This window comes from Pleurodeles waltl, chromosome 1_1, assembly GCF_031143425.1.
Source record: "Pleurodeles waltl isolate 20211129_DDA chromosome 1_1, aPleWal1.hap1.20221129, whole genome shotgun sequence".
NCBI lineage: Eukaryota > Metazoa > Chordata > Amphibia > Caudata > Salamandridae > Pleurodeles > Pleurodeles waltl.
This window is the reverse complement of record NC_090436.1, coordinates 252,804,914-252,877,002: the sequence shown is the minus strand read 5'-3', so window position 1 is coordinate 252,877,002 and position 72,089 is coordinate 252,804,914.

The following is a 72,089-nucleotide window of genomic DNA, read 5'->3' as shown; positions in this document are numbered from 1 at the left end:
AATTTTTTTGAGCAGGTCGTCTAGTAGAGTTATTTCAGGAGACTCCACGTTTGACTTTCTAGGTCTTATATATACATTGAACAAGTGGGTTATTATCTTATTTTTTTTTCCCATTATCAACCATAAGATGTCCTCCGACTCAGTGGCTTGCATGCGTATCTCAACATTTAATGAGATTTTCGCCCATACAACCAACCCCCCAGACGGTCTCCCTCTGGCAGCTGAAGTTGCACTAATAAAGTAGGTTTTATATCCTACTTTATACGGTGGATCTTTAAGCCACGTCTCTTGGAAGAGACAGACTTGGTGTTGATCAATATAGTCCTGCCATTCGGGGTCTATAAGCTTATTGTTTAAGCCAGCTACATTCCATGAGATCATGGTGATAGGACCCCTTCCGTTTAGGCTTGTGGCATTGAAAGTATGGCTCGGATAGGTTGTTAGATCTTTCCTACCATACAAGAGCTCCGCTACGCTCCCTGCCCCTATAGCATGAAGATCATTCCCTTCATGGGGCTCCCCTACTATTTGGTCCCCATTGGGTTCCACTTGTGCCTGATCTATCTGGATTAGTCAATCTACTCTTTCAAGGTTTGAATCATCATTTCTCTTTTGCAGTCCCTCATTGTGATTGAGTTTATGCCTTTGAACTCGAAGTTTGGTAATTAATGGATCCAAACTAAACCTCATGGCATTGAAATTAGGGGCGGGGGTTCTCTGTTCCATGTCAATCAAACCTCTGGTTAATCTTCCATCCTTGAGTGTTAATGCAAGAACGTCAAGTTGCCCCTTCTCTCCAGGGATTCTTTCTGCCCCCCTAATATCTGATCGAATTATGGATAAACAGTGTCTTTTGGCCCTAATCCAATGTATAAGATTGTTTTTTAAGGAGTCCTCATCTTCTCTGCTATTTAAGGGCAATTTTGGAACATTTAACAGATGAACAACATTGGTCCTAGTAGGAAACCTATCCTCCTCAGAGTATGGATTCCATATAGTGTTTTTGTTATAATCATTATATACTTGGGGATAGGGGTTCAGAGTAAGTTCCAAATTTCCTTTTTGGGGTCCTTTTACCAAACGGGGATCTCTTTGTGGTTTCCCTGTTCCTTGGCATAAATTACTAGCATTTCTTCTCTGGAAATTGCGTGAACCAATATGTTCCACATTGACCCCTATCATGCATCCCTGTGGTTGTTGTACAATCTTAGCTGTAGCTGGGGTAAGGTTAGGGTTAGTAATCAAATTTTGAGGATATGTGGGTCTACCTTGTAGATGGAGTGATATGGGGGGGGACTCCCTTTCGCATTGGGCTCTATAGGTACCCCTACCCCCCTCCTTTTCCACAATATCTGTTAAGGTTCTTACTTCAAGTTTCAAGTCCCTAACTTCCTGGATTAATCCGGTGATTAGATCATAAAGGTCTGCTATAGATCTTGTTTTATATTTTAGAGGGTTCCCTGGTTCTGAATTGAGAGGAGTGGTCCTTTCACTATCTAGCTGTACAGTTGGGATAAATGGGTGTAACTCATCCACGGATTCCCCCTCTTGTGCATTCTGTATGCTACTACTATCGAGTTCTGCCAGGACTGCATATTTATTGGAGCACCTAGCTTCACACTCCTGGATATGGCCCTTCTTCCTACTATTATCAATGGTGCATAGGTGTATGGATCGAGTTGCAGCAACCCTAGGGCTGTCAGTCCTGACATCAGATGGTGCCTCCCCCTCTTGCTGGAAAACGATCTCTATCGCTTTATCTTCCACTGGTTCGATTTTCTTCGTGTAATAGGAGGTAATCTTTTTATCGGGACCCTCCCGAATAGTGGTCCTACTACATTGTAGTGACTCTACCTCCTCGATAAGATCGTCTATTTCAGCTATTGTGCAGTTCTCACCCGCATTCCTAAGTTTTTTTACAGAATTCACCTTTCCCCTTGGGGGTTCTGATGCCTTGCGTTTTCCCATAGATTAAGCTGCCTAAATAGTGCTTCGGCTCTGTGAACCAGTCCCCAATATGTAATTATAAAGGAGAGTAGGAGAAGGGCTGGTAGGGATAGACCTATTTAGTACAATTATCTTCACATATGAGAACAATAGCTATATGTTTTCCACTATAAATATAAGCAGACCTCTTGCCAAGTATAAAAAGGCAGAGGCCCAGCCTGGCCCCACTCCAATATTTATCGGGTAATGGAAAAAGCGTTGCAACAATAAGTGGAGAATACAGTCCAAAGGCCCTCTGTAAAAGGACCTATTTAGGAGTAAATATCAACACAGTACCTTCAGGCAGCCATACGTGTAGATTGGCATGTCCATGCAACTTTAGATGAATGTCAGGGGGGTGGCCCTGCCCTGCCTCTTCCTGGCAATGACGGGCAAGGACAGGCCTGCCCTTGGCCCGGGCTTTGCCCGGGCGCGTCCCACGATGGCGGGAGCGCTATTAGAAATTTAAAGGGCTCCTGCCCTCGACACGCCTCCCGGGACCTCCTTGCGCTTCCCGCGACGGCGGGAGCGCTATTAGAAATTTAAAGGGCTCCTGCCCTCGACACGCCTCCCGGGACCTCCTTGCGCTTCCCGCGACGGCGGGAACGCTATTAGAAATTTAAAGGGCTCCTGCCCTCGACTCGCCTCCCGGGACCTCCTTGCGCTTCCCCGCAACTGCCAGAATCTGTGATTCAAGTCCTGTGAGTTTGTTAGGAAGAGATTTGTTATGCAAATTAAAATGCTCCATCACTTGTACTCATGAAGGGATAGCCATTCAAACAAATAGTGATGATGAAACCTCCAACCAGATTGATGAGATCTATCCTCTCATTTACTTTTTTCTTGCCATGACAGTCAGAGGCCTACCTGTGATGAATTTAACATTCATTTTGCCGATAGTCAGGATCCCCACGTTGCTGATTTTCTTGATTTTATGGTAGATTTTGACTAGACTTTGAAAATTACATCAGCCACTCACAGGGCTGGCCATATACTTGATGTAATTTTTGCCCGTAACAATGATTTTGTTATTACAGATAATAGGGCTTTATTGGACTGATAATCTCTTTGCCTCTCAGACAGTTAACCCTCTCCCCCTGAAGCCAGTCAGGCATTGGAACAGTATTAAAGAGTCTCAACTTAGGCCTGCTTTGGTCTCAGGTTGGAAAGCTGCTTAGAACCTCCCTCTATCAGCCTTAGATAGATTTAATCAGGAGATCAGAACAGCCATGGACCAGCTGGTCCCCTGCAAACCACCTCAGTTTTCAAGGAGGAAAACGGCTAACTGCCCGTGGTTCACGAACGATCTTAAAAACTGGCAGAGGAAATACCGTCAACAAGAACAGAAATGGAGGTTAGACCCTACTCCCATGGAAAAGGCAAAACTCAGGGCTATCCTTAGTTTGTACAAACATGCCCTTAATATTGCTAAAACGGAATACTACTCAAGTAGAATTGAGGAAGCTATTAACACTCATACAGAACTTTTTAGAGTAGTACGCTCTCTCACCATTTCTGACATGCCAACAGATTTTGAGAATTCTCAAGATTTTTGCAATAAGGTGGCAACCTTTTTTTAAAGTAAAATCTTACGTATTCAGGTGGACTTTCCACAACCCACAGATACTTGTGATTTGGATGAATCCTTGAATACATTTTTAAAGGATGATAGCCTTATACTGACGAACTTTCAGCCTCTCTGCTCAGAGAAGATTAAAAAACTTATGACAACCATTAAATCTGGTTCCCCTAGTGGCCCCTGTCCACCTCATATTCTACAGCTTGTCCCGGATCTAGTCTCTACTGCCCTTGTCCCTATATTTCAGGAGGTTTTGACCTCGGGTGTCTTTCCCTCCTCTTGGAAGGAAGCGGTGGTGATTCCCTTAAAAGAGAAACCAGATGGTAAATCTAATGACCTTAAGAATCTAAGGCCTATTGCTCTACTGCCTTTTCAATCGAAGATCTTCGAAAAACACATTAATGAAGAATTGGCCACGTTTCTTCAAGACTCAGGCAGTCTAGATCCTACACAACATGGTTTCAGAAAGATCCATAGTACAGAATCTGCACTCATTACCACTTCGGATACTATCCGGAACTAGTTGATGAGAGACTCAGTACCATTCTAGTGCTCCTAGACTTATCAGCAGCGTTTGATACCATCTCTCCTCAAATTATGACGCATCGCCGGCATTAGGGGCACTGCTCTAGATATACTGAAGTCTTTTTTTGAAGATAGATCTACCATAGTAACCTGTGGAGATATTAAAGCACCTGCATATCAGTTACCATGCAATGTACCTCAAGGCTCTTCACTCAGTCCTACGCTGTTTAATCTATATATGGCTCCACTGGCCAGACTCATTCGCTCATTTGGCTTCTTGAACACCTCTTATGCGGATGATACTCAATTAATCTTTCCTGTATATGGGAACTGGGAAGAAGTCGCTGACCGATTCCACCAATGTATGTGTGAGATTAATAGATGGATGGGCATGAATTGGCTTAATATGAACAACAACAAAACTGAAATTCTTCTCTTTGGCTCTAGTAGAAATTTATGGAGCTCCCGCTGGTGGCCATCTATGTGTGGAGACTGTCAGAGTCACCAGATCCTCAGGGTCTGTGCACGTTCCCAACACGTCCACCACTGAACAGCTCCAAGACTCTGATAGATAAATCACAGAGACTGAGAGAGTTCAAGAGGGAAGAGGGGATTAGGAAGGGAACAGCGGGGAAGGAGACCTGTAGTAAGAAAAAGGTTAGAACACACGAAATGAAAATTATATCTCCTGAAATCAATACTAGACTATGAGTCTAAGCCTAGTCACTCTGAAAACATGAACAATCTAAGAGTTAAGTTTAAAATGATTAATTTTCAAGATGGCCGGATACCTGTAGGGGAATCAAGATGAATTAAATGAAAACTTTCTTATTCAAGTACTTTCCTTTACATGAGAATCAGAAAAAACATTCTGACTAAATTTTAAACCAGTCATATAAATCCTGTTTTGAGAATGTATACTAGGACCATACAATATTGCAGCTAGAAACTCTGGCCTTCTGTGTACTCTTAAAATGTTTCAACACAAATTGCGCATATTGCAGATATATATATATATATATATATATATATATATATATATATATATATAATAAACACCATAAAAGGATTGTGTACCATGAATAACACGATATGGATTCAGGAAACAAATCACATAACTTGTCAACTCGAATATTACATAATAAATATCTTAGAATAGTGGCATACAAAAAACAACATGAAATAAACTCGAGGAGAAAATCGTGCGTCTTGCCGATTCGAGTGTCACCATATAAAATACCAAGAAATGGTAACACGCAATGAATATCAAGGTCAAATCATCATTAATCGAATCGCGCATCTTGCCGATTCGTAAAACACGATGTAAATGTCAAGAAATAACAGCTCACAATAAATAACAAGATCAAAGTACAATGAAACGAATCGCGCTTCTTTTGCTGATTCTTAAGCCACCATGTAAATGTCAAGAAATGGTAGCACGCAATGAACAACAAAGTTAAATCCTCATGAAACGAGTTACGCGTCAATTCGTAAAACATCATGTAACTGTCAAGAAATAGTAGCGCGCAATGGACAACAATGTTTAAGCACCATAAAACGAATCGCGCGTCTTGCCGATTCTTAAGCCACCATGCCAATGTCAAGAAATGGTAGCACGCAATGAATAACAAAGTCAAACCTTTATGAAACCAATAGCGCGTCTTGCCTATTTGTAAACTACCATATAAATGTCAAGAAATGCTAGCGCGCAAGTAATCTGTTACTCTTTTAAGAATTAAATCAAGAATATGAAAATTCTCAATAACGGTGTCGGGACAGTCCAACCACCGTCTTACCGCCTGGAACAATGATCACCAATAAAGGATGAAGGGCAGAAGACTGGAAAATCCAAATAGGCCGCCAGAACAGGAGCTCAGGAAGAAGCTGCTGCTCTGCACCGGGACCTCTGAATAGTGAGCACTGGTAGTTGGGCTGGCTCTCTTTTATAGAGTCTTGGCCCAGCCCAGAACCACGTCCAGGCATGTTGCAGGGAAACTCTCTGGAAGACCCTGGAAAGGGGCCACACCCTAACACACTCTGAAAACCTGCAGCAATACATTGCAAAGGAACAGTATTTGTAAGCATATTAAAAATAAGTTTTCAGGATTGAACTCTGCAATGCAAAAGGTTAAACCACAACATATCAGCACAATGCATAAATTACTTTGTTTTGAGAGTGCTGGGTTTTTGCAATTTTGTCGCCAATAGAGCGCGTACTGCTCTGGTGTTGACAGAGACCTCCTGTTCCTATTGGCTCTACTAAGAATTTGGGGGTTATTTTTGACACAGCTTTATCCTTTAAGCCACAGGTTAATTCTATCACTAAAACCTGTTTCTGGATATTGAAAACTCTGAGAAAAATATTTCCCTTTTTACAAGAGAAGCTCAGAATTATGGTGTCCCTTGCTCTGGTAATCTCTCAAATAGATTACTGCAATGCATTATTGCTTAATATTGGCAAGCTTTCACTCAGTAAACTTCAACTTATCCAGAATGCTGCGGCTCTAACACTTAATCTCCCTTGTTCCACTTTGGCCAGTGGTACTCTGAGGCAACTACACTGGTTACCTGTGAAAAAACATATTGGGGGTCATTACGACCTTGGCAGGTGGCTACCGCCGCCCGCCAGGCGGTAACCGCCGTGCGGCCGCAATGTGGCCGCATTCATGCGGCCCCCATTCTGACATTCCCGCTGGGCCGGCGGGGATGAGGCCGCAACATAGGAGCCGGCTCCTAATGGAGCCGGCGGTGTTGCGGCCGTGCGACGGGTGCAGTTGCACCCGTCGCGCTTTTCACTGTCTGCTATGCAGACAGTGAAAAGCTGGCCGGGGCCCTGTTAGGGGGCCCCTGCACTGCCCATGCCAGTGGCATGGGCAGTGCAGGGGCCCCCAGGGGCCCCAGGACACCCCTTACCGCCAGCCTCTTCCTGGCGGTGAAAACCGCCAGAAACAGGCTGGCAGTAGTGGTGTCATAATCCCCAGGGCAGCGCTGCTTGCAGCGCTGCCCTGGCGGATTATCACCGCCGGGGCTAAAACGGCGGGAAACCGCCGGCCCCGGTGGTGCGACCTCGGCGCTTCCGCCGCGGTCGTAATAGGGCTGGAAGCACCGCGAGCCTGTTGGCGGTGCTTCCGTCCTTTTAGCCCTGGCGGTCTCGGACCGCCAGGGTCAAAATGACCCCCATTGTCTTTAAGACAATGGGGGTCATTCTGACCTTGGCGGTAAAAGGCCCTTACCGCCGGTCAGAAGTCCGCCATTCTACCGCCGCGGTAAACCGCCACGGTCATTCTGACCACCAACTGTGAAACCGGCAACAATCCGACATCCAAGGAAGGCCGCCTCATGAGCGGGCCGCGGAAAACTGGAGATGACCAAACCTCCACCGTCACGCCAACACAAACACGCCCATGCCATTCTGACCCACGAATCCACGCGGCGGTCTTTCAACCGCGGTATTCCATTGGCGGTACACACCGCCGCGCTCAAAATACACACACAGCTCCAAAACACAGCCACATTGGACAATTTGAAATACGCACACCTGAGACACATACAAACAACACTCCCACACATCGAATCAACTATAAAACACACACCCACATCACCCACAAACCCCCACTAGTTGGAAATCGGAGCGAAGGCGATAGAGATAGAGATAGAGAGAGCGAGCACAGCAAAAGAAAACCCGAACACACACAGGAACCCAACTTCATCACCCACAACACATCTACGCACACATGACCACATATCACCACGCACATCACCACAAACACCACCCCACACCTCATCCACACCACCCCATGGCACCCCAAAGACACCCAAAGTTTTCGGACCAAGAACTCCGGGTCATGGTGGAGGAAATTATGAGGGTTGAGCCCCAGCTCTTCGGCACACAGGTGCAGCACACCACCATAGCAAGGAAGGCTGAGCTATGGCAAAGGATCGTAGACAGGGTCAACGCTGTGGGACAGCATCCCAGAAATCGGGAAGATATCAGAAAGCGATGGAACGACCTACGGGGGAAGGTGCGCTCGATGATCTCCAGGCACAACATCGCTGTGCAGAAGACTGGCGGAGGACCCCCACCCACTCCACCCCAATTCACAGCATGGGAGCAAGAGGTGGTAAACATCCTGCATCCTGATGGCCTCGCTGGAGTAGGCGGAGGAATGGACTCTGGTAAGTCGAATCTCAACTACTTCACCCCCCCCAACCACCAGCATGCCGACCCCCCCTCCCCCCTCCCCCCCCTATCTCAACCCCCCAGCACACAACCTCCCTGCCAATGTCTCACCAGCACAACCCACCCTAAACAACACCAACCCCTGAATGCCAACACAAACCATAGACAGCCACCACCAAAGCATGACCATTGCACATACCCATCCCCTCCCCCCCCCCCACCACCCTCACAACACCTCCCACAAGGGAATGCCAGCACTGGGGGACAAGGGCACTCAAAATGCACGCCATGGCACACACAGAAACAATAACCATACTCCTTTACCCCTGCAGGGCCCGAACGCCAACACACTGCCACGGAGGGTCCAGATTTGTCCATCCCACCCCCAGAACAGGCCCCCAGCGAGGACAGCAGCTCTGTCGACCTAGAACCTGATGACCAGCCCGGACCATCGGGGACCTCTGGACAGTCGGTTCCCCACACACAGACACAGGCCACAGCAGACCCAAACCCCTCTGGGAACACCAGCACAGCTCCCACCCAGCGGGCCCATGCCTCTGTCTCGCGGACGCATCAATCAGCGGTGTGTCCGCCACTACAGGGCACCCAGGCTGACCCACCACCCCAAGAACAACAGGGACCTGGGGGCAGTGGTAGTGGGCACACTGTCCAGGGGACAGAGGCCCGGGGAAACAGGGCAACTGGGAGGGCTGCTGTGCGACAGGGGGGGGAGGACAGGCCCAGGGAACCGACTCTCCAAGAGGCCCTCACCACCATCATGGGAGCATACCATCACTCGCAGGAGACGATGGCGACGGTACTGGCCAGGTTCACCGAGATCCAGGCACAGCAGGAGGAACGTTACATGGGGTTCAGCAATGAACTCAGGAACATCGCTACCGCTATGGGGACCATAGTCCAGGCCCTCAACCGGATAGAAACCACATTGCAGGACCATGTGGCACCGCAAAGGGCCCCTGTCACTAGCCAGGAACAGCCTACCACCTCCGCCGGCGCTAGTGGTCAGGAGGCCCCCACAGAACGACGGGCCACCAGAACCCCACCTCCTGCTGAAGAACAACCACCCCGCAAGAGGAACCTGAGATCTCAAAGGAAGACAGAGTAGGATGCCAAGACCCCCGCCAGCCTAATATCCCCCCGGATGTCATTCCACTGTCCCACAGTGTCACCCTGTCCAACCTTGAACTGCCCGTGCTCCATCCTTCCACAGGCATATGGACAATGCACCTGTGCGACCGAGAACTGGACTCTGCCATGGACATAACTCCACCCTCACCCATCACCGTTTTAATATCATGTACCAATGTCTAGCACTAAAAATAAATCACTCATTGCACTGAAATCATTCAGGAGTCAGCCTGTATTATTTACAAATGTATAACACATTACTGATCAATAATGTTCTGTTATTTTTGTGATGACAACATACCAGTGTCAATAAGCATTAGTCCATGGGCTAACCAAGCAGAAGTCACGCAGTGGGTCATACAGCACTGAAAAGGGAAGGGAAAATCAAACATCAGTTTAAAGGAACTGGGGGGAAATACACAAAGTAAAGATGCAGGGGGCTTTCAGTAAATGTTAAATGGCGTGGGTGATTCTTACCTGTGTGCTACTGAAAATACTGTTGGATAACTCTGTCCCTGTTGTCTGGGTCGTCCTCTTCGTCTTCCTCCTCTTCACTCTCCGCAGGCTCCACAGCTGCTTCAACAACACCATCTGGACCATCCTCCTGCAGGAAAGGCACCTGACGTCGCAATGCCAGATTGTGAAGCATACAGCAGGCCACGATGATCTGGCACACCTTCTTTGGTGAGTACATCAGGGATCCCCCTGTCATATGCAGGCACCTAAACCTGGCCTTCAGGACGCCAAAGGTTCTTTCGATGATCCTCCTAGTTCGCCCATGGGCCTCATTGTACCGTTCCTCTGCCCTGGTCCGGGGATTCCTCACTGGGGTCAATAGCCAAGGCAGGTTGGGGTAACCAGAGTCACCAATTAGCCACACACGGTGTCTCTGTAGCTGTTCCATCACATAAGGGATGCTGCTATTTCGCATCACATACGCGTCATGCACTGACCTAGGGAACTTGGCATTCACATGGGAGATGTACTGGTCAGCCAAACAGACCACCTGGACCTTCATAGAATGGTAACTTTTCCTGTTTCTGTACACCTGCTCATCGTCTTTTGGGGGTACTAAAGCCACATGGGTCCCATCAATGGCACCAATTATGTTGGGGATATGTCCAAGGGCATAAAAATCACCCTTCACAGTGGCCAAATCAACCTCCTCAGGGAATACAATGTAGCTCCGCATGTGTTTCATCAGGGCAGATAACACTCTAGACAAGATTTTTGAAAACATAGGCTGAGACATTCCAGATGACATGGCCACTGTTGTCTGGAATGAGCCACTTGCCAAAAAATGGAGGACTGACAGAACCTGCACTAGAGGGGGAATTCCTGTGGGTTGGCGGATGGGGGACATCAGGTCTGGCTCCAGCTGGGAACACAGTTCATGTATAGTGGCTCGGTCAAGTCGGTATCGTAGTATGATATGGCGTTCTTCCATTGTCGACAGGTCCACCAGCGGTCGGTACACGCGAGGATTCATCCGTCTCCTCGCAAGTCCCAGCGGACGGTGCCTAGGAAGGACAACATGGAGCACAGAGTCAAGCAAATCACAGGTACGTTCACCACAGCATGCATAGCACACGATTATCTATGTATTGAAAGGCGTGTATGTGTGGCAATGCAAGGCCTAGGCCTGTGTGATGCAGTACAAATTATGCCATGTGGGCCCTTGAAATGGCGGCTGCCTGACCTGTGAAGTGGGACAATGGGATGTGAGGTCAATGCGCTGGCGTGGCACACCGTGGCGGTAGGCGGTCGAAGACCGCTGTACGAAGCCGCATTGGCTAACATTGAAGCCCATGGGTTTCAGGAGCCAATGACGAGGTGCGCCGGCGGTCGGGGTACGCACCGCCGCGGTACGCACCGCCGCGGGCGTGACCGCCATTTTCTATCTGCTTAATCACTCGAGACCTGATCATCCACAGGAGAGGACCTATACTGCAAGTGCTGCTGTGACCTCGGTCTGGAAGTGACAATGGCTGCTGCGACTGGGGAAAGGGCCCCTGCCTTCACGTCTGAGGAGTTGGAGAAACTTGTGGATGGGGTCCTCCCCCAGTATGCGTTACTCTACGGTCCTCCAGACCAACAGGTAAGTACACTGGGTGCACATTGAATGGGCTATGCCTGTGTGGAGTGGGGTGGATGTAAGTTGGTGGGGTGGGGGGCGAATGAGGAGTGCAACGCACGACAGATGAGAGCATGTGCCATATGGCAAGGTTGGGGAGGGGGGCCAATCCCATCTAACATGCAGAAAATTGATGATTTTTTCCTTCCCACCCTGTACATGTCAAATAGGTCAGCGCCCATCAGAAAGTGGACATTTGGCGTGCCATCGCCAAGGAAGTCCGGGCCCTGGGGGTCCACACAAGACGGGGCACCCACTGCCGCAAGAGGTGGGAGGACATCCGCCGCGGGACCAGGAAGACCGCCGAGTCACTGCTGGGTATGGCCTCCCAACCTAGGAGGGGTGCCAGTCGTACCCTGACCCCCCTGATGTCCCAGATCCTGGCGGTGGCCTACCCTGATTTGGATGGGCGCTTGAGGACATCACAGCAGACACAAGGGGGTGAGTATCAGCACATTCTGCTATCTCTCTGCGCAGTGGAGGCGTCTGGGTGGGGGAGGAGGGTTGTGGGTGACATTAGGCCAGGGCGCTTTCTGTAGTGTAGTCCTCTCCTTTAGGCATGGCCCTGTGCTCCCGGCCCCCACCTCTGTAGGGTGACAAGTACAGCTATCGATGGTCCAGCATCACACATGTGCGCGTTTGTCGTCTCTAGACCTGTTGTCCTAGTCAGAAGTACTGAGTAGTGTACCCCGAATGCGCGGCTTAGTGCATGAGGCTCCTGTGTCTGTCCTCTCCGCCAACGGTGTTGACATTGCATGCACTGAACCTGGTCTTCGTTTTTCTCCCCCCACCCTTCTTCTTCATCTTCTTGTGCATGTGTGCATTAGCATCATCAGGCGGAGGAGAATTGGCATCGGAGCACGAGGGAGCTGCAAGTCACAAGGCCCCGGTGGGACCAGGAACAGACACCGAGGGCACCAGTGATCCTCAGGGCGAGGGGAGCACCACAACGGGGACCGGTGGTGACACCAGCGACAGCGACACGTCCTCGGATGGGAGCTCCCTAGCGGTGGCGGCAACATCCGGGCCCCCCGCCTCTCCAGGTACAGCCGCCACCCAGCGCACCAGCCCCGCCCTCCCAGCAGCCCCTCAGCCTACGCTCCGTGCCCGCTCGCCCAGGAAGGCGGGCGTCTCCTTCGCCCCAGGCACCTCAGCCCCTGCCCCTGTTACCCCTGCTGCCCTCAGTGAGGAGGTCATTGACCTCCTTCAGACCATCATTGTTGGGCAGACTACCCTTTTGAATGCCATCCAGGGGGTAGAAAGGGAGGTGCATCGGAGCAATGCCTACCTGGAGGGCATTCATTCGGGTCAGGCTGCCCATCAACGATCGTTCAATGCTCTGGCCTCAGCACTGACGGCAGCCATTGTCCCTGTTTCCAGCCTCCCTCTTCTGACTGCCTCCAGCCTGTCTCTGTCTCCTGTTCCTCAGCCTATCCCATCCACACCATCTGACCAGCCTGCACACACCTCAACACCCAAGGGCAGCTCATCCAGACACAAGCACCACAGAAGCCACAAGCATTCACGCAAGCAACACCCAGATGCAGACATTCCAACAGTCACTACCACCTCTGTGTCCCCCTCCTCCTCGTCTCCCTCCTCCCTCCCTGTGACGTCTACACTCACACCTGCATGCACACCACCATCAGCCAGTGCTTCCATCACCAGCACACCCTCCAGTCCAGTCCGCACACGTGCAGTCACCACCCCCACTACCATTTACACGTCGCCTGTGTCCTCTCCCACTGTGTCTGTCACCCCCTCTTCCAAGACACACAAACGCAGGCAGACACCCACCCAACAGGCATCCACCTCACGACAGCCTACAGCACAAGCACCTGCACCCAAAGACAGCACACCTGACTCTCCTACAACCACATCCTCTTCCTCCACTCCCATCACCACTTCTCCTACCTTTTACCTTGGTCCTAAGAAAGTTTTCCTCGCTAATCTTGACCTCTTTCCCTCCACTGACCCACCCCCTCCATCTGCAAAGAGTACCAAGAGCACCTCAGCCACCACCAGCCCAGCTTCGAGTGTCATTGTGGTGCATGGGTTCTGGAGTCCACCTTTGCCAGCAGTGACACTTCAGCAGCAAGGGGACAGCCAGCCCCCCACCAGGCAAGAGGACCAGGAAGCTAAAGGGCCGCCGTGAGAGGACTGACACGGCTGCCCCCAAGGAGCAAAGTTCGCCCACTTCACCAGCCACAACATCTAGGGGAGGCAAGGGCCCGAGAGCCCCATCTAAGGAGCGAAAGGGCAGCAGGGCGGAGAAGTCAGGCAGCAGGAGCGCGGAGCAGGAGGGGCCCACAAGCCCCATCCCGGGTGTTAGGAAGAACACCAAAGGGCCCAGGACTCCGTCACCGAAGGGTCCAGCAACAGCATGGTCGGAGGGCGACTGAGCAGGGAGTCCAGGCCAGGTCTGGCTCCCTTGACCTACTGGACGAGCACCGCTGAAGAGGGCCCCGCCGTGCAGAAGAGCACCGCTGAAGAGGGCCCCGCCGTGCAGAAGAGCACCGCTGAAGAGGGCCCCGCCATGCAGAAGAGCACCGCTGAAGAGGGCCACGCCGTGCAGAAGAGCACCGCTGAAGAGGGCCCGCCGTGCAGAAGAGCACCGCTGAAGAGGGCCCCGCCGTGCAGAAGAGCACCGCTGAACAGGGCCCCGCCGTGCAGAAGAGCACCGCTGAACAGGGCCCCGCCATGCAGAGGAGCACCGCTCCGCTGGGCCCTTCCTGTCAAGCACCGCTCCGCTGGGCCCTTCCTGTCAAGCACCGCTCCGCTGGGCCCTTCCTGTCAAGCACCGCTCCGCTGGGCCCCGCCGTCTCAAGCACCGCTCCGCTGGGCCCCGCCGTCTCAAGCACCGCTCCGCTGGGCCCTTCCTGTCAGGCACCGCTCCGCTGGGCCCCGCCGTCTCAAGCACCGCTCCGCTGGGCCCTTCCTGTCAAGCACCGCTCCGCTGGGCCCCGCCGTCTCAAGCACCGCTCCGCTGGGCCCCGCCGTCTCAAGCACCGCTCCGCTGGGCCCCGCCGTCTCAAGCACCGCTCCGCTGGGCCCTTCCTGTCAAGCACCGCTCCGCTGGGCCCCGCCGTCTCAAGCACCGCTCCGCTGGGCCCTTCCTGTCAGGCACCGCTCCGCTGGGCCCCGCCGTCTCAAGCACCGCTCCGCTGGGCCCTTCCTGTCAAGCACCGCTCCGCTGGGCCCCGCCGTCTCAAGCACCGCTCCGCTGGGCCCTTCCTGTCAAGCACCGCTCCGCTGGGCCCCGCCGTCTCAAGCACCGCTCCGCTGGGCCCTTCCTGTCAGGCACCGCTCCGCTGGGCCCCGCCGTCTCAAGCACCGCTCCGCTGGGCCCTTCCTGTCAAGCACCGCTCCGCTGGGCCCTTCCTGTCAAGCACCGCTCCGCTGGGCCCTTCCTGTCAAGCACCGCTCCGCTGGGCCCCGCCGTCTCAAGCACCGCTCCGCTGGGCCCCGCCGTCTCAAGCACCGCTCCGCTGGGCCCCGCCGTCTCAAGCACCGCTCCGCTGGGCCCTTCCGGTCAAGCACCGCTCTGCTAGGCCCTTCCTGTCAAGCACCGCTCCGCTGGGCCCTTCCTGTCAAGCACCGCTCCGCTGGGCCCGCCGTCTCAAGCACCGCTCCGCTGGGCCCCGCCGTCTCAAGCACCGCTCCGCTGGGCCCTTCCTGTCAAGCACCGCTCCGCTGGGCCCCGCCGTCTCAAGCACCGGTCCGCTGGGCCCTTCCTGTCAAGCACCGCTCCGCTGGGCCCTTCCTGTCAAGCACCGCTCTGCTGGGCCCTTCCTGTCAAGCACCGCTCCGCTGGGCCCTTCCTGTCAAGCACCGCTCCGCTGGGCCCCGCCGTCTCAAGCACCGCTCCGCTGGGCCCCGCCGTCTCAAGCACCGCTCCGCTGGGCCCTTCCTGTCAAGCACCGCTCCGCTGGGCCCCGCCGTCTCAAGCACCGCTCCGCTGGGCCCTTCCTGCCAAGCACCGCTCCGCTGGGCCCCGCCGTCTCAAGCACCGCTCCGCTGGGCCCTTCCTGTCAAGCACCGCTCCGCTGGGCCCCGCCGTCTCATGCACCACTGGCACAATGACAGTGCCGGATCTGTCTCGAGCTACTGTTCACGGTTCACTGTGCCCACCATGCCTCCTCCTTGACCGGTGGAGACTGTTATCCACCTGATGGACTGTGGCTTTGCACTCCCCAGGATGGCAGAGTGGGCAAGCCACCCACTGTAGAGACTTGAGAGACTGTGGCTTTGCACTCCCCAGGATGGCACAGTGGGCAAGCCACCCACTGTAGAGACTTGAGAGACTGTGGCTTTGCACTCCCCAGGATGGCACAGTGGGCAAGCCACCCACTGTAGAGACTTGAGAGACTGTGGCTTTGCACTCCCCAGGATGGCACAGTGGGCATAGTGGCCCCTTCGTGGATCTGGTGTCGTGGACTCATGTGGCTGTGGTGCCCCCCCCTTCCCTTCCCCCTGAGGTGCCTGTAGTTTTGTCATCAGATGCCCCTGCAGTGTTCTCTCCGTTGGTGTCAGGTATCCGGTGTGGGCCTTGCCCATATGATTTGGGCCCAGTGGTCCACGGACAATGACTGCTAAAATTATCGGACTTTTAATATTTATGTATATATTAGTTTTAAATGTGTGATGTTTTTTTATGCCGATAATACAATATATTCGACTGTTTATGATCATTTCATTTTGTCTTTGCATTCTTCCGGGGGGTTTGGGGGTTGTAACAGTGATGTATTGCTATGCATTGATGTGTGTGTTGTAGTGGGTGAGGGTGGTGGTGGGTGTGTAGCGTATGTGTGCCCGTAATATTTTCTCCTCCCCCCTCCCCTGTGTCGTAGGTGCAGTACTCACCGTAGTCTTCTGCGCCGGCGTTCGTGCTCCTGGTAGAGGAGCAGGAATACAATAGCTGGTAGGATGTGTAGTTCGGGTTCCATGCTGTCCAGATTCCTCGTGGGGTGTATGGAGGTGAGCGTTTTCTGTTTCAAATGTCTGTTTCCGCAGTGTTTTTATCGGCGGGGCTACCGCCCCGGAAAAGGTGGCGGATTGGTGGGTTGTGATAGGGTGGGCGGTACATTGACTCCCGCCTGTCTGTTGGCGGTGACCGCCGCGCTGTTTGTTTGTCCCGCCGTGGCGGTCGGAGTGTTAATGTGGCGGTCTCTGTTGGCGGTTTCCGCCAGGGTCAGAATTCCATTTTTTAAACCGCCAGCCTGTTGGCGGGTTAGCCGCCGCTTTAACACCGACCGCCAGGGTTGGAATGACCCCCATAGTCTGATTCCTTAAGAGTGAATGTAGAAGAAGAATTGATCAAACTGTGAGGACGGAAAAAGTGGCTGAAACGGAACTCGTGCAAGATGGCAAAAATGCAAGCATTCCAAATGTAAATAAAGATGCAGGAGAGCAAAGTCAAAACCAACTGACTTCTGCCAAAAAAAGCAAATATTGTGAATTCAATTGGACACGAAAAGAAAACTGTAAAAGGGGATCAATGGCCTGCAGCCACGCATGAGTTGATTACTGATAAACAGAAGAAGTTGAAGAATCAAATCAAAGTGAAGATAACATTTTTTCTGGGAGGAGAACAAAAAGGAAAAGAGTGCCAAGCCTCAAACCCTCTTCACCTGAATGTATCTATCTTGTTGCAACACTGTTGACACCACATACTGAAAGTGAGCATAAACAATCATCAGACTGTGTTCTATTAAAGACGAACATTTGAATTATTTTTTAGGATCTTTTTAAGTTGAAACTTGATGAACTTTTTTAAAGATCGAGAACTGTTGTAAATAAGTGCAAAAAGACTTTTGAAAAGCCATCTTGAAGTAGATTTTTGCTCGCTTTTTCTTTTTTTTCTTTTCCTTTCTTCTCTGATTCTATAGAAGTCATGAATCCAGGCCAGGGTAAATGCAATAAATGTAAATATGTGTGCATTGTTTTAGTTATACTATGTATGATTGTGTGTATTTTATTGATTAAGGGAATGAGTGTCTCAATGAAAAGAGAGATATGCAAAGCACAGCAATTGTGGTACAGGGAATAACACCATCTAAGCAGGATAAATTTCATAGGGATGAGGGATTGCTTCATGCAGATGACACAAAGAGAGATTTGTCTTCCAATGTTTATTATAGTTTGCTGTATGAGTATGTGGATACAATGAATGTGTGTGACTGCGATGTGTGTACCAAAATTCCTTCATCAGTGCAAGAAGGGATTATCTATCATAGCCTACCACTGACTTATGGCATTAGTTGCAGCTTATTATTACCACATTTGTACAATCAAGAGTACATTCAGTATTTTTACTCACATTTTTATTTAGTTTTCTCTATTCCCATTAATCAGCATTAGAGCAGCATTGCAAAGGCCAAGAGCATGGATATAGTAGGTGGGTTCTTTGCACCTACACTAACGTTTAGCACAGCTTATGAGCATAGGAATAATTTAACATGTCTTCTCATACAAGTAGAAGAAGAGTTCATTAATCAAGTTGATGACAGAAGAAAAGCACTGAAACAAAAGATAGAATATGGCATAGTTTCTAGAAAGAAATCAGTTCACAACACACCTTATACACAAGATCACTTATCTTAGACTGGCAGCATGTAGGGAAGATTTGCATATATAGGCCACAATTGAAAACTGACAATAAGTTTGTAGGAATTAATTAATGTAGACGTGTTTTTGTTTAGGAATGTATGGGATTTTATGCTGAATGGAGAAGAACCAGCTGTGCCTGGTGTATGTTACATTTGTGGAAAGAATGCTTATTACAAGTTACCAATAGGTAGTTATGGCACATGCTATTTTGGAGTAGTTTTTCTGAAAATCTACCAAGTAGATAACATTGACAATCCAGCAGGGATTGAGAGACTTAATCTGAGGTTCAGAAATTACTAGAGATATTTTTGGAGCTTTGATTCCATCAGTAGCTGTGATCTTGAATGACAAAGATAAAGAAGTTATCAACAATTGTAGATAAGATGTCAAACTATTTTTCAGGTGGCATGCTCCTATAGACACGGAAATGGTTGTGGTAAGATCAATGTTTTTTGCAGAATCGCCTTGCGTTAGACATTCTTTTAGCAAAAGAAGGCGGAGTCTGTCGAGTTTTAAAGACACAACATTGTAGCACATACATACCAGATAACAGTAAAGAGATAAGAAAATACCTTTCTAATCTGATGAGTCTGAAACATGACTTGAATGACCTGAAACAGACAAATATTTGGGAAACAGTAGGTGAGGGATTTTCAAAGGTAGGATATTGGGTTGGAGACTTGGGAAATGGATTTGTAAGAATGATCCAGAAACGTTTATTGATTGTGACATTGTGCATAATTTGTGCACTTGGAATTTACAAGACTAACAATTTCTGGAAAATGCAAAGAATAAACAGAGGAGGGAAGGGATTGAAATGGGGAACAGGAGAAACAGATATAACCAGACCATGAAGAGAACTGACAATTATCGTAGACCTAGACTTCTGCTTATCAGACTACGAGATTTTGATTTGTCTCATTGTTAACAAGAATGTTTTTTTGTGACGGCATAAATTGCCATCAGAGGAGGGACTGATAGAGATCAACTTTTATTACTACGTTAGTGGCATAGAAGTTAACATATGGCAATTTACAAACCTTTATTCAAAAGCCTGAGAGAAATTAACATGAGGTGAAAAATGTGCACGTTAAAAATATGGTGGACAATATGGCCTCCATTCATATTTGACATCATGTTTTGTCAGCAAAAAAAAAGATCATGTGCATTTATATTCCTGTGAGCTACTGACATGAATTAATGTTAAAAGTATTATTATTAGATGAATATTAGAAATGAAGTATATTAAATGATCATTGCTGACTTATTGGTGAATGTTCTATTGTATTAAAGTCAGAGGACATGTCCTGATAGAAAACAAATGTAACAATATTTGTACTAGCTGTCAAACAATACAGGAAGCCTTATTGATTTCCTGTGAGAATTGTTCAACTCTGTGTACCGTGAAAAAGGATCCCGAAGTTGCACTCACCTTGAAAATGTAATATTTTGGCAGAACTGTTTGAATAAATCAAGATGACCAAATATTTGGGGGGGCGTGGCCTGCAGCCGATGGAGTCGCACGCGTAACGTAAGCCGATGGAGTCGCACGCGTAACGTAAGACCCCAACAAGGATTCCAAGTGGCGTCTAGGCGAGCGGAGCATTTGGGGCGCCAAATGCAGTGATCACCAGTAGAAAAGGAGGCAGCGTGCCACTAATTGAAGCATCCGAGCTCCGTGGCGGAAGGAATAAGATGGCGGGCGCAGCTCGGAGGTAGCGCAGAGCATAGCTGCCGGGGCGGCTTAGCGCCGGAGAAGAACGAAACCAGGAGGAGATTTGAACTCCAGGGCAGGTATAGTGAAAACAACTGCCCCCCCGCCCTGCAGAGAAAGCGTGAACCGCTGTGAGTGCCAGTGGAGGGGGGGAGCTGGACCCGACGTCGGGAACAGGCCCCGGCAGCCTGAAAGAGAGAGCAAAGATTAGAGGCGGGCCCCACTGTTATCCTTCCCTCGATACAGGTCCTTTAGAATTGGAAGGCACAACAACTGAATACTGCGATTGCTCTGTAGAGCAAAACTATGGAGAGTGAAGCCAGATTAACAGCACAGAGGCCTAATGACCAGAAGCCTGGAGGGCAAATTAAGCAAAATTGAGTGATTTACACCAGCGAATGAGAGGAGAACAGGCATTTTGAGGAGAAGGCGGATCAGTATAATTCCCTATTAATAAGTACCACAGCTGACTAATAGAGACCGGACTAGTAAGATGGGGTGAGGACTCCCGAACTCAAAACAAACCCAGAGTTTTGACACCACACGTGGAGCTTAGCAATTAAAGAAGTAGGACACAGAGCAGGTCAAGATGGGCAAACCAAAGAACCAGGAGGGGCAGGAGCCAGATGGTGCGGGCGCTACGAAACCACCAGTGCAGATGTCCACAGCCGAAGCAAACACTGATACATCCACCTCAGAGATTACACTAGACACGATACTTCAGGCAATCCAGGACTCTCGTGAGGCCCTTGAACAGAAAATAGATTCTCTAACAGTGGATCTCTCGTTGCTGAGAGATGGATCATAGGAAGTTAACAGATAGAGTGATTTCCAATGAGAGGGCCCTGGAACAGCTAGCCCCGGACCAAAAAATCATCTCTACAGACCTGAAGGAGCTTACTTCTCGAGTAAAACTGTTGGAGGCCAGAGCAGAAGATGTTCAAAATCGTAATCGCAGAAGTAACATCCGCATAGTGAGTCTACCAGAAAAAGTGGAGCTGGTATCAGTATGCATAGAGAAGTTTCTGGAGAACTGGATAAAGCAAACCGTTGCACCAGAAGGTTTATCCCCCTTCTTTACCATTGAAAGAGCACATAGGGTACCATTTAGGCCTCCCCTACTGGGAGCTGGTCCTTGCCCAGTGGTTGCAAAACTGTTACATTTTAAAGATAGAGATTTTATCCTAACCCAAGCGAGACTCAAAGGTGAAATAATGTTAGACGATCAACTGATAATGCTCTTTCCTGACTTTACCAGAGAAACGCAAAAGCAGAGGGCCTCATTCAAAGATTCCAAACGGCGGCTCCACGAACTGGGAATTCAATATGCCATGCTCTGCCCGGCTAAACTGAGAGTATCATATGATAGTAAAACAAATTTCTTTCCCTCGCCCCAACTAGTATGGGATTGGCTGGAGACTCTGGACCCGTTGACAACTGCTCCACAGCGAGAAGCCCCTCAGACAACCAACAGAAGGCGTAACAGAGTACACAAGCGCGGAACGGAGGTAGCTCCTTCAAGACATCACAGGAAATGCAGGAGGCAGTGGATAATGTAGCCATGATGAGTGGCAGGGAACTGGCTTTGATTTGATCTTCGGAGACCCTCTCGGATCATGACTCCAACTCTGGTAGTACTTCAGCATCATCTCAAGACACATCCATCAGTATGCCCAAAGTAACCCCGAGATCATCCGAGGATCTTATTTGAACAACATATCTCGGAGAATCTAGGAATGGCAAGAAGGCCCATATTGTGACTCAATGGCAATTCTAGTTAAATGAGGGGGCTTGTTGGGACATGGGTAGAGCTCGAAATAAGAGAAGCAAAAGCTGCTAATATACCCATAATAGCTCTCACAGAGAGGGGGCCTTGATACCTGATGATGCAGAATAATTAGTTAAAACAGACACAGGGGCGATTATATCATGCGTTAATGGAAATGTGATATAATCTGATAGGGCCCTGGAGATGTGCCGGGAAGCAGGCTTTCGGTATCTGGTGTAACCCCCTACCTAAACGTTATTAGTTATAGTTTTTACAGTCTGGACAGGGATAGTTCTAATTACCGGTCCTTTGGAAGGGGAGGGGGGGAGTTTAAGAGGCAGTTTGATGTGTTCTAAGAGAATCGACTCCAGCACAAAAATGCTAGCTACACTTCATCGTACGGAAACTTGGACAAGGGTTGACATCTGGCTATCAGGGAGGAACAAACAGATACTGACTTTTTAAATTTGCATATTACGGATCCCTCCTTGAACTATAAAATTGCTACCTGAATAGCATGGGTAAAAGATATAAAGTAAACAATCAGCTTAAAAGAAGTGGTGTCCACATAGCCTTATTACAGGAAACGCACCTATTGGAACAGGAAGTCAGGGCACTTGCGAAAAGATGGCGTGGCCAAGTATTCGCAACCACTTACTCGGCCTTTGCTAGGGGAGTATTGGTATGGGTACGCCCAGGAGTGCCATTCCAAAAAACACAGGAAGTCATACATAAGGAGGGGCGATATGTCTTAATAAGTGGGAGATTAGCGGGTAGAGACATTACAATAGGGGGGATATACGCTCCAAACCAGGAACAGGGAAGCTTTCTTACCAAACTTTCGAGAGTACTTGGTCCCTATTTTACATGGGCTACATTAATAGGGGGAGACTTTAATTGCAGTGCAGATCCTACACTAGATAGATCTCATCCACCCCTGCCTCGGTCCCCAACAACAAAGGTAGCTAAACAGTTCTATGAATGGCAGCAACAATGGGGATTTGGTGACTGCTGGAGGCATGTCCGCCCTACAGTACAAGACTATTCCTTCCATTCTATAATATATGACTTGCATGTTCGTCTAGACACATTCCTTGCTTCCCCTGAGATACAAAGCGCAGTGGGAAATGCAGAATACCTGTGCCGCACTATATCAGATCATAACCCATGGCTGCTATCACTGGCCTGGTGCAGGGAAAAACCAAGCATTCCAACCTGGCACCTCAGAATAGAGATGCGAGAAGATGAGGCTTTCAGAAACTCAGTATCAGGAGAAATTGAAGATTTTCTTTGCCCTTAATACAGGCACGGCATCCTCTAGGGCGATAGAATGGGAGACTTTTAAGACTGTCATTAGGGGAAAATGTATAGCAGGAAATATTGGGGTTCAAAGAGCCTTAGAATTAGAAATCCAAAATTATGAAGAATCCCTTATAGATATAGAGCGCCAGAGACCTAATCACCCAGAGGTGGCCCCTGGTCTTGCCGCTATCATGGAAAAACTAGCAGAATCAATTGAAAAATTGAGCCGGTTTGACTATAAAAATTTCTTGGCTAGACAACACACAGAGGGAGATAGAGCAGGCTCTCTCTTAGCATGGTTAGTGGCCCCAATGAAACTGCAGAATGTGATAACAGAAATAGAGGACACAGCTGGGGGTCGTCTCTATGAGCAGAGGGCAATAAATACACGGTTTGCGGACTAATATTCCCAACTATACACCCCTCCTTTTGAGGTGCTGGCCCCCACCCAATTGGAGGATTTGGAGGAACTCGACCTCCCTCACTTGGAGGAGGGGGATGAGTTGACCCTCTCTGAGCCAATCTCAATAGAAGATATTAGGGCCACAGTTCAAAATATGGCGAAAGGAAAGGTCCCAGGAGTGACGGACTCCTGGGGGAGTTCTATAGTGTTTATCTGGAAAAATTAGCCCCACACTTGTATAACCTATATGCAGAAGCAAAAGAGAGGGGTGCCCTCCCTCAATCCACTAATGAAGCTATCATAATACCACTCCTAAAGCCTGATAAACCGGCGAGAGATGTGCGCTCATATCGCCCACTGTTCATGCTAAACTTGGACTTTAAGGTACTTGGTAGAGTATTAGCTACCAGGCTGTTGCCCTATATGACAAAGTTAATACACAGAGATCAATCTGGGTTTGTCTCCCAGCGTAGCACTGCACAGAACATAAGAAGGCTGGTCTCTATACTTCAATCTGAGTCACCAACCCTACAGCGAGCAGCGATTATCTCAGTAGATATTGAGAAGGCATTTGATAGCCGTAGGTGTGACTACTTAGAAAAGGTAATGCTGAAACTAGGCCTCGGGGTCGAGTTTGTGAAGTGGACGCAGTTACTATATACGAATCCCACAGCGCAAGTTCGTACGGGTAGGACAATATCAGACCCATACCAAATTGGCAGAGGCACCAGACAAGGCTGCCCCTTGTCACCCCTGCTCTTTGCAATTTCAGTAGAACCGCTTGCTAGAATGGCTAGATCAGGCGCCTACTTTACAGGGCTCCAGGTGGGAACGCAGATGCACCATATTGCACTGTATGTGGAAGATATGCTGATTTTCCTGGGAGACATGGATACTGAATTACCCGGAGCTATGATTATGCTGGAAAGCTTTGGAGGATCATCTGGTCTAAAGATTAGTTGGCAGAAGTCCTCCATCTTCCCCTTAGCAGAGGGGGTTCAGAAAATGGTTGAAACACAAGGGCTTCCCTGGGCATCTAATACATTCCTCTACTTAGGTGTTAATATTTATCATAAATCAGTGGACTTACTAGAGGAGAACATACATAATGCAATAAGGAGATTGAGAACTGATATGCAATTTTGGGGGACTCTCCCATTGGCGGTTATGGGGAGAGTGGCAATCCTTAAAATGATAATGCTACCAAGATTATTGTACTATTTTTCTACTCTACCATTGATTATACCGAAATCGGTATTCAGTAACCTTAACTCCATAATGTCCAGTTTTATATGGGGGTCGAGTAGACACAGATTAGCACTGAGCACCCTTAAGAGACCCACCTCGGTGGGAGGACTGGCAGTCCCTGACATGGAAACCTACTACTGGGCTGGCCAATTGCAATGGCTGGCAAGATTCTTGAGCGAGGACCCAACAGATCAAGCTGAGCACTATGACTTAAGTGAGTTACACGACTCCCTCTTGGGGGTGATACTGGCCCCTGGCAGGAAGAAACTGCAATTACCACCGGAGTGGCATGCGGTACGGTCGTGCTGGGAGCGTAGTCTGAGACGCTCCGGTATGGCCATCCCTTACGCTCCTGAAATCCCAATGACGGGACTGCAGCGATTGGCAGGTGGGCAGGCTTTAATAGGGATTAGGAGACTAACTACACATAGGCCCTCATTACAACCCTGGCGGACGGGGGAGAAGTGACAGTAATACGGGCAAAAGGCCGGCGAAAAAAAAAAATTGAATTATGACCTTGGCGGTTACCTCCATGGTCATCCGGCACTTCTCCATTCCGACCGCTGGGCTGGAGACTTCGGTCTCCAGCCCGGCGGCCGTCACCAGAACGCCGGCGGTGTCACGACCCTGCATACCGCCATGGATTTCGGGTGGTTTGGAACCGCCATGAAATACATGGCGGTAGGCACTATCAGTGCCAGGGAATTCCTTTCCTGGCACTGATAGGGGTCTCCCCACCCCCCTCCCCCACCCCCGAGTCTTCCCCCACACCCCCACCCCCCTACCGCCCCCCAAAGGTGGCAGGAACCCCCTCCCCACCCCCACCCCAACATACTCATACACACACCCCCACCCCAACATACACATACACACACCCCTACACGCATACATACACTACAACAACACATACCCGAACACTTACATACAGACATGCACACATACCGACCCGCACACAATTCCCATACACACACCACCCTGCATGCATACACGCACTCACACACCCCCTCTACATACTCACACGCACACCCCCATGCACGCACACAACACACAACACCCCCCCACCCCCTCCCCTAATGGACGATCTACTTACCTTGTCCGTTGATCCTCCAGGAGGGGACGGGATCCATGGGGGCTGCTCCGCCGCCAGCTCCCCGTCACCAGAACACCGCCACACCGAATCATGGGACGTGATTCGGTGGGCGGTGCTCTGATGACGGGGCAGTGGAGGTGGAGCAACCTCCACTTCCCCGCCAGTATGGCTGCTGGCGGCTCTCCATCCGAAAAAGGACGGAGGGCTGCCCGCAGTCATAATTCGCCGCGCGGAAAACCGCCTGCACTGGCGGTCTTCAGCACGGCAGTTCCTCAGCGGTCTTTGAAAAAGACCGCCGAGGTTGTAATGACCCCCATAATATTACAAAATTAGGAGACCTCTATCATAATGGGCAATTGCGCACCTTCGCAGAAATACAAGAATACTTCGAGGTCCCACCTGGAATGTTCATTATGTATAATGCGATCATTAGAATTGTCCAGAGAACCTGGAAGATGGGGGCTCGGGAACCACCTATACATAAAGGATGTAGAATTATTTGCTCACGAGGAGGGGATGGAGGTCTGATTTCGACAATTTACAAAGCATTACACAAAGTAACTCCTACTTCTCTGGACGGCCTTAGATTGAAGTGGCAAACGGATCTGGGGACTCCATTAGAAGAGCGAAGATGGGACAGGATCACTTCACGCATATACCCCGCAAATAGAAATGCCCGTTTTAAATTAATAAATATTTATGTCTATCATAGAGCTTACCTTACCCCCCACAGAATTGCAAAGATGTATGCTACTGGAGGGGGGGTTGCCCCAGATGCCCAGAACCAGATGCAGGATTAGAACATATGTTATGGAACTACCCGCAGATATTTAAAAGACTAGAAACAGCTACGGGTAGAAGACTGAGGCTTCCTCCACTAACAGCTTTGTTAGGAGATTTACCCGGCCCCGCCAAAAAGACAACGAATAAATTTATTGAATTGGCATTAATTCTGGCCAAAAGAGAAATTACAAGCAATTGGAAGGTAGCTGAAGGGCCTCATATTCAAAGATGGCAGAATGCATTGATAAAATGGGCCGAGTCAGAGGGAAATATACTGCGTCAGGAAGCAGTGCAGGGACTGGGATCCAGAGACATGGCACGACAATGGGACACAATAGTAGATGGTTTTAAACACCCAGATGATTCAACTTCAGACGGCTCGCGAAGAGCATCAGACTCGGATTCAGACGGAGCCTCTAACATACAAATGATAACAGATGTTAGCTCAGGAGATTCAGTTTACTTGTATGGAGGTGTATTGAAAAGTGGGTAATAATAATTTTGTATGCTGGAAGGTGGGGGAGGGAGGTAGGGGGGAGGTTATGGGTTGTCCTATTGTTTTATAGGATAGATGTGTGTTTCTTATAATGTATGTCAAAAGTTAATAAAAGATATTTAAAAAAAAAAAAAAAGCTGACCAAATATTTTCCCTTAGAAATTTCTGAATAGTTGCAAACTTGATGGTGTCAGCGATTACCATTGGATGTTGGTTGTTGTGGGCAAGATGAGCCCACCTGGAGGACCAATGAATGCATTTGCAGATCACAAATAAGAAATCGCTAAAATTGCGATTTCTTGCGTTGCAACCTGGTAATTGCGAGTCGCAATTTGCGATTTGCAAATTCCATGTCGCAAGGCAATGCTGCAAAAAATCGCAAATTGCGATTTTTTGCAGAATGGCATTTTGCACATGCAAAATACCATGGACTGCAACCAGGTGGTAACCTGGTGCAAAATTTTAAAATGCATTTCAAATGCATTTTTAAATTGAACATGTAAAGCACACATGCCCTTATGGCATGTGTGTACTTTACATGTCCCCCAAAACATTTTTGGGGTGCAGCACCCTAGGGATTTGCATTTACAAAATTGCGATTTCTGGTTCAGAAATCGCAATTATGGAAATGCAAAAAATGTGCAGCTATGGGCCAACAGGCCCATAGCTGCGAATGGGGCCGGTATCGCAATTTGCGATTTGGTAATAGCATTTGCGATTTTTAAGAAATCGCTATTACCGAATCGCAAATGTGATACATGGCCCTTTACGAGTCGGTAATATCGATTTCTTAAAAATCGCTATTACTGAATCGCAAAGGGCCGTGATGATACATCTGGCCCTTAATCTTTTTAGATGTTTTGTCCAGCCAATGATTTTCATGTATGTTTATAATTTAGTTTTGCACACCATATTTGTTACTTTGATTTGGGGATTATAATAAAGCTACGAAACATTATATAGTTTGGAGTTTGATGTAGTGTTTGAATTGGTCATGGCGCCTACAATTGTTTATGAGTTTATATTACTCTTCACTGAGTCCAAAGATCCAGTCGACTTCTAGTAGGTGGGATGAGGTATGGTGTCTCACCAGAGCGTTTGTGGTTTCTGAACCCGAGGCGGGAAGAAGACCTCCGCGGGCACTCCAGCAAGACCTTAATCACTTACCCATTGCAGACCCCTTCCTTTTCAAAGCACCAGAAAATAAAGAGACACACTGATATGAGATAGCAGGAGTTGAACCTTCTACCTACTGAGTGGCAGCCCAAGAGCTTTACCAGTAGTCCCCAATGTTCTGCTTGTATCAAAACCTAACTGTAATAATATTCAAACCATACATCTTGCTAGAGTAATACATTGAAGTCATTGCATGCAGAGATCACTGCAATACCAATCTCTCCCTTCCAAACCATTATGGGATGGAAGAGAGAGAGAGAGAGAGAGAGAGAGAAGAGAGAGAGAAGAGAGAGAGAGAGAGAGAGACTCTGACTGTGTAGGCTTTGATGAATGATATACTTAGAATGAGATATTTCCTGAGAAGTTGAAAAGTAAAATGTATTTGTCAAGTAAATAGTGTGAGAACACCTTTGGGTGTGTACCTTCAATATTTGAAGTTGAAAACATTTAAGCGTTAACACAGAGACTAGAACCCTCAATCTTCAGTGTAAGGGTCCCCTGTGCTGGCCATTGGGGGGTGGGCATGACTCCTGTCTTTTATAAGACAGGAGTCATATGTTATGGATAGTTTTGCATCAGGAAATGGTGCTAGGCTGGTTAGAGTCATCTTTTTTTACTCTAACCAATGTAATGTCATTTTTTCATGCAAAACACCATTCTCCCATACCGCCACCCCCACCTGGCTAACGTAATTTTGTTTTTATGCTAGCCCACCCTATGTGCCAGATTGCGTCATTTCATTAATATGGAGCCCAGCTGGTGTCCTGGAATGGCGCAAGCTGGCGCTATACGTTTTAGCGCAAAACTGTGCAAATGCAGTTTTGCATCCAAAAGAATAAATATGTCCCCAAGGGTGCACCACCAACAACACAGGTCCGGCTGGGAGCAGAGGTCAAAGTTGGTGTTTGGCGCCCAATGGAATACTATGAAGACTGGGGGCACTTAGAAAGAAACAGCTTGCAGCTAAGTACCCGTGACTTCAGGGCACAGACCTGGGGGTTGAGATCAGCACCGGCGGGGCACACTCTCAGTGGCACGGGGCAGCTGGTTGCAAACACAGCATTGGGCACCCGATGCTTATCAGTGGAGGAACCCTGGGGGTCACAAAGAGGTTGCAGGCTTGGTCTAGGAGGTCGGCTGAAGAAAACCAATGGTTGGACAGGTAAGTAGAGTGCCCACTGGACATTGCTGGACTGTCAGTTGGTTTTCCCAAGGCCAGGGGGCAGTGGGTGGTGGGGTATCTTCAGGCATCTGGAAATCATCACCAAAGCTGATCGCGGTCAGGACAGTCCTCTGGATTTAGACTGCCGGCATCATTGTGTTGGTCAGAAGGGGTCAACCCAGGTTGAACTCGTGGTCGGAATCGCATGGGGACTTTCTCTGGATGGGTGGGCCACCTGGACACGGGCCACCGGCATCGGGTGCAGAGTGGGCAGGACTTGCTGATCCGGTCTGGTTCTAAAGTCCTTCTTGGAGGTTTCTTTGTGGACAGGGCCACTGTCCTCAGGAGATCTTGGTCCTTTGGTAGGCAGGCAGCCCTCCGGGGGTTTGTAGAGGTAGCTGGTCCTGCAGTATGCATTGCCTTTTGTAGCAGGAGTCTTGAAGCTGCAGACAGGCCGGTAGGGCTAGGGCCAAGTCAGATGTCGCCTGGAATCTTCTCTACTAGTGCAGCTCTTCAGTCCTTCTTCTTTTTTTCAGGTCACCAGGAATCTGAAGAGCAAGGTTCAGGGGTACCTCTAAATACTATATTTAGGGGCATTACAGGGGTCAGCAAGCAGCAGTCAATGGCTACTGTCCCTGAGGGTGGCTACACCCTTCCTTTGCCCACTCCCTTTGGGGTGGGGGGCACATTTTTAACCCTTTTGGCTATTCTCCTCCATAACAAGATAGAGGAATCTGCAAGGAGGGGGTCACCTAAGCTCCGGCACCCTAGGGGTGGTCCCAGCTGAGGTGGTCACACCTCCTTGTGTTTACAAATTTTCTCACCGGACCTGCTGCCAAAAAGTGGGGTTGGTCTTTGGGGGAGGGGAGGGCATCTCCACTCGCTGGAGTGCCCTAGGGCAGTGTAACAAAAAGCAGGAGCCTTTGAGGCTCACCACCAAGTGTTGCAGTTCCTGCAGAGGGAGGTGTGAAGCACCTCCACATAGAGCAAGCTTTGTCCCTGACCCCAGAGAGCACAAAGGTTCACATCTTATGGGGTCAGAAACCTGTCTGTTAGAGGCAGGCTAGCACAGACCCGTCAGCTTCACACTAGATGCCCTCTGAGAGCATTTTTCAACAAATCTAACACTGGTATCAGTGTGGGTTTATTGAACTGAGAAGTTTGATACCAAACTTCCCAGTCCTAAGTTAAGCCATAAAGGAGCTGTGGAGTTCGTAATGAGAAACTCCCAGGCCATGTACTCAATAAGAGAATGCCCTTGGACACTGTGTTGACATATTGCTCATGCAGCTATGCCCTCAACTGTGGTAGAGTGCACCCTGCCTTAGTGCTGTGAGGCCTGCTCGAGGGGTGACTTACCTATGCCACAGGCAGTGGTTTGTGGGCATGGCACCCAGACAGGGATGCCATATCAAGTTTACCTTTTTCTCCCCACACACAATCTACAATGGCAGTGTGCATGTGTTTGGTGAGGGGTCCTTTTGGGTGGCATAATACATGCTGCAGCCCTTAGAGAACCTCCCTGGCCACAGGGCCCTTGGTATCACTGGTACCTACTACAAGGGACTTAGCTGTCTGCGAGGGGAGTGACAATTGTGGAAGAAATGGTACAGTTTAGGTAAGGAATACAGGTGCTGGGGCTCGGGTAGCAGAATCCTAGCACACATTCAGTCAAGTTAGCATCAGAAATCAGGCAAAAAGTGTGTGGGGGGTAACCATGTCAAAAGGGGCACTTTCCTACAGACACCTGTCCTGCCCTCCTCTTCTGGCGATCAGTGCACCGCTTGAGGGGCCTTGAGGCCTGATGGTGAGAGAGGGCCCAGTGTGTGAGGGGAAGCCACAGCCATGAGGACGCGGCAGACTGCGGGGCGCGAGCTGCACTTGGCAGATTTAGATTGTGACTGGGACAGTGTCCTGTGTAAGTTAAAGAGGTCTGCTCTCTCCTTCTCTCGCCCAATTGTAAACAGGGTAGGGTGTGCTAGGCTGAACAATTAGAGTGGGACTCCCAGAGCAATAAACTGGTCAACTGGGAGTGAGGCTGCTCCCTTTGATGAGACACCATCTTGCTGCCCCCCTCTTTTGGGGCCCACCTGAATCTACCCTACAATAATGCACCTGCAGAGACTGGAGAGCAGGCCAGTGCAGACCAGATGGAACCGGGGTGCCGCAGCTGACTGCTGAGTACTGCGCGGCCTGCAGCCGCATTATCCCATTGCTACCACGTAGGGACTAGCTGGGGTGCTCATACACTAAGGCGCAGACATAGTCCTAGCAGCTACCCTCTGGCAGTGACAAATTCAACCTGGATACTCTGCCAAGGGGAAACCCAAGGGGAGCACTGCCTCGGACTAAATAAAAATTGACAATTATGTAGTCCTGAAGGTATGGTCAGAGGGAGAGTGAGGAGCAGAGAGCGGAGCTTGGACCAACAGGAGAACCTTCATTGGGTGCCATAATGGGAGCAATCCAAGACCTCAAGGGCACACTTGAACCCAAGCTGGACACGGTTACAATTGACATGGCCCTCCTTTGAGCAGACGCCCAGAAGAAAAGTGATAAGATGACAACAGCAGAAGTCCACATTGCACACCTTCAATCCACTATTAAGAGACAGGAATCCCAGGTGCAGTCCCTCATACAGCAGACTTCAGCCATGGCAGTGAAACTCAAGGATTAGGAGGACAGGGTGACGCGTAAGAACATCTGGGTGGTGGGGGCCCGAAGGGTGCTGAGAGCCAATATGTGGACTTCTTCTTGGAAGATCATATCGTCAACACCTTTCTCCCCAAGGGACTCTCCAAGTTCTTCTCGATAGAGCGGACACACAGAGCACCAATACCCCATGAAACCCCCTCACCCGAGAACAATAATAACCGGAATATTCAGCTACCGCGACAGAGGCACGATACTCCAGGCAGCACGCACCCATGGCAACCTTAAATACAAAAATACCACTCGCTGCCTTTTTTCAAACTTCACCTTGCAGGTCCAGCATCAACCACACAGCTTTGAAACTGTCAAGAAAGAACTTGGGGAGTTGGACCTCAAATGTATGCTTCTCTACCTTGCCAAACTACGATTGATTGTGGAAGGCAAGACCTGGCATTTTCTAACACCAGAAGCTGCCTGGCAGTGGCAAGAGGGCTGGCAGACACCTGGGAGGCGACACACTAAAAGATCAAGATGGACAGTAGAGAGGGATGTTCTGCATGTGAGCCAGATGAAGCAACAGACGCCGGCGTGGAAGTCCATGCTACTGAGACCACATGAACTGGGCCTTAACTGGCTGTTGAAATAACCACTGGCCTGGAAGTGGGTGGGGGCAACGGAATTACCTCCTCTCCGACCGGGGTAGACCATATATGGTGAGCCCTGGGCCTACCTTGACAGTAGTGGGCTCCTGAATAGACTCGCCCGTTCCAAGACAGGCGCCTGCCTGAATTTAGTGGGATGCTTTAGGTACTGTAAATGTGGAGACAGGGGTGAGCTAATGTTGATTGCAGTGGAATCCAATGGCTAACTGAGGCACTGCTAACCGCCCCACAGTTTAGTTTTAGTTTTCTATATGACACAGTTTAGGTGCCAGCCACTCTGCAGGCTGGGGAGGTGGGCATTTTTGAGCCTATCACAGCAGGGTTGCAGGGTGGGCGGATTTCACTGAAGGGGGATTATTGTTACAGATGGTTATGTTTGTTTTGGAGTCTTTTATATGCTCAATTGTTGTACAGCCTCATGATCTCACCTCTGCGCGGCTAGAAAGCAGGAAGCGGGAAGCACAAGGGCATGAAGTTACACTGTGGGTCATTATGTAATTCTATACACTGCATATGGGAACCCAGAAGCATAGCGCATTGAAAATATGGACATGGAATGTTAATGGTCTGGGTAGTAAGCTTAAGCACACCCTGGTGCTCCAACACCTACGGAGAAATTCCCCAGAGCTGATCCCCTACAGGAAACACACCTTAACAGATAGACTCTGTTGGTGCATGCTGGCCATACAGCTGACTCTAGGGGGGTGGGTATCCTTTGCAAAAAAAAATCTGTTCCCTTTATTCCTGCTCAGATTTGGGCAGACCCACTTGGCAGATATGTTAAGCTGACAGGGAGTTGGGAACATCTTGCCCTCAGTATCTGCTCTCTCTATATGCCCCCGAGACTACACGCACAAAACACTTGCAGCACTGGGAGCCACAATCCTTGAACTCCCAACTGGGTTACTGGTCCTAGGGGGAAATGTCAATGACGTACTGGACTCAGATATGGACAGAAGGTGTGGAGCACAAACAACAAGAACAATGAGCCCGGTGAGTGACTTCCTCAAAACCATTGGTCTGACTAACATCTGGCAGGTGCACAACCCCACAACGCACCAGTATACACACTTATCAGCAGCACATGGTAGCCTGGCATGGCTAGCCTACCTCTTCACCCAAACATTTTCAATTGGCTATTTTAGCGTCACAGCACTCCAAGGTGGAAGTGCTGCTTATTGCTGTGGTAAAACTTCTGTCTTGCCCCCCAGAGTGGACCACTGGCACTTGAAAGACAAGACATTCAACAACAAAATACGCAATACAGTAGATCAATATTTCCAGGATAACACAGGATCGGCGGAGTCTGTCTGTGTATTATGGGAGGCGTTTAAGGCAGTCCTTTACCACAGCATAAGGCCTTAGTAAATGGTATCAGTGGTACCCAGGGCAGGGATGGTAAAGGGGTCACCAGGGCTGCAGCACCGATTGTGGCACCCTGCTTGGCCCAAGTAAAAGCAAAGCCTGCAGAGCTGCAAAGTCAGCCTGCATGAGCAGCTTGTCTGCTCAAGATTGACTCTGCCTGCACCAACTGCAGGCAGAGGACATTTCCTGCCCATAATACAGGTCACTTAACTCTAACGTAGGCTTCCTATGGCCCACGAGGCAGGGTGCACTGTGTTATGAATGAGGACATATGTGCGCAAGCATATATGACCTTGTGGTAGCTTGTAAAACGTAATGCTATCACAAGTGACCGGCGGTCTATAGGATAACATGGGCTGGCTCCCAGGCAAGCCCCAGATGTCCAGCTCCATGATGCCCCCACCAATTTCCCTGTGTTTTATATCAAACACTGCTTTTTGTGCCCAGGACTGGGTAGCCTGTACCCTGGTGGGGTCCTTAGAGAATGCCCACAAAGTTGCCAGCTTTCTCTTGCCTAAGAAGGTTTCCCTGAGCAATTTGCTTTTCAAGACAGGAGTCTGCCTTCTTGCTTGTTGTACTAACATTTCCCTCAGGACAGAGACAAAGGACCTGGGCAGGGAGAAGGTCACACCTCTGCCCTCCCATGATAGCTAATGTTTACGGTAATCAAGGCAGTGAGCCTCAAAGGCTTTTACTGCTCTCTTGTGCCCCACTTGAGAACAAAGACCTTCCTACCCTGTCCAAGCTGACAGGCTGGAAAATTAGTTATGCAGGAGGCATACACCTCTGAGAGGCTAGCCACACCATTAGGGTGGGTTAGGAGGTTTGTACAGCCAAGGAAAGGTTCTGCCATCCTGGCAACCCTGAGTTAGTGGGTTCTGGGTAGAAAATTGACATAATCCCACAGGAAGTCATCATCTCAGGGGCCGACTGGCCGCAGGGACCACTAGACCATTGGCCACTGTCAATCACACACTTAGGACCCCCTAAACTAGGATTTAAGGGGCTCCACTGGCACCAGAACCTCAGTGCTGAGCTTGAATCTGAGAATGGACACAGAGAAGATCACTGACAACAGGACTTTTGACTCCACCGCAGCGCTAATAGAGGCCACTGAAGTGCCCTGAGGAGACCATGTACTGAAACTGTGTATTCAACGTGTGCCCATGGCAAAAGCTCATTGTCCCCAACAAGAGGGATTCCAGTGGATGCCAGAACTAAAGTAGACTACCCTGACTGGTGGAACCAGTCAATTGCAACCTGCAGTAGAATTATCGTGCAGTGTCACAAAAAAGTGCAACCTAAAGAGTGAGACAAAAAAAAAAAATCTGTGGCCTGCCCTCTGGGAGTTGTGGTGAGGCTCACACCAAGTTTCGAGCCATTACACTATTCCTGTTGACTTCCAGCCAAAGAAGTACTTGTGGAGTATTTTTACCGCTGCCAAGGCTTGTTGGTCACCGGTCCAGTAACCAGGCTTCACCAACTCCAGAGAAACTCCCAGGAATAGCGTCTGATGTCGGCAATGACCCCACTGCTGAGATCATGCATCCTGAAGAAGAAGACTTAGAGTAAGTGGCAAAGCATCTTTGGCGCGATCCTCCCATAATTGACAGTTGCAAGGACATCTCTGCACCTGGAACCCCTAGATGGGGTGGTGGAGTGCCAGCTGTAGAATCCAGATCCTGAAACACCAAAGGGCTCTACTCTTGGATGGTAGAGTGTAACTCCATGTCCAAGTGTGGTTTTGCAGAGTGCTGCATCTTTGACTGAGAACACTAGCAGTTCTCAGTCTTTTCTAAGGATAGCAAGGCTTCCTCTGCACCCATACTACCTGGGCAAGGTAAAAAGGTACTTTCTATAGAAACATGCTCCTGCCCCAACCCCCTCCTTACCTGGAAGTGAGTCCCCAACCAACGAATTCCATTGGATGCACCTGAGAGATCAACTGGAAGGAGGGCGAAACACAAAAGTAAAAGGGCAAGAGAAAATAGAGCATGGGGAGGTGAATGAGCAGAGAGAACGTGAAGGAGAAAAGAAACAAAGAGACAGTGAATATATTGAGAAGCAAGAACAACAAAGGAGAGGTGTGTCGGATATGGGCTGGGAAACCCCCTTGGCTTCAAATCAGACACAACGCAACCCAATGGAGGAAGCCAACTGGGAAGACGCCGATCGGAGAGAGGAGGAGGATGAGACTTGGATGGAAGAATGGTGGTGTCCATCAACACCTGACTACGTGCCGACCTCGCTACAACTCAGGGAAAGTTGTGGCCCTCGCGGTGAGTGAACAGGGGCCGGCAGTGAATACTGCGGTGAGGGTTTATTTTGTGGTATACTTTCAGTTTTTCTTATTTCTGTTCTAATGTGAGTTTTTTTCTTTTCCCTTTTCTTCCGCATTTTTTTTTTCTTCTTTTTTCCACTTCTTTCTTTCTTATCTATGTCACGCAGCTCTGGGAGTGTTCTGCTGAATACATGTGGCATCTACTCTAGTCACCAGGGTGTTCCCGTGCATGAATACTGTACCATTCCCCAGTGTCTAAGAGCTTATTCACCCCTCCCACAGGCATAATCCTAATAATCCTAACACTCTGTTCTCCAGATGAGTGACACCACATGGGTGTATCGGTGGTGATGCATATTATAAAAGATAACAACTTATTGCAGTGTCTCTTCTTTCCCCGAGGATGGCGGGAGATCAGCAAGAATTGTAAGAGAGGTAAAGGGAACAAGAGAGAACTCTCACTCCCTGGTCGCAGTTGAGACACTTACACAGGACGCTCCCTAAGGAAGAAAAACACAAGAGAAACATTGTTATTGTTGCAGGGAACACATTTGTACTTGTAATAAATGCCAAAATTCAACTACACCAAAATTCAACCATGACCTAAGCCCCCTAAGCCTGGTTTCTGACCTACCCTTCAACAAGACCCCGTAGATCTTAACTCCGGGTGGGTTCCACGGCACTCACCCCACAAGTGTCCAACTGCACACTTAGCTTTCCCCCATTGACTTCAATGGTATGTGTTTGACAACTAAAAGTGCATCTATTTTTAAATGCTCTATAAATCCACAACTCCAGTTGTACATAAGATACAAAGTTTGTTTTGGTGTCTACATTAAGATAAAAATCTGCTTTATTTTTCTTAATTGGTGTTGGATTGCTTTCAAGTTGTGTCAATGACTCATTGTCCATGTTGATCTTGTGAAATGCTTTACACATGTTCCTCCAAGTAGCCAGACTGCCCTTTGCCACTCTACCAGGACTGGTTTACTGGTATGAACCCAAGGTCAACTACTAGGTAACGTGTTAATATTACATGGTAGAAACCCCCAGTCATGCCACAAAATACTGCCACCTTGGTACACTTCAGAGTGAGGGTATGAGATCTAAACCACAGTCACAAGTGACTTCTTCTTAAACAGTGTTCAGACATTTCTATAACATTCAATCCAAAGATTTTGATAGGAAAAAGACGTAAATGTTCCATCACTAGAAATGCTCAGCACTCAAAACACAAGGAAATAAACAGACACACTGCCATGAGATACTAGGACTTGAACCTTTAACCTATGGAGTGACAGTCCAAGAGCTTCAGCAGTAAGACACACGGAACTATGACCCTCATTACAACATTGCCGGTAAATCCCTCTTACCGCCGTGCAGAAGACCGCCAACACACCGCCGCGGCTGCGGAATTCTGCCACAGCTATTACGACCCACAGCTCAGAATCCGCCAAAATCTAGACACCCACACAAGTCCGCCACACCAAAGGTCAGTGATAAACTGGCGATAACAAAACCTCCACCGTCACGCCAACAGGAATATGCCCACACTATCACGACCCACGAGGCGGTCTTTCAACTGCGGTATTCCATTGGCGGTACACACCGCCGCGCTCAAAATACACACACATTTACAAAACACTACCACATTGGACAATTCCAAATACACACACCTGATTCACATACACACACCACTCCCACAACACTCCCACACCCAATACAATATAAAACACACACCCACATTACCCACAAACCCTTACAACGAACAATTTGGAAGAAGCAGAGAGAGAGCAAAGGAAAGACCACACCAGCATACAGAGGCACACAACACCATCACACATACACATCCACGCACAAAACACCACACACCCCTAAACATCACCCCACAAATCACAACACACACCACCTCACACATCACCCACACCACCCTTTGGCACCGTAAGACACCCCAGGTTTTCTGAGGAGGAGCTCAGGGTCATGGTGGAGGAAATCATCCAGGTAGAGCCACAGCTATTCGGATCACAGGTGCAGCACACCTCCATTGCTAGGAAGATGGAGCTATGGTGCAGAATCGTGGACCGCTTCAACGCAGTGGGACATCACCCAAGAACTAGGGATGACATCAGGAAGAGGTGGAACAACCTACGGGGGAAGGTGCGTTCCGTGGTCTCAAGACACCACATTGCGGTTCAGAGGACTGGCGGCGGACCCCCACCTCCTACCCCACAACAACATGGGAGGAGCAGGTCTTGGCTATACTGCATCTTGAGGGCCTCGCAGGAGTAGCTGGAGGAGTGGACTCTGGTAAGTCTCATCTTTAACTACTTCATCCCCCACCCTACCTTCATGCTATCACATACCCCAACCCTCACCCCCATCACTCCAACTCCTCACATATGTCCCACTATCACAAACCACACATCCCAACACCAAGCCCTGCATGCAACAACAAAGCATGGACACCATCACCAATGCATGTCCACTACAGATACCCACACAGACCCCTAAACAATTATCACACAAGGTCCTACACAAGAATGGAAGCTCTGGGGTACAGGGTCACCCACCCATTGCACACCATGGCCCACACAGATGCAATAATCATGCTTTTACACCCCTGCTGGACCCCAACCCAACGTCACCGGACAGGAGGTTTCAGACATGTCCACTCCCCCCACTGAAGAGGTCCACAGTAATGACAGCAGCTCTGTCCAACTGGATCTAGATGACCAGCCCGGCCCATCTGGGACCTCGGGACAGTCGGTTCCCCTGACACAGTCACAGGCCACCACAGAGCCTACCCCCTCAGGAAACACCAGCACAGCACCCACCCAGCGGGCCCATACCTCTGTCCCCAGAACACGTCAAGCAGCAGTGTGTCCACCACTACAGGGAACCCAGGCAAACCCACCAACCCAAGAACAGCAGGGACCTGGGGCAGTGGCAGTGGGCACACGGTTCAGGGGAGAGAGGCCCAGGAAAACCGGGGAACTGGGAGGTCTGCTGTGCGACAGGGGGAGGACAGGCCCAGGGAACCCACTCTCCACGAGGCCCTCTCCAACATCATGGGAGCGTACCATCATTCCCAGGAGACGATGGCAACGGTACTGGCCAAGTTTCAGGAGACCCAGCGGCTGCAGGAGGAACAGTATTTGGGGTTCAGGGAGGAACTCAAGTCCATCAACACCACCTTGGGCATCACTGTAGGAGTGCTGAAGGACCTTGTGAACACCAGGAGGGACACTATGGCACAACAAGGGGCCCCTGACACTAGCCTGGACGATGAACTGCCCAACACCCCCACCGGCGCTAGTGGACAGGAGGCACCGCACAGGACCACAACACCAGCACCCCACCCCTGCAGATGGAGAACCACCCCGAAAGCGGTCCCTGAGATCCAGGACAAAGACAGAGAACAATGCCAAGACCCCCGCCAAGAAATGAGACCACCCTGAATGTCATCCTTCTGTCCCACTTTGTCACCCTGTCCATCCTTAAACTGCCATAGCTCCACTTCCTATGCCCCTTTGGACAATGCACCTGTGAGACAAATAGACTGGACTCTGCCATGGACATTCCTCCACCATCACCCCTGCCCATATTACAACCCCCTCCACTATTTAGCACTTAAATAAACACACTTGAATCACAAAACAATCAGGAGTCAGTCTGTGCTTTCACAAATGTGTATTTGCAATAACTGAGGGAAATAGCAATGTCCATTGTATTGTCAACATACCTATGTCACACAGCTCTAGTCCATGAGGTAACATAGCAGAGGTCACACAGTGGGACCCACATCTGTGAAATCGAAAGACAAAGTGACAAATCAGGGTCCATACACTGGGTGAAAGTGACAGACAGATGATGGGTCGAACAATTTTATCAGATGTAGGAGGCAGTGATGTCTTCTTACCTGTGTCTCACTGGAAGTATTGCTGGATCACGGTGTTTCTGTTGTCTATGTCCTCTTCTTCTGTCTCCTCTTCTTCACTGTCCACAGGCTCCACAGCTGCCACAAGACCTCCTTCTGGACCATCCTCCTGCAGAAAAGGCACATGTTGTTGCAAAGCCAAGTTGTGCAGCATACAGCAGGCCACAATGATTTGGCACACCTTCTTTGGTGAGTACTATAGGGAACCACCTGTCATATGGAGGCACCTGAACCTGGCCTTCAGGAGGCCGAAGAGCCTCACTATGATCCTCCTAGTTCACCCATGTGCCTCATTGTAGCATTTCTCTGCCCTTATCCTGGGATTCCTCACTGGGGTCAGTAGCCATGACAGGTTGGGGTAGCCAGAGTCACCTGCAAATGTCGAGGGACAACTGTTAGACACACACTAACCCATAGGGACAACCCCAGACCCAGACAACTATTCCCACTGTATAGGGTCCTTGTCCTCACCTAATAGCCACACACGGTGCCTCTGGAGTTGCCCCATCACATAAGGGATGCTGCTATTCCTCAGAATGTAAGCGTCATGCACTGAGCCAGGAAACTTGGCGTTCACACGGGAGATGTACTGGTCTGCCAAACACGCCATCTGCACATTCATTGATTGATAGCTCTTTCGGTTTCTGTACACCTGTTCACTCCTGCGGGTGGGTACCAAGGCCACATGTGTCCCATCAATGGCACCTATGATGTTGGGGATATGTCCCAGGGCATAGAAGTCACCTTTCACTGTAGGCAAATCCTCCACCTGAGGGAATACGATGTTGCTGTGCATGTGTTTCAGCAGGCAGACAACCCTCTGGACAACACGTTTGAGAACATAGGCTGGGACATCCCTGATGCTATAGCCACTGTTGTTTGAAAAGACCCACTTGCCAGGAAATGGAGTACTGACAGGACCTGCACTAGAGGGGGGATTCCTGTGGGATGGTGGATAGCTGACATCAGGTCTGGCTCCAACTGGGATCACAGTTCCTGGATTGTGGCACGATCAAGCCTGTAGGTGACTATTACATGTCGCTCTTCCATTGTCAACAGGTCCACCAGTGGTCTGTACACCGGAGGATTCCGCCATCTCCTCACCTGCCCCAGCGGACGTGCTCTATGGATGAGAACAGCGATCAGAGGGTCAGCCAACAATGAGGTACTAAAAAAACAACTTTATTGCACACATTTGTCAATCCGCTATGTGTCTGTCTTAGTGTGCATGCAAGGCCTAGATATGTGTGACGCATTTAAAATTAATGCCATGTGGCCCCCTGAAATGGCGGCTGTCTGACTTGTAATGTGGGACAAGGGGATATGATGTAACTGCGCTGGTGTTGTACACTGTTGCGGTAGGAGGTCGAAGACCGCAGGGCAATCCTGCATTGGTTAACATTGGACCCTATGGGTCCCAGGAGCCAATGACGATGTACGCCGGCGGTGACGGTACGCACCGCCGCGGACGTGACCGCCATTTTCTGTCTGCTCACTCACTTGATACCTGATCTTCGACAGGAGAGGACCTAACCTGCAAGTGCTGCTGTGACCTCAGTCTGGAAGCGACAATGGCTCATGTGTCTGTGAAAGGGCCCCAGCCTTCACATCGGAGGAGTTGGACAAACTACTGGATGGGGTCCTCCCCCAGTACACGCTACTCTACGGTTCTCCAGACAAACGGGTGAGTACAATGTGAGCATGTTGTATGGGCTATGCCGTTTTGGAGTGGTGTGGATGGGAGATGGGGGGGGGAATGAGGCGTGCATGATCCGACAGTGAGTGTATGTGTGTCAGGGAAAGGGTGGAAACGTGGGACAATGACTGTGGCAGTCCCGATGGTTAACGTTTTACCTTTTCCCCTGTGCTATTCCTGTAGGTCAGCGCCCACCAGAAGAAGGATATTTGGCGTGCCATCGCCAAGGACGGCCGGACCCTGGGGGTCCACCACAGACGGAGCACCCACTGCCATAAAAGATGGGAGGACATTCGCCGCTGGAGCAAGAAGACTGCGGAGGCCCAGCTGGGGATGGCCTCCCATCGTGGAAGGGGTGCCCGTCGCACCATGACCCCCCTGATGTTCCGGATCCTGGCGGTGGCGTATCCGGAGTTGGATGGGCCCTTGAGGGCATCACAGCAGCCACAAGGGGGTGAGTACAGTCACATCCATCTGACTCAGCGCGTATTGGAGGTGTCTGGGTGGGGAGGTGGGCTGTGGGTTCCCTAGGCTAGGGCGAGCCTTGTAGGCAAGGACCCTTTGTGAGGCAGGCTAAGTGGCACCCCACCAGTAGTAAGAGCCATCTACACCTAGTCAGGCTCCTGTGACTTCCATGTGTGCAGCTATCGGGCATAGGCCATGTACCCCATGTCCCTGTGATGAATTAGGGAACGCTAAGTGCATGGTGTAGTGCAGAGGGCTGCTGTGTCTGTAGTGTCCGCCAACGGTAGCGGTATTGCATGTACTGATCATGTCTTTATACTTTCTCCCCCCCCCTTTTTGTGGTCTCCCTGTTCTTGTGTGCATTAGCATCATCAGGCGGAGGAGCTGTGCCACCGGAGCAGGAGGGAGCTGCATCCCAAATGGCCCTGGAGGGCGAGATTACGGAGTCAGAATTCACCAGTGGGACGGAGGGCGAGGGGAGCTCCACGGCGGGGACAGGAGCAGAGACCAGCAACACCGACTCCTCCTCTGATGGGAGCTCCCTTGTGGTAGCGGGCCCCTCTGTGCCCACCGCATCCACAGGTACAGCCGCCACCCCCCCTACCAGCACCTCCCTCCCAGCAGCCCCTCAGCGTGTGTCCCGTGGCCGCTCACCCAGGAGGGTGGGCATCTCCTTCACCCCAGGCACCTCAGGCCCTGCCCCAGCCAGCCCTGCTGCCCTCAGTGAGGAGGCCATTGACCCCCTCATATCCCTCACTGTTGGGCAGTCTACCATTCTGAATGCCATCCAGGGTGTAGAGAGGCAGTTGCAACAGACAAATGCTTACCTAGAGGGCATTCATTCTGGCCAGGCAGCCCAACAGCGAGCATTTCAGACTCTGGCCTCAGCACTGATGGCAGCCATTGTCCCTGTGTCCAGCCTCCCCCCTCCAACTTCCTCCACCCAGACCCAATCCCCTGTACCTCAGCCTATCCCAAGCACACCATCAGACCAGCATCCACACACCTCAACACACAAGGGTAGCTCTGGCAAACATAAGCACCACACATCCCACAGGCACTCACACAAGCATCATACCCATGCACACATACCAACATCCACTGCCTCCACTGTGTCCCCCTCCTCCACATCTCCCTCCTCCCTCCCTGTCACGTCTCCACTCACACCTGCATGCACTACATCCTCAGCCACTACCTCCATCACCAGCATGCCCATCACCACACACCGCTCACGTGCACTCACCACCCCCACTTCCATTCACTCATCCCCTGTGTCCTCTACCAGTGTGTCTGTGAGCCCTCCTACCAAAGTACACAAACGCAGTCACACACCCACCCAACAGCCATCCACCTCACGACAGCCTCCAGCCCATACCCTTCACCTAAAGTCAGCAAACACCTCCTACAACCACTACCTCTTCCTCCACTCCCAAACCCCCTCCATCTACCTGTCCCAGTGTGTCTAAAAAACGTTTCCTGTCAAACATTGACCTCTTCAGTTCACCTCCCCCACCCCTTCCGTCCCCTAGGGCCCGCCTTTCCAGGTCCCAGCACCTCAGCCACCACATCATCGGGCACTGTGGTACCAGCAGTAACTGGATTCTGGAGTGCGCCAAGCAGCAGGGCTGCCAGTGTCCCAAGGAGCGAGGCCAAGGACATTCCCCCACCTCCAAAACAGAAGACGTTGCCCACATCCCGGTGGGAGAAGGCCAAAACACCTGCCACCAAGGGCTCAGCCAAGACAACAGCTGGGAGTGGCAAGACAGCTGCGCCACCATCCAAGGTGGGGAAGGGCCTGAAAAAGAAAGGCAAGTCAACGTCGCTGCCAACCTGCATGGCGGACAAGACCGCCACATGCACCACTGCCACGGGCACAGCCACCAGCACCCAAGATACTGAGCCCTCCACCAGCACCCAAGATACTGAGCCCTTCACCAGCACCTCAGAAACTGTGCCCTTCAGCAGCACCGCAGTCAGTGAGCCCGCCACCAGCACCGCCGCTCATGACACCGCCGCCAGCACCGAGATCAGTGAGCCCCCCACCAGCACCGCCGCTCATGACACCTCTGCCAGCACCGAGGTCAGTGAGCCCGCCACCAGCACCGCCGCAAGCACCGAGGTCAGTGAGCCCGCCACCAGCACCGCCGCTCATGACACCGCTGCAAGCACCGAGGTCAGTGAGTCCGCCACCAGCACCACTGCCCAATGACCGCCGCAAGCACCAAGGTCAGTGAGTCCACCACCAGCACCGCTGCCCAATGACCGCCGCAAGCACCGAGGTCAGTGAGTCCGCCGCCAGCAGCCACGCCACATCCTGAGCCAGTGGCACCACAGCAGACATGGCTGCCATCCCCAGTGGTCATTCGTACGAGGCTGGTGGTCAGTTCCAGGAACCTGGGCAGCTTCCATGTTGTCCCACCGTCAGTGGACTGTCACATCCACTACCTCAGTCCTTGGCAGGATGAAGCACTCTGGGCACAAAGCCCCCTCCAGAACCAGTGGAGAGATACATCCTCTACCTCAGTGCTTGGCAGGATGAAGCACTCTGGGCACAAAGCCCCCTCCAGAACCAGTGGAGAGATACATCCTCTACCTCAGTGCTTGGCAGGATGAAGCACTCTGGGCACGAAGCCCCCTCCAGAACCAGTGGAGACTGTTATCCACTTGAGAGACTGTGGCTTTGCACTCCCCAGGATGAAGTAGTGGGCAACCCACCCACTTGAGAGACTTGAGAGACTGTGGCTTTGCATTCCCCAGGATAATGCAGTAGGCAAACCACCCACTTGAGAGACTTGAGAGACTGTGGCTTTGCACTCCCCAGGATACTTCAATGGGCATGGAGCCCCCTTGTGGAGCTGGCGTCGTGCACTCATCCGGCTGAGGTGCCCCCCCGTTCCCTTCCCCCTGAGGTGCCTGTTTTTTTTCGATCTGATGCCCCTGCAGTGTTCTCTCCGTTTCGATCGGGTATCTTGTGTGGGCCTCGCCCATGCATTTTGGGCAAAGTGATCCACGGACTATATTGGTGCAGTACCTGGTCTGGAATTCTTGGTGTACATATTTGTTTATAGTGTATATAAAATTTTGACTAATGGATTTTACATGATTACAATCGTTCAACTCATTTCCTTTTGTCATTGTTTTTTCCAGGGGGGTTGGTGGGTGTAAATGTAATGTTTCAGCATGTATTGGTGTGTGTGTTGTGGTGGGTGAGGGTTGGGGTGGGGGTGTTGCGTGTGTGTGTCACTCTCTTTTCCCTCCCCCTCCCCTGTGTTGTAGGTGCAGTACTCACCGTGGTCGTCGCCGCCGTCGGTCGTGCTCCTGGTAGAGGAGCAGAAAGACAATCGCAGGGAGTATTTGGAGTTCTGGCTCCATAGCGACCTGGTTCCTCGTGGGTTGTGTAGAGGTGAGTGTTATCCCTTCCAAGTCCTGTTTCGGCCGTGTTTTTGTTCGCGTTGAATCCGCCCTGGAAAAGGTGGCGGATTGGCCTGTCATAATAGTGTGGGCGGTACATTGTCTTCCGCCTGACTGTTGGCGGTGACCGCCATGCTGTTTGTCTGTACCGCCGTGACGGTCAGAGTGTTAAAGTGCCTGTCTATATTGGCGGTTTTCCGCCGTGGTCGTAATCCCATCTGTTTTCCGCCGGCCTGTTGGCGGTATTACAGCCGCTTTAACACCGACCACCAGGGTTGTAATGAGGGCCTATGTCTTGCTGCACCTCAAAATGTAAGCATAACATTGGCACAAAACATCTTGATAGAGTGATGCTCTGAAGTAATTGTACAAAGAGATGATTGTAATACCAATCTCTCTCTCTCTCTCTCTCTCACTCTCTCTCTCTTCCATCCATTTATAGGATAGAAGAGAGAGAGAGAAAGTGATAGACTGAGAGAGAGAGGCATTTAGAGAAAGAGATTGACAGAGAGAAATTGAGAGTGAGAGAGAGAAAGAGAGATGTTTAGGCTTTGATGAATGATACACTTAGAATGAGATATTTACGGACAAATTGAAAAGAAAAATGTATTTCTCATGTAAAGAAAGTGAGATCACCTTTTGGTATGTACCTTACAATTGTGAAGTTGAAAAGAAGTTAATGCATGGAAACAACCACCTAGACACCTAGACTTGAACTCTCAACTTTCATGGTGAGGATCAGACTTTAACCACTAGGCCTTCAGCAACTCCTTCCAACTCAACTCCAGACATATCTATGACATTCAATCCAAAGATTTTGATGGGAAAAGGACATACAAGTTACATCACTAGGAATGCTTAGCATTCAAAATACAAGTAAATAGACATTCTGCAATGAAATACCAGGATTTGAACCTTCCACCGATTGAGTGACTGTCAAAGAGCTTTACCTGTAGCCTACAAGTGACTCTGTCATGCTGTTCATAAAAATGTAACTGTAACATTTGAATTAAACAACTTGCTAGAGTAATGCTTTGACATCACTGTATGGATAGACCATTGCAATACAAATCTCTCTCTTCTATCCCCATTATGGAATGGAAGAGAGAGAGAGAGAAAGAGAAAGAGAAAGAGAAAGAGAAAGAGAAAGAAAGAGGAAGAGCGAGAGAGAGAGAGAGAGAGATGCATTTAGAGAAAGAAACTGACCAAGAGAAATTGGGAGAGGGGGTGTTTATGCTTTGATGAATGATATACTTAGAATTAGATATTTCAGGACAAATCAAATTAAAAAGAAAAATGTATTTATCCAGTAAAATGAGTGAGATCACCTTTCGGTATGTAGCTTCAATATTTGAAGTTGAAAAGAAATCAAACCAAGAAACTGACCAAGAGAAATTGGGAGAGGGGGTGTTTAGGCTTTGATGAATGATATACTTAGAATTAGATATTTCAGGACAAATCAAATTAAAAAGAAAAATGTATTTGTCCAGTAAAATGAGTGAGATCACCTTTCGGTATGTAGCTTCAATATTTGAAGTTGAAAAGAAATCAAACCAGGTAAACAACCACTGACAAATCTGGCCTGGAACCCTCAACCTTCAGTGTGAGAGTCTGAGACCTTAAGCATTAGGCCACAGGTGACTTCTTCCTGGAAAGTGTCCAGACATTTCTATGACATTCAATCCAAAGAGTTTTGATGGTAAAAAGGTGTAAATTTTTCATCACTAGGAATGCTTGGCAATCAAAACATGATTAAAAAAACAGATACACTGCCATGAGATACCAGGATTTGAACCTTCAACCAACTGAGTGACAGTCCAGTAGGCCACAAGTGACTCTGTTCTGCTGTGCATCGAAACATAACTATAACATTCGCATAACACATCTAGAAGAAAGAGAGAGAGAGAGAGAGAGAGAGTGTTTTTTTAAGCTTTGATGAATGATATAATTAGAATGAGATATTTCCGGATAAAAAGAAGAGAAAAATATATTTGTCAGGTAAAAAGAATAAGATCTCCTTTCAGTATGTACCTTAAATATTTGAAGTTGAAAAGAAATTAAAGCAGGGAAATAGCCACTAACACACATTCAGTGTGAGAGTCTGAGACCTTAATGGGATCTGGCCCTCTGTCAGTGTTTCCCATTCTTGGGTTTAAAAAGAGATAGTTGCTGTCAGTACATTGTACCATCAGTTCTACTGAGAGTAGAGATCTGGTCTACAGAAAGTGTCTCTGATCTTTGCATTTAATGGCAGTAAGAGTCTTACCTGCAGTCAGCTTTTGGGGGGACTTAGGTTTCCTTGGCTGCTGTCAGTACCTCTAACCTGTGGATTTTATTTCATTCAGCTTCTAATCTGTAGCCAGTGCGGTTCAGTCTTAATAAGAGTGGGAGGTTTGGCCTGCTGTCGGTGTTTCTGATCCTCTGATATAATGATAGTATTTGGGTCCCTGTTTGACAGTGTGCGATTCTAATTTTCTACCAGTGTCTGGGGGCATCAAATTCGATGAAAAGGAGTTTTTTGTGGACAGCTGCCCGCTGTATCAGGCATTTCGTTTTCAGATCGTGAGGTTCTGGCCTGTTGCTGTGTTTTCACAGAGTTAATGACAGTGGCGTACAACCCAATTTCAGTACATGGAACACTGAAAAGGGGCAACAATATAAGGACTCAATTTCAACGAAGGGGTCCCTGAACCCTGGCGGCGACAGCATCATGTGTTACCACAAACAGCAGACGTTAAGACATCCCTGCCCCAAAGACCACCAGACATTACCCCCTCATGGGGTACTCCTCATCAAAGTCCTTACCAAAGAGGTTTGATCCCTCACGACAGGAGTAGCACAGAAGTCATTTTTCTATTGTTACCCCTTTTTTTTAAATAACAGCTCCTCCCCCTGCCGCCTCCTGTTTTGTTTCCTGTAGCGGTGCAGGTAGGCACGCTAGTTTGTCCTTTCTACATTTTTCACTGTTATATTGTTATGCTTTTGTTTTACTTACTTTGTGCTGCCTCTTCTTGCTGTGTGTGCGTTGTTCCGCATTACAAGAGCATGCGGTTGTGTTATTACTGCAGGCCTCGGACACGCTCTCTGCTCATGTGCTGAGCTGGGGCAGGGAACTGATGTCGCGTTTGGGGTGTAGGCTGCATGTCAGGGATTGACACGTGTTGCAGAAGAGAGTTGCTACCTCTTCTTAGGCTGTTGCGTTCTCACAAGAGGAGAACCAGTTGCCTAGTGATGGACACTTAAGCATGAAGCACAAATGCTGCTATAGCGCGTTGTTGTTCTTCATTGGGAAAGTTTGTTGTCATGGCTAAATGGCTAGAGAAAAGGAAGCATTCTCAACCTGACCCACAAGAGTCGAAGGAACTGTTACATATTTCCTGTGGGGATTTACAGTCTTTGATTAAAGAGGCTGTAGATTCTGCCATTAAGGAGAAGGAATTCCCTGCAAAACCTCAGAGGTTAGAGGATGATGCAGAGGAGCCCAAAGACTGCAAGGGCAGTCTGAGCAGCTAGCTGAAGGAGGTCTTGACTCATATATGGACCAACTGGAGTTTGATACTCAGAGCTTTAATGAGGATGACTTTTTGGCACAATATAACACTGGTAATCTGGACTGTTTGCTTTTTTCATGAGGTAATACAAAATGCTGCATAGAGAATGGAAGGATATTGACAAATCTGCAATTCCTTATTTTCTTCACAAGAGGTATATGTTGGAGGGTTTTGAAGACCAGTTCCCTCAGACCCCTTAACGTAATACTGTATTGGCGTCCCTGTCATTCTCTTCCTCTTTGGCCTCAGAGGATGCTGTCCTTTATAACCCGGTAGACAAGAAGGTGGAGTCTGCTTTGAAAAGAGAATATGCTGCTTCTAACTATGGGATAAGAACAAACACCTATGCAGCTTATGCCATGCAGGCACACTTGAAGGATTTTCATTCTTTGTTTGAATGCCTGAGGCACAGGAGGATCCTTCCGAACTGTTGGCTCATAGGAAACTATTGTAGCAATTCTTGTCAGATGCTGTTTTTGGCAGTCTTTGGGCCTCCACTTAAATGACATGGTTGAAAAAACAGCGGAGAAAAAGATTCTATGTCCTTTTAATCAGGTGGCGGATAAGAAATCATTTGGTTTCAGGAAAGTGTTTTTTAAGACCAGTGAGCGCCGGGCCTTTCGAGGTAGAGCCCGGTGTCTCGCGGCAGCCTTCTGCAATAAATGTCGACCCTCTTCCTCAAACACCTCTTCTATCCAGCACCCAAAATGACTATATAGCAGTGGAAGGTCGCCTCCGAGGCTTTTTTCCATAGTGGAAACAAGCAGTGACAGATGCCTGGGTTCTTTCAGTAGTGGAACATGGCTATCAGATACAATTCAAAGATAACGCTCCACTTCCACACTTCAGAGCTACACCTTATCCAAAGGATACCAGGAAGTTGCACAGTTTCAAGGTGGGAACCGAGATGCTTTTGAAGAAACACACAATAGTCCCTGTGCCGGAGGGTCAGCCAGCTTTGAGGTTTTCTGTTCTAAAGCCAGATGTGTCCTATTGGCCAGTCCTCATTCTCCGGACTCTGAACACATTTCTGCTGGTGGAACATTTTTGAATGGTGTCTCTGCAGTCAATCATTCCTCTTCTCTTGAAAGGAGACTATCTGGCCACACTGGATCTCCAAGATGCCTACTTTCATGTGCCAGTCCATGTGGAGAGTCAGTCATTCCTGTGGTATGTGGTATTCGGCCAACGTTTTCAATTTCAAGTCCTTCCGTTTGGCCTGGCTACATCTCCCACAGTCTTCACAAAGGTATTAGCCCCTTTTGTAACTTTGTTGCATTTGAAAGATGTTGTACTTTTCCATATTTGGATGATTGGTTACTGACTGCTCCATCTCTTTTAAAGGCTCAACAAGATGTGGAGTTAGTGCTCTAAGCCTTGGGCAACTTTGGCCTGCTGCTAAATCTTCCAGAAATCTCCCCTTACTCCTTCCTAGATGAAGATGTTTATAGACGCTCATTTGGATACTCAGCTGGGGGCTGCATTTCTTCCCAATTACAGGGTCCTTTCTCTCCAGATAGTGGTGACAGAGTTGTTAACTCACTCGCACAGTTCTGAAAGTTGTTGGTACAGAGTGCAAGGACTTCTGGCAGTTTCCACTGCAGTGGTCCCTTGAGCAAGATTTCATTTAAAGCAGATTGTGAATCACATTCTAAAGCAATTGGATCCCAGCTACAGGGACTATGTGGTCTTGATTTATCTCTCAGTTCAGGTTTCTCAGGATCTGTGCTGGTGGTTGATCAAGGACAATCTGTTGAAAGGGGTTCTGTTTCAGCCCCCTCCCCCAGTTCTTTTAATGATGGGTGCCAGAGAGTGGGGTTGGAGGGCTGTGTTGGATCATCTGGAAAGGAGGTCTTCTTGGTCTCCTTGGGTGAGTCAGCAGTCATTGAAATGGAAGAAACTCATGGCAGTTATGAGGGCGTTGGTTTTTTTTCAGGCGCATCTGGACTGTCAGAATGTGGTGGTCCAGGCAGACAACCAGGTTGCCCAAGCTTACCTCAACAGGCAAGGGGCACGCATTAAAGGTCTCCAAATCAGGTTGCATCTCTGATTTGTGCATGGGAAGAGATTAATGTTCTGGATTTAAGGCAGTGTTCATCAGGAGTGAGATGAATTTTTGGTCAGACAGTCTCAGCTGGAACTTGCCATCATCTGTGGTGTATCACTTGGCTCATCCCATGTTCCTCAAGGTGTGTGGACACTTCGAGATCCTTGGCTGGATCAGTTTGCCTCTCCGGGCAATGCCTAATGCCTTCATGTTTGTAGGGAACTTCCATCTCCACAGGCATGGGCAGTGGATGCCTACTCCATCCCATGGCCAAAGGGGTTGTTGTATGCTTTTCCTCCAATCCCTCTCCTGCCCAGCGTGCCGCAGAAAGTTAGAACAGAACAGGTTCATGTGTTCCTCATTGCCCCTTACTGGCCCCCCGTCACTGGTTTCCTCTCCTCTTGTCTCTGGCCAAAAGTTGGGTTTTGTTCTTCCTTGCTACACCTCTCCCCTTCAGGCTCCTCTGCCATCTCCCCAGAAGCCATCTCGGTTATGTCTGATGCAGGTGCAGGTCAGTCCTCTGAGTCCTCAAATGTCACTGGTCCCGCTGGATGCGTCACTGTGCAGGTTCTCTGAGTCTGGAGACAGGCCGTTAGGGCTGGGGCCAAGTCAGTTATCGTCTCCATCGTCTCTGCTGTGCTTCCAGGTCAGCAGTCCCTCTTGTTTCAGGTTGCAGGAATCTGGTTTCCTGGGTTCAAGGTCGACCCTAAATACTCAATTTAGAGGTGTGTTTAGGTCTGGGGGCAGTGGCCAATGGCTACTGTCCTTGAGGGTGCTACACCCACTTTGTGCCTCCCCCCTGTGGGGAGGGGGCACATCCCTAATCCTATTGGGGGGAATCCTCCAAAACAAGATGGAGGATTTCCTAAAGCAGGGGTCACCTCAGCTCACTGACGGGCTGTCCTGACTGGAGGGTGACTCCTCCTTGTTTTTCTTATTATCTCCTCTGGACTTGCCGCCAAAAGTGGGGGCTGTGTCCAGGTGGCAGGCATCTCCACTAGCTGGAGTGTCCTGGGGCATTGTAACACGAAGCCTGAGCCTTTGAGGCTCACTGCTTGGTGTTACTGTTCCTGCAGGGGGAGGTGTGAAGCACCTCCACCCAGTGCAGGCTTTGTTTCTGGCCTCAAAGAGCACAAAGGCTTTCACCCCATGGAGTCAGAAACCCGTCTCAGTGGCAGGCTGGCACAGACCAGTCAGTCCTGCACTGAAGGATTGGGTAAAATATAGGGGGCATCTCTAAGATGCCCTCTGTGTGCATTTTGTAATAAATCCAGCACTGGCATCAGTTCGGGGTTTATTATTCTGAGAAGTTTGATACCAAACTTCCCAGTATTCATTGTAGCCATTATGGAACTGTGGAGGTCGTTTTGACACACTCCCAGACCATATGCTTAATATGGCTACACTGCACTTACAATGTCTAAGAATGGACTTAGACACTGTAGGGGCATAGTGCTCATGGAGCTATGCCCTCACCTGTGGTATAGTGCACCCTGCCTTAGGGCTGTAAGGCCTGCTTTAGGGGTGACCTACCTATGCCACAGGCCGTGGGTTGTGGGCATGGCACCTGAAGGGGATGCCATGTCGAATTCACCTTTTTCTCCTCACCCCCACATACAATTTGCACTGGCAGCGTGCATGTGTTAGGGGAGGGGTCCCTTAGGGTGGCACAACACATGCTGCAGCCCTTAGGGACCTTCCCTGGTCACAGGGCCCTTGGTACCACTGGTACCTTTTACAAGGGACTTATCTGAGTGACAGAGGTATGCTAATTGGGGAAACAATGGTACATTTTTAGTGAAAGAACAGTGGTTCTGGGGCCTGGTTAGCAGGATCCCAGCACACGTCTTAGTCAAGTCAGCATCAATTTCGGGCAAAAAGTGAGGGGGTAACTGCAACAGGGAGCCATTTTCCTACAGCCGGTCTTGGGGAGAGGGAGTTGGGATGTTGGAGTATTTGTTTTGTTAAACACATGTTCGATTATTAGGGGCATGCCTGCTCAACCACATCCATTGAAACACAAGGGTACGTTATTAAAGACTTCCAGATATAGGGCACAGGTACAGAAAGATATAGGTTCTTCAATCAGGAATGTCACATGGAACACCACCTAACTTACAATTTCCTGATGTGGAATGTCAGGGGATTGAATAGCATAGCTAAATGATATAAGGTCTACTCTCAACACTAGAGACAAGGTATACGTATAGCTGTCATCCAGGAAACACATCTTACAGGTCCCGAGGCCAAAGAGATGGCGTGGACAGGTATATGCCACAACATAATCGGCATTCGCTAGAGGAGTCCTCTTATGGATTCGGCCCGGGGTCCCCTTCCAAAAAACAAATGAAATAATAGAGAGGGCCTCTATGTTCTGATCTCTGGGAGATTAGAGGGAAGGGACATTACGATAGGGGAGATCTACGCACCCAATCAGGAGCAGGGCTCCTTCTTGGCGTTGCTATCGCATACACTAGGGCCACAACTCACAGGGAACTATTATTGGCAGTGATTTTAATTGTGTCTCTAAAACGGAACTTCATAGATCGCACCCTCCACTGCAGCGCTCCCCTACACACCAATCGGTCACGCATTTACAGATTGGCAACAACACTGGGGCTTCACAGACTGTTGGAGACACTTGCATCCCAACTGGACTACTCCTTTTACTCAAGCCTACATGATCTGCATGTCCGACTGAACGTCTTCTTGGCATCACCCAAAGTCAATAGCATGGCCTATGCTGCAGAGTACCTCTGCCATGCGGTTTCAGATCATAACCCTTTATTGCTTAAGCTAGCCTGGCACAGGGAGCGCCCCCAAATACCGGATTGGCAGCTAAGAGTGGAAACACTAGAAGATGGTGCCTTCTGGCAGTCAATTGGCAAAACGATTCAGACTTATTTCGGGCACAATAAGGGAACTGCGTCTTCTCATGCCTTAGAGTGGGAGCCCTTCAAGACGGTAGTCAGCGGGCAGTGCATGGGCAGGGTGATGGGGGTCAAGAAGACTCTTGAGAAAGAAATTGGGGACAATGAAGAGAGACTCAGAGCACTGAAATGTAAGAGACCTGGTGTCCCGGAAATGTCCCCTTTGATTACAGAGGCTAAGGAAAAGGTTTCTGTAGCAATAGAAAGACTAAGATGTTTTGATCATAAAAACTAGATAACCTGAATGCATACAGAGGGGGACAAAGCTCTTGACCCCTCCCCAACAGCACACTCTAGTGATGGAGATAGAGGATGGCAGGGGGGCAGAGGGCTCTGGCTGTTTAGGCAAGGAGAGATAAATGATAGATTTACAAACTATTATTCCTTACTGTATGCTTCTCAGGCAGAGAACATATCTCACACCCAACTAAGGAGACTGGAGAAGCTTCAACTCCCCGTTAGAGGAGGCAGACTGTCTTGCATTGGAGGATGTAATTCCCCCCCTCGAAATTAGCACAGCAGAGAAGGCAATGGCCAGAGGAAAAGTGCTGGGGGCGGACGGACTCCTGATGGAACTTTATAGCGCACATATTGAATTACTAGCTCCTCAACTTAGTGCACTCTACTCAGAGGTGCTGAAAACAGGAATGCTGCCCCGATCCACTAATGAAGCCGTAGTTATACCACTCCTAAAGCCCGGACGCCCGCAACAGATGTGTGGTCACACCGCCCCTTGTCCATGCTAAACATGGATTATAATATATACAATATATTAAGTTGGATCCTAACCATGCGCCTTCTGCCCCACATGACCAGGCTGATTCATCCGGACCAGACAGGATTCATTCTCCATGGTAACACGGCTATCAACATTAGACGCTTGATCTCTGTACTTCAACACCAAACCCCAGACTTGCAGAAACCAGTAATCATAGCAGCTGACATAGACAAAGCCTTTGATAGTCTTAGAGGGGACTATCTCTACCAAGTGATGGAATGGATGGGCTTAGGACAAGGCTTTATCAAGTGGACGAAACTACTATACACAAACCCAACGGCTCGTGTCCGAACAGGCTGTACGATATCAGAGCCTTACGTGGTGGGTAGAGGAGCCAGACACATTTTCAACATCAAACCTCGGACTTGCAGAAAGCAGTAATCATAGTGGTTGACATAGAGAAAGCCTTTGATGGTCTTAGAGGGGACTATCCATACCAAGTAATGGAACGTATGGGCTTAGGACAGGGCTTTATCAAATGGACAAAACTACTATACATAAACCCAACGGCTTGTGTCCGAACAGGTCGTACGAAATTAGAGCCTTACATGGTGGGTAGAGGAACCAGGCAAGGTTGCCTTCTCTCACCCTTATTATTTGCCATAGCAATAGAGCCTTGGGCGCAAGCTGTGAGAACAGAGGGCTACCTCCAGGGGTTAAGTATCGCGGGTCGGACTAACAGAATAGCGCTTTATGAGGATGATATGGTACTCTTCTTACACGACGCAGATGAAGAACTGGCAGATGTGATGGAGCTGCTTGAGAAGTTCGGGGACCTCTCTGGGCTGAGTATTAACTGGCAGAAATCCCACATTTTCCCTCTGCGTAAAGACGCTCCACTAGTGGGATATTCACAGGGTCCTATGTGGATAGCTTCCACCTTTCGATACCTGGGAGTACAACTATACCACGAACACGAGGACCTACTAGAGCGCAACGTGGGTCGGGCAATTCAGAGGTTAAAAGCGGACATCCTGTGCTGGAAAACGCTCACATTGTCGGTGGTGGGGCGAATTGCACTGGTTAAAATGGCCCAGATTAACGTACCATTTCATAACTTTACCATTAATCCTTCCTCGCTCCCTATTTCGGGAAATTAACTCCATAATGGTCGGTTTCATCTGGGGAGTGGGCAGACGCAGAGTAGCCCTGACTAAACTTCCAGGGCTTGCATGGGAGATGCATACAGCGCCTTCATGTCCAAGCGTAGGGCATCATTCACAGAACTCTGGAAAAGACCTGTTGAACCCCAGAGGGCAACGCCCAATGAGCCAACCAGACATGCACACACTGCGCAAATCCTGGCTACGCCATTTACAGTGCACGAGAACCTCCTTGCCTTATAGAACGGAAATACCAATTATTGGGCTTTCCACACTCCCAGGAGGCCAGGCCCTAACTGGGATATTGAGACTTGCGGAGTACAATGTCTCCACAATGGGGGATTTGAATGGCAATGGGGAACTATTGTCATTTGAAACCCTTGTAGAAAAATGTGATGTTCCCCCAGGGCTGTTTTTCATGCACAGATCACTGATAGCCCTCATAAAACGTCATTGGAAACAAGGAATGACAGAACCACCTACACACGTGGGATGTCAGGCTATCTGCATGGTTGGGGGAGGGGAAAGCTGTATCTACCTTATATAAAGCACTGAGGAAGTATGCATTGCTCCCATTAAACACTTTAAGACTAGCATGGGAGGGAAACATAGAGATACCCATGGATGAGCTTTAGTGGGCCAGAATTACATCACACGTACATACAGTATCTAGAAATGCTCGCTTTAAGCTGATTAGTCTCTATGTGTTCCACAGGGCATACCTCACGCCCAAGAAGTTAGCCACGATGTTTGAAGCAGCGGATAATGCTTCCATTTTCTTACGATAATGGCATTACTCCTAGTCCTACTCCCTCGCCTTCCTTTTAACCAATGAGGCCTCCCGCCTCCCCCCTAGACCCTCCCTTCCCTTTTCAAAAACCCCCCCCACCCTTATCCCCTCCTGTACAAAAACCAAGCCCAAGCCGCAACTCGGACAGTCCGTACCGGGAGGGTGGGAGGGAACAGAAAAGGAAGGCGAGGGAGTAGGACTAGGAGTAATGCCATTATCGTAAGAAAATGGAAGCATTACCTCCCGTCCCTCCCTCGCCTTCCTTTTAACCAATGAGACATAGCAAGAAAAACACACAGGAGACGGACATCGAGTTGCAAGACCCTTATTTAATATCCTGCACCAAGAACATCCCAAACAGTATCTCATAGAGGATAAGACCCGGTGACCAAACACCGACTCCAAACCACCCAAGTCCGACAGCCTATAATGACGCACAAACGCCGAAGGAGAAGCCCAAGTGGCAGCCCTGCAAATCTCCACCACTGAAGTCCCCTGAAGCTCTGCCACCGTCGCCGCCATGCCTCTGGAAGACCTCCCCTGAATCCCTAGAGGAGGAACCACCTCTTTCAAGGAATAGGCCAACAGAATCAAAGATCGAACCCACCGACTCAAGGAAGCCGTGGAAGGTTTCTCACCTTAGCGCGCCGGACCAAAAGTAACAAACAGAGAATCCCCTGTACGAAAAGGAGCCACCACCCGCAGATACTCCAACAAAACCCTACGTACATCCAACGAATGCAAACGGACCTCCTCCCCTGATGAGGGATCAGGACAAAATGAAGGAAGGATGACCGCCTGCCTGGAATGGAACGAAGAATTGACTTTTGGAATAAAGGAAGGCACCGGAACCAGAACCACCCTACCGGGAAAAACTTACAAAAAAGGAAAGGAACATGCCAATGCCCCCAATTCCCCCAACCGACGAGCCGAAGTAATGGTGACCAAAAAGAACGTCTTCAAAGATAGACGTCGCAAATCACAGTCCCCCAATGGGTCAAAAGGGGCCCCCGTCAACACATCCAAAACCAAGGACAGATCCCATGAGGGAAAAGAACGTACCGGGCGAGGAAATAAATTAATAAGCCCCTGAAAAAATCCAGGCATCAATCGCCCTTCAACTTGAAGATTACGCCACGGTCCCTAAATGCCCGAATAGCCGCCCACAGTACCCGAAGAGAAGCCACTGACAACCCTAAACGAGCACCGTCCTGCAGGAACTGCATCACCTCAAAGAGAGAAGCGCAGGAAGGATCCAACTCACGACTTAAGCACCAAGATGAAAACACCTTCCACTGTCTACCATAAGAAAGCAAAGTTGAACGTCTCCATGAAGCCAGCAAGGTAGAACTCAAAGCCACTGGCACCTAACAGAAACGCCCTGAATAGTTGAAACGGAGGGAACGCATATAAAAAGGCCCTGCGGCCAAGGACATGACATCCCGTCCACCTCCCATGCTTGGGGACACCGAAACCGGGAGCAGAAGCACCCCACTATCGCATTCTCTACTGACGCAAACACATCCAGCACTGGAAGACCCCAAAGCCGAACCAGATGCCGAAAACAGAGACCTCCGGAGAGAGAAAAGTTGAGAGGAAGGAAACACTCTGCTCAGTAGATCCGCCCGAACATTTACCACTCTCGCCGAATGACATAGGCCACGGCCACTAAGACGTCTGTGCGAACCAGAACCGCCAATCCCCTCAGGGAATCCTGGAAATGGACCAGAGCCAGGAATATAGCCCGCAATTCTCGCCAATTAGATGACCGACTCGCCTCCCGAGGGGACCAAAACCCCCGAATCTGAGCTGACCCCATCCATGCCCCCCAACCGGAGAGGCTGGCATCCGTCGTCACCACCACGGGTCTCAGAGTTGACAAAGACACCCCTACCCTCAGGTGGTCTGCATCCAACCACCACTGCAACTCTGTGAATCAATCCGAACCCTGGAACCCCGTCCCTCAGAGAACCGGACCCTGGAGCCCACCTACTCAAGAACCACGTCACCAAGCACAGGGGATGGAAACGTGCCCAAGAACCCCAAAATATCACTGACGCCAAATGTGCAGTCGCAACCATAAAAGAGCTCGGGGAGCAGACAGTAACCATACCTTCGTTACCAAAGCCTGGAGAGCATCCAACCTATTTTCGGACACAGTCACCAACCCTAGAATAGGCTGAAACCGAGCCCCTAGAAAAACCAGATCCTGGGACGGCACATGATTACCCCCAATTGATCAAAAACCTGTGTTATTGCAGGACCCCCAGAACTTGGGCCACCTGCCTTTGCAAAAGGTCTTGTGAATGGGCATGAATCAAAATGTCGTCTAGATAAGGGTGCAGAAACACCCCTTCTGAATGAAGCAAAGCCACTAGAGGAGCCAGCACCTTCGTGAAAATTCGGGGAGAAGATTTCAGACCGAAAGGCAGAACGCAAAACTGGAAATGATCCTGCCCCACAGCAAACCTCAGGAACTTTTGAGAGGACCATGCCCCCGGTACGTGTGGGTAAGCATCCTGCAGATCCAGTGACACCAGAAAATCCCCTTGCCTGACCAATGGAAAAATAGTCCGAATGGACAGCATGCGGAAATGCACTGTCCTGATCCAGGTATTCACCTCCTTCAGATTGAGCACCGGTGGAAATCCCCCTGAAACTTTCCGCACAAGAAACAAGACCGCATAAGTGCCCTGACCTCGGTCCTCTAGCGGAACGTGGTAAATGGCCCCCATGACCAGTAAGTCCTGCACTCCGTCCCATAATGCTCCACTCCAAGACCCCTCTGAAGGCAGAGGTGTGGGATGCACCCCGGAATCTGGAGGAACCGCCACAAAATCTATGACATAACCATTGGTCACCATGTCTAGTACCCAATGATCGTTTACACTGGCCTCCCAAGCTGAAAGAAAGTGACACAGTCATCCCCCAACCGGCCCTCTGCCAGGCCCACAGCGAATGCCAGGACCCCTTCTTGAAACCACCCCGGGTCCCAGGAGTAGACTTCTTAGGTGAAAAACGCGGATGAAAACGCCGTTTCCTAAACGAAAAGGATTTAGCAACCCTAGTAGGAGAAGAACTGGAATGCTTCTTCCACCCTTTACCCGAAGAAGAAACCCCTTTATAAGGTAAGGCATGCTTCCGCTCCTTAAACGCCTTGGAAAGTATGGATGGTAATAGTTCTCCAAACAAGTTACAACCCTCAAACGGCAGTCTCAACAAGGCCGCCTTTACCCCTGGATCAGCCTTCCATGAACGCAACCAGAGGGACCTACGAGCCCCAATCAAAGACCCAGATGCCAGAGCCGAAGTACGGACTATATCTGAAGACACATCCGCCAATAATCTGGCCTGCTGTTCCATACCAGCCAGGAGCTCCGAACATTCCGCCCCTTCCTGGACAGCAACCGCCAGTCTGTCAAAGCCTTGAACCAATGATTGTGACGCATAAGCCGAATAAATCCCTGCCTTCAGCGCCAGATTCTCCGCAGCAAAAGCCCTCTTAAGACCTGAATCCACTTTACGGTCTGTGGCATCCGTAGGCACACAATCCTCCGGATTGACTGCCGTTTTGCCAATCAGAGTAGCCAGAATAGAGTCCAGGCGTATTGAAGGAGGAAAAACCCCCTCACCCTCAAGTAAGTAAAGTTTCTGAAGGAATCGCGGAACCTGAGCCTTCTCCACATCCTTCCACTCACGAAACACCATATCCTTCACAGGTCCCTGGAAAGGCATGGCAAACATAAAAGGCGTCTGATATTTGAGGAAATAAATGAGACTCTGAGTTTGTAGGTTGAAACACAGGGAAACCTAAACTGTCCCGAACATGTGTCATCACTGCCCACATTACCTCTTCTTGAAACCTATTTCCCCCCAGATGACGTTGATGGGGCCTCATCCTCACTCTCCGATGAGGATTTCCTTGCCGCTACCGATGAGTGCGCACGCTTAGACTGAACAGTCCTGGCCACGCCAGCCTGCAGTGCCCTGGTGACCGCCATTTCAACCATATCCTGCACTTCCTCACTAGACATGAGGGGAGTACCCCTGTCAGGTACCTGTGGGTTCTCAGGAAGAGCAATGCTACCCTCCCCTCCCACCTCCGAGGAGGAAGAAGAGACAACCACGTCTCTTTGCTGGAGCTTTAGGCATGGTAACCAAAATAACACTGTCTTACATTCCAAAACACTACCCTACATATAGGACCCTGGTCCTCCCCTAACAGGGCTCCACCAAACCCTAAAAAGGTTACAATCCTTGTAAAAATCCAAAAAACCACGGGCAGAACGCCCGTCCTACCTGACCAGCATCCAAAAATTGAAGTTCCTCGGTCCTCGCGGCTCCGCGGCGCGGAAACCCGGAAACTAACGCCCCAGCCACAGAGGGCCGGCTGACCCCGTCAGCCGGCCCCCAGTACACGCCTCTCGAGCAGCCATGCCGTTCGCTCAAGACGTGACCCAGCCGTAGCACTCCTCGCGGAGCACCGCGTCCCGAGGAGTGCCTCCATCGACGACCTCCAGGCCCCGCCGTGCAGGTAAGAAAGGGAAAGAACACCGTCTAGCGTGGGCTAGACAAAAGAACAGGAGGGGATAAGGGTGGGGGGGGTTTTGAAAGGGGAAGGGAGGGTCTAGGGGGGAGGCGGGAGGCCTCATTGGTTAAAAGGAAGGCGAGGGAGGGACGGGAGGTAATGGGTCTCACTGTTGTACTGAACAGGAATCAGGCCTCGCACATATGCTGTGGGGGTGCACAGCAATAAAGCAATATTGGGAGGGAGTATTCCAAAAAATTGTAGAGGTGACAGAGCGGAGGTTGCCTGTCTCACCACTAGTGGCTTTACTATGAGAATTTCCCTGCCCCAATGCCAAAAAAGTCACAAATAAATACATTGACCTGGCATTAGTGTTAGCATAGAGGGAAATCACACTACACTGTAAGAATCAAGGGGGACCACACCTGAGTAGATGGAGAGATACACTATTAAGATGGGCAGAAGCGGAGGGAAGGGCCCTATATCTAGAAGCAGCAAGGGGCTGCGGCCCAATAGAGGCAGCTAGAAAATGGGACCGTCTGATAGACTGTTTAAAAGATCCGGACCCCGAAGTGTTGGAATCATCCACATCTTCAATTGAGTCCAACCAAGAAGAAGAGCACGGACAAATTCGAACTGAGGAATCCGACATCTAAACCCACACAATGATCTAGGAAGTCTTGAAAGAGTTGTCATGGGGGATGAATGGTAGCATCAGATACCGAAGGTGGGGGAGGGAGAGGGGACAATAGAAGTGTGTGTGTGTGTGGGGGGGGGGGGGGGTGGTAGGACTACCAAGAAGTCGTTTGTGTATGTTTTGTTAAAAACACCAATAAAAACGTTAAAAAAAATACAGGAGGAGGCAGGGGTGAGGGACAGTCATTAAAAAAAGGGAACAATAGAAAAAGGACTTTGGCATAATAAAGATTACCTACCAGTAAGTAACTTGACATTTCTACACAAAACGTCAGCCCCAGTGTGCTTCTTGCATCATTACACTGATTACAAGATGCAGCTTCCTTGCAAACATTTACGTTCTGGCATTAATTTTGTTTTTATGAATTAAGCGATGTTTCATACAAACGTATACAATATTATAGGTTTAACGTAACGTGAAGTCTTCTGCTATAGCATGTGCTCCTGTAGTTTGGCTCAGTTATTCATTGGTGCACTTAAGTGTGCTGTCCAAACATGCTAAGATTCTTCTGTGTGCTGAAGAAGGCACGATATGAATGGTGTTGTAACCAAACTCAGCCGGCACAGACCCCGGAGGAAGGAGGAGACAGACCTCTGGGCTGCAGGCAGATGGGAGAGCTGTTTTCAGTTAGTAGAGTACAGCAGGCGATGTCAATATATCTGTCGGATTGTCACCTTGTTCATTATTACTAAGGTACAGCGTTTCCCATGCATTGTGGGTGTCGTAGTTTTTGTTAGCTTCAATTGAACAAATTGGATTTATTTGCGTGACAACAATGATTTGTAATAGAAAAGGTTACAACAGGAAGCATGACGCCCTGTCGTACGAACAGAGTCGCCAAATGTATACACCGGCTTGAATATGTGGCAGTCCCAACAGGACAAGCTTGATCCTCAACCACTGTCTGCAGAAATCACCTGTTGAAAATTGTTTCACCAACCAGGGACGCTGGAGAATCGAGCAGAAGGGATTTTAAAGCGAATATTTGTAAACAAGTGAGTTGCAGTGCACTGCTTGCTGGTAACCTGTTTTTAATTTCTGTCAGCAAATATGTTGTTTTGTCGTAAAGGCTTTCATCAACTAAGCAGTACTTGTTCCTTTCACGTCCTCATCGTGACAGGATGTCAAGGCAGGAAATCCACTGCAGTGTCAGCTGAAATGTTGTTTTCCTCAGCTTGTTCGGTCTATCAACAGGTCAATGAAGTTCAAAATAATCCTCCATCTCGTGGTTTTATCGTTTTGGTTTGTTTAGAAAAAGCGCCATGTCTCGCATTTCATTCTCTGGGGGGATGTGAGGCATTTCAACATCAGAACTGCTTCTATCTCTTGCACTTCAGAGGGAAACTAGAATACATCTCTTCCCAGAGGAACCTCCTTCTATCATGTATGCATGATAATTATAGTGTCCTAGTGGACACACACCTGCCCTTCTGCAGGTATTAGTTTGCCAGCCACTCCCCGAGGGCTGGCCTTTACACCCACCCCACACGCATCCAACACAGGTGTCACCGATCAGGTGACCCTGCTAATAAAGGGGGCAGAATGCACGTGTTCGTGGCCCGTTCTACACAACATACGTGTGTGTCTTCTGGTCCTTTAGTTATCATGGGGGCCTAGGATCCACGACACAACAATAATAATTCATTAATTGCCCACAAGAGTATTTATTTTAAAGGACAACTTACCTTAGGCATAGGAGCGTTAATTGGTAAAACGATTTACAAGTGGCTAGGTTAATTAGTTTAAAATTGAACAGTCTATAAACGTACTCACTTTCAAGAATTTCCGTAAAAATATGACAATTTCAACATAAAATACTTCAAATATAATTATTTTAATTAGATATTTTCATGATTTGTGTTTTAGGTTTTACCAGTAATGAAAGCAAACTGCATTAGTACACATTGTGGTGAGATTTTGTAAACCGTAATGCTCTGTCACTGTCATGCGCGGGGCTCCCTTCCCTCTACCCCCAGGCCAGGAGACTTTGGCCACATAGAACATCCTCTGCTGACTGTGTTTCTTCTCTGTCTTACGTCCTATGCGGGGGTGCAATTTTAATTTGTGTCTCACGACCTCCACCACATTTCTCTTTGTTGTACTGACTCCATTATCCGCCCTGAGCAATTAGGCAAGATATCGCTTCCTCCAATGCACACACAACGTCCAGCGGATGTAGTCACTAGTCTAACCACGATTTAGGCCCCGTCTCACTTCCTGCTGATGGGGCATGTCATCCCCGGGTGTACAAGAAGTCCCACAGCACGACTCATTGAGGCTCAGCCCACTTCCTGCCAATAAGGCATGTCATCTCCTTGATGGGTTTCAGTGCATGTCTATCCCACGACATGCAGTCATGCATATGAGCAACTCGTCCGTTCATGGTGGAGAATGTTTGCTTCCATATCCAGGATAATATCTGTGCTGGGACTAAAGCACCAATCAAGTGTACAGTCGTTAGTATAGACCACGGAGGAAGAGCGTCCCTTCCGTACCTTTCATGGTTCTGAGACCTGAGCTTCTTCTTCTTGGGCAAGGTCTGTGTCTCGTGGCTTTGCAGAGGCACATCAGTCTTTGCAGAGTCACCAGGGAGTGAATGGCACTTATACCAATCCCAGTCCATTGAGGTCTTGGTTCACTTCCTCTCCTGCTGGAAACCAGTGACACTCTGGCTATGCAGGGAATCTTCATATTACCCAAAGTCTATCTTTACCCAGTCAATCCATACAATATGCTCTGGCGTCTTTAAATATAATTCTTATCCTTCCGATAGATGCTAACATCCTATCTTCTAAGCTGGACTTGGATTGGTCATCTCAGGTTCTACCCAAACCTCCAGCTTTCTTTCGATCTCTCACTCTTTCAACTAGTACAGGGCTGCGCTTAGGATCAACCTTCGCCTCAGGCCTAGAGTTTGTGCCCTCCTTTTACTGTCAGTGCAGTACCCAGCACAACCACATCATACTTATTCATAGCCTGCACTTAGCGAATCATACATTTCTTAGGGGGTCTTTTTGACAGAAGGCTGCTCCTGTCACTTGCTGGCCCTCATGTTTTATGCTGGTGGAAAGAAAATGGAGCTCAGGGTAGGGTAATGGATAAGGAAAAATTGGAAGGCCCCCATGGTACTCTTCTCACTTATGTTCAGACAGGACCTGCAGGTAGCAGGATGGCACAATGCTAATAATTCTTGCATGTTGTGAGCATCCTTAGCATGATGATGTCCACCCCTGTTATGTGGCTTACCCTGGTATAATATTCAGAATTTTAGGCATATTTTGGGTGTCTATGACATTTTAATGCTCAGCCATCTGATATGTCCAGCCCTGGCATAATGGTATTACTTGCAAATTACAGGGATCCCTGGCATGAGAAGGTATATATAGGCATGCAATGTGTGGCTGTAGAACATGTGGCCAAGATACAGGCCCACATGTACAAAACCTTTTTGAGGTCAAAAACGGGTCAATTCGCAGAATCGGGCCATTTGCGAATGCAACAAGCCAATTTACATGGACCAAACCCAAATAGCGATTCAGTAATCTGTTACCGAATCGCAAACCCAAATTGCGTGTTGAGGGCATCCCTTCCTAATACTGAATCGCAGTGGCATGTATGAATGTTTTGCAACTGAAATGTGGTCCCAAAACATTCACATTTTACCACCAATTTCAAGTTGGTGGTAACCCATTGGCAAATGGGAAGGGATCCCCAAGGGCCTCTTTCCTGTTTGTGAATGTTTGTAAACACATTTGACCACTGCCTGCTCTTAAAAATGAAAAGAAAAGTTTTAATTTTTTCTTTTAAATGCATTCCATTTTCTTTTAGGAATATGGTCTGCATAAAAAAAAGATTGGTTTATTTAAAAGCAATCACAGACATGGCGGTCTGCTGACCCCAATCCCTGTGATTTTAGCGATTCCCAATAGGTCGCAGAGACCTACCTCATTAATATTCATGTGGTAGGTCTATTTGTGACTGTTAGACCTGACAGCCTTAGGGTGGTCATCTCCCAACTTTTTGCTTGCCTCCCTCCACTTTTCTGACACTGTTTTTGCTGGTTTTAGGATGCTGTGCACTTTACCACTGCTAACCAGTGCTAAAGTGCAAATACTCACTCCCTTAAACATGGTAAAATTGGTTCACCCCCAATTGGCATATCTGATTTACTTATAAGCCCCTAGTAAAGTGCACTACATGTGCCCAGGGCCTGTCAATTAAATGCTGGCTAGTGGACCTGTAGCACTGATTGTGCCACCCGGATTAGTAGCCCCTTAACCATGTCTCAGGCCTGACGTTGAAAGGCCTGTGTGTGCAGTTTCACTGCCACTTCGACTTGGCATTTAAAAGTACTTACCAAGCCTTAATCTCCCCCTTTTCTACATATGTCACCCCTAAGGTAAGCCCTAGGTAACCCATAGGGCAGGGTGCTATGCAGATAAAAGGCAGGACATGTAGATATGTGTTTATGGTGGTCATTACAACCCTGGCGGACGGTGTTAAAGATGCGGTAATACCGCAAACAGTCAGACAGACAAAAAATGGGAATTATGACCCTGGTGGAAACCGCCAACAAAGACAGCCACTTTAACACACCGCCCGCCACGGCGGTACAGACAAGCAGCGCGGCGGTCACCGCCAACAGACAGGCGGGAGACAATGTACCGCCCACAGTATCACAACAGGCCAATCCGCCACCTTTTCCGGGGCGGATTCACCGTGGATAAAAACACGGCAGAAACACCTTTTGCAATGGGAAAATGCTCACCTTCTACACATCCCACGAGGAACGACGACTCCATGGAGCAGGAACTCCAAATACTACCTGCCTTTGTCTTTCTGCTCCTTCACGACCAACAGCGACGTAGGCGCAGAAGATACCGGTAAGTACTGCACCTACGACACGGGAGAGGGGGAAGGCAAAAGTTAGGGGGACACCCACCAAACACCCCCACCCCCACCCTCACATAGTACAACATACACACCAATGCAGTCACAAACATAACAGTAACAACCCACAATCCCCCTGGAAGCATGCAAAGACAAAGCGAATTTCGGGCAAACATTATAATGTGCCAATATACATGTCATACAAAAATATACAAATATATGTATTCCAAAATCACTCATATTCACAAAAATAATCCGAAAAGTATTGCAGATATGTACACAACAATGTCCGTGCACAAACAGTCCAAAAATGCATGGGCAAGGCCCACAATAGATACCTGACCAAAATCCGAGAGAACACTGCCGGGGCATCAGATAGAAACACTACAGGCACCTCAGGGGGAAGGGAAGGGAGGGCACCTCAGCCAGATGAATGCAAAGCCAGATCCACGACGGGGCTCCATGCCCATTGATGTATCCTGGGTAGTGCAAAGCCACAGTCTCTCAAGTCTCTACAGTGGGTGGATTGCCCACTGTTCAATCCTGGGAGTGCAAAGCCACAGTCTCTCAAGTCTCTACAGTGGGTGGGTTGCCCACTGTACCATCCTGGGGAGTGCAAAGCCACAGTCTCTCAAGTCTCTACAGTGGGTGGGTTGCCCGCTGTACCATCCTGGGGAGTGCAAAGCCACAGTCTCTCAAGTCTCTACAGTGGGTGGGATGCCCACTGTACCATCCTGGGGAATGCAAAGCCACAGTCTCTCAAGTAGATGCAGGTCCATACTGGTACTGGGGGGTGACTGGTGCCCAGCCTGGATGAGTCTCCCCATGAAAGGTAGTGTCCTATCACTGTCCCAGCTTCACATGGGATAAGGATGCCTGATGTGATGGGCCATTCATTCCTACCCGGGGCATTGCCCTGTTCAGCGGTGCTTTGCCATTGAGGTTCAGGACTGTTCAGCGGTGCTTTGCCATGGCGGTCTTTGTTCTGTTCAGCGGTGCCTTGACATGGCAGTCTTTGCCCTGTTCAGCGGTGCTTTGCCATTGAGGTTCAGGACTGTTCAGCGGTGCTTTGCCATGGTGGTCTTTGCCCTGTTCAGCGGTGCTTTGACATGGCGGTTCTGGACTGTTCAGCGGTGCTTTGCCATGGCGGTCTTTGCCCTGTTCAGCGGTGCTTTGACATGGCGGTCTTTGCCCTGTTCAGCGGTGCTTTGCCATTGAGGTTCATGACTGGTCAGCAGTGCTTTGCCATGGCGGTCTTTTCTCTGTTCAGCAGTGCTTTACCATTGAGGTTCTGGACTGTTCAGCGGTGCTTTGCCATGGCGGTCTTTGTTCTGTTCAGCGGTGCCTTGACATGGCGGTCTTTGCCCTGTTCAGCAGTGCTTTGCCATTGAGGTTCAGGACTGTTCAGCAGTGCTTTGCCATGGCGGTCTTTGCCCTGTTCAGCGGTGCTTTACCATTGAGGTTCAGGACTGTTCAGCTGTGCTTTGCCATGGCGGTCTTTGCCCTGTTCAGCGGTGCTTTACCATTGAGGTTCAGGACTGTTCAGCTGTGCTTTGCCATGGCGGTCTTTGCTCTGTTCAGCGGTGCTTTGACATGGCGGTTCTGATACGGACATTGGTGTGTGGCATGACAAACTCCACACTGGACATTGGTGTTTGGCATGACGGACTCCATACTGGACATTGGTGTGTGGCATGACGAACTCCACACTGGACATTGGTGTGTGGCATGACGGACTCCATACCGGACATTGGTGTGTGGCATGACGAACTCCATACTGGACATTGGTGTGTGGCATGACGAACTCCACACTGGACATTGGTGTGTGGCATGACGAACTCCACACTGGACATTGGTGTGTGGCATGACGGACTCCATACTGGACATTGGTGTGTGGCATGACGAACTCCACACTGGACATTGGTGTGTGGCATGATGAACTCCATACTGGACATTGTGTGTGGCATGACGTTCCATCATTGCCCAGCGGGGCTGTGGCATCCTGGCCCCGCCTGGGCTGTGTCTTGTGCGGTGGTCTCAGGACCAGTGACGATACTTGGTCCCTCCTGGGCTGTGTCTTGTGCGCTGGTCTCAGGACCAGTGACGATACTTGGGCCCTCCTGGGCACTGACTCTGGCGGTGGGCTCTGGACCCGTTACGATACTTGGGCCCTCCTGGGCACTGACTCTGGCGGTGGGCTCTGGACCCGTTACGATACTTGGGCCCTCCTGGGCACTGACTCTGGCGGTGGGATCTGGACCCTTTACGATACTTGGGCCCTCCTGGGCACTGACTCTGCCGGTGGGCTCTGGACCAGTGACGTTGGTGCTGGCGGTTGTGTCTGGACCGCCGGAAATGATGGCGCACTTCTCCGCCGTGACAGGCTGGGCAGACTTCCTCGGGACCTTCCCCACCTTTTTTGGAGTTACAGCTGACTCACCAATCGCCTTCGATCCCATTTCACTTGTTGTCCCACCAGGAGTCTTGACACGGTCCTGTCGTCCACTGTCCAATTTCGGAGCCTTTACAGGGGGTGGGCTGCCAGTGCCTTGGCTCAGGGTCCTACTGCCTGCCCTGGTGGACGGTGCACTCCAAAAACCTGGAACACGCACCAGTGGTACTGGTGGCTTTTTGGCTGAGGCGCTACGACGGGACTGATGAATTGGAGGGGGGGTGGGGGCAAAAAGGTCAATTTGACAGAGGGACAGTTTCTGACGAACACTGAGATGGGTAGCTGTAGGGGGTGTGGGAGTGGAGGAAGAGGAGGTGGTTGTAGGAGGTGTCACTTTAGCTGTTTTGGGTGCAGGTGCAGGTACTGGAGGCTGTCGTGAGGTTGATGGATGTTGGGTGAGTGATTGCCGGCGTTTGGGTACTTTGGGAGGGGGCGTCACAGACACACTGGGAGAGGACACAGGGGACTTGTAAATGGCAGTGGAGGTGGTGAGTGCAGGTGAGCGGCGTGTGGTGCTGGGTGTCCTGGTGCGAGTCCTAGTGCCTGTAGATGTGGTGCATGCAGGTGTGTGTGTAGACGAGACTGGGAGGGAGGAGGGAGAAGAGGAGGAGGGGGACACAGTGGAGACAGTGGATGTTGCTGTGTTTGTCTGGGTGTGATGCTTGTGTGAGTGCCTGTGGGATGTGTGGTGCCTATGTTTGCCTGAGCTACTTTTGGGTGTTGACTTGTGTGCATGCTGGTCTGTAGGTGTGCTTGGGATGGGCTGGGGTACAGGGGATTGGGTCTGGGTGGAGGAAGTTGGAGGGGGGAGGCTGGACACAGGGACAATTGCTGCCATCAGTGCTGAGGCCAGAGATTGCAGGGTTCGCTGAAGGACAGCCTGACCAGAATGAATGCCCTCCAGGAATGCATTACCGTTTTGGAACGCCCTTTCTATACCCTGGATGGCATTCACAATGGTAGACTGCCCAACAGTGAGTGACCTGAGGAGGTCAATGGCCTCCTCACTGAGGGCAGCAGGGGTGACTGGGGCAGGGCCTGAGGTGCCTGGGGCGAAGGTGATGCCCACCCTCCTGGGTGAGCGGGCACGGGGTGAATGCTGAGGGGCTGCTGGGAGGGCGGTGCTGGTAGGGGGGGTGGCTGCTGTACCTGTAGAAGTGGGGTGCACAGGTGGTGCCGCCACCACAGGGGTGCTCACATCGACGGACGAGTCTGTGTCGCTGGTTGGTGATCCGGTGGCCGACGTGAAGCTCCCCTCACCCTCCGTCCCACTGGTGCATTCAGAGTCTGTGGTGTGGCCCTTCATGGCCATGTGGGATGCAGCTCCCTCGTGCTCCGGTGCCACTGTACCTCCGCCTGTTGATGCTGATGTACTAAAGGACAGGGAGAGCAGGAAAAGGGGGGGAGACAGAACAAAGAGAGTTTTAGTGCATGGCATACCGCTACCGTTGGCGGACAAGACAGACGCAGCAGCCCCATGCACAACGCCGCGCTCCTGCCCTCTGCACTTGCAATTTCTGGGATATGGCCTACATGGCATTGATGGAAATCTGCACACATGGATGCCACAGGGGCAACTATACCTCAACTTGATAATTTACTGAGGTGGGGTAGAGTGCCACATGGCCTACATTACGGAGGGGCCTTGCCTACCTAACTCGCCGTGGCCTAGGGACATCCAGAGCCCACCTCCCCCACCCAAACACCTCCACTGCACACAAAGTCCGCAGAATGAGAGTGTACTCACCCCCTTGTGTCTGCTGTGATGTCCTTAAGCGCCCATCCAACTCCGGGTAGGCCACCGCCAGGATCCGGAACATCAGGGGGGTCATGGTACGACGGGCACCCCTCCCACGTTGGGAGGCCATCCCCAGCTGAGCCTCCGCCGTCCTCTTGCTGCAGCGGCGAATGTCCTCCCATCTCTTCCAGCAGTGGGTGCCCCGTCTCTGGTGGGCCCCCAGGGTCCAGACCTCCTTGGCGATGGCACGCCAAATTTCCCTCTTCTGGTGGTGACCTACATGACATGCACAAGGAAAGAGGAACAGTAATTACCAACTGCACCATCAATGTGAGTGGCCCCCTCCCTACTCTGACCATGTGGCCCATTTATTCCCATGCTTTACTGTAGTATGACTTCTGCCCCCTTCCCTCTTCCACCCAGCCCTGTCCACCCAGGCCTAGCCCCTACAACGTGCTCCCTGTGTACTAACTTGTTGGTCTGGAGGGCCGTAGAGTAGCATTTACTGGGGGAGGACCCCATCCACAAGTTTCTCCAACTCTTGTGCAGTGAATGCAGGGGCCCTTTCCCCAGACGCAGCAGCCATCGTCGCTTCCAGACCGAGGTCACAGCAGCACTAGCAGTGTAAGTCCTCTCCTGTCGAAGGTCAGGTATCTAGTGATTGAACAGAGAGAAAATGGTGGTGACGTCCGCGGAGGTGACGTCCGCGGCGGGGCGCATCATCACCGCCGGCGCACCTGTTCATTGGCTCCTGGGACCCATAGGATTCCAATGTTAACCAATGCAGAATTGCGCCGCGGTCTACGACCGCC